The sequence below is a fragment of the Hippoglossus hippoglossus genome, chromosome 6, assembly GCF_009819705.1.
Source record: "Hippoglossus hippoglossus isolate fHipHip1 chromosome 6, fHipHip1.pri, whole genome shotgun sequence".
Classification (NCBI taxonomy): domain Eukaryota; kingdom Metazoa; phylum Chordata; class Actinopteri; order Pleuronectiformes; family Pleuronectidae; genus Hippoglossus; species Hippoglossus hippoglossus.
Window position 1 is genome coordinate 27,044,710 of NC_047156.1, and position 72,089 is coordinate 27,116,798.

The 72,089-nt window shown below is 41.5% G+C and overlaps 2 protein-coding genes and 1 long non-coding RNA gene across 7 annotated transcripts; 1 reads left to right on the forward strand and 2 right to left on the reverse strand.

The window, feature by feature from the left end:
- Positions 1–13,839: 13,839 nt before the first annotated feature.
- zgc:101566 (uncharacterized protein LOC449823 homolog) lies at positions 13,840–18,108 on the forward strand. Of its 4 annotated transcripts, XM_034588443.1 has the most exons (5): positions 13,881–14,013; positions 14,052–14,115; positions 15,783–15,912; positions 17,628–17,740; positions 17,838–18,108. In XM_034588443.1, exons 2-5 carry the CDS (start codon positions 14,098–14,100, stop codon positions 17,913–17,915), a joined length of 339 nt encoding a protein of 112 aa, XP_034444334.1. In that variant the 5' UTR covers positions 13,881–14,013; positions 14,052–14,097; the 3' UTR covers positions 17,916–18,108. The 4 variants fall into 4 exon arrangements, with proteins under 4 accessions (XP_034444333.1, XP_034444334.1, XP_034444331.1 ...); XM_034588440.1 differs by having other exon boundaries at positions 13,899–14,013; positions 14,052–14,109; positions 17,628–18,108; XM_034588442.1 differs by lacking the exon at positions 14,052–14,115 and having other exon boundaries at positions 13,840–13,985; positions 17,628–18,108.
- Positions 18,109–26,050: 7,942 nt separating this feature from the next.
- LOC117763374 (carbohydrate sulfotransferase 1-like) lies at positions 26,051–37,580 on the reverse strand. 2 transcript variants are annotated; one of them, XM_034588439.1, is made up of 8 exons: positions 36,841–37,021; positions 36,431–36,488; positions 35,751–35,856; positions 35,263–35,714; positions 33,234–33,447; positions 32,486–32,712; positions 29,204–29,421; positions 26,051–26,695 (listed from the first exon to the last, which is right to left on the reverse strand). In XM_034588439.1, exons 4-8 carry the CDS (start codon positions 35,590–35,592, stop codon positions 26,359–26,361), a joined length of 1,326 nt encoding a protein of 441 aa, XP_034444330.1. In that variant the 5' UTR covers positions 35,593–35,714; positions 35,751–35,856; positions 36,431–36,488; positions 36,841–37,021; the 3' UTR covers positions 26,051–26,358. The 2 variants fall into 2 exon arrangements, with proteins under 2 accessions (XP_034444330.1, XP_034444329.1); XM_034588438.1 differs by lacking the exons at positions 35,751–35,856; positions 36,431–36,488; positions 36,841–37,021 and adding an exon at positions 37,255–37,580 and having other exon boundaries at positions 35,263–35,630.
- A 20,198-nt stretch (positions 37,581–57,778) lies between these two features.
- Positions 57,779–61,532, reverse strand: LOC117763723. Its single transcript, XR_004614207.1, has 3 exons — positions 58,235–61,532; positions 58,000–58,142; positions 57,779–57,894 (listed from the first exon to the last, which is right to left on the reverse strand). It is a non-coding gene; the product is annotated as an uncharacterized LOC117763723 (long non-coding RNA).
- Between the last annotated feature and the right edge of the window lie 10,557 nt (positions 61,533–72,089).

Consider the following 72,089-nt stretch of genomic DNA (forward strand, 5'->3'; position numbering starts at 1 on the left):
CTACTTTATTGTCTTTTGCGATCTTTGTTTGCTGCTGCCTGTCCTCATTTGGGTCCTCTTCCTGACCATATTGTTGCTGGCTGGCCATGGCTTGTGGTTGACTCCTCTCTTACCCATTCATCCATGCACCTTTAACTCATCATCGAAATGCCACCTTCTCCTAACTCTTAATAATGACTGGTTCTATTAGGACCCGGTTTTGTACCTCCCTTTTCTTTCCCTGTGTGTCTACCTTGAGCTGGTCGGGGCCTCCTGTTTTCAGCCTGGCTGCGCAGCTGAGCTTTCATGTCCTCATCAACTCCACCTCTTCTCAGTCTACAAAACCCCAGCTAATCTCTCCTGTCTACGCCAGATCGTCCATTCACCAGTGTGCTAACATATCATCAGTTTAGTGATTTAACTTCTGACTAAGTTTTTGGTCCCTTGCTTTTTGCTGCCTTTTTTGTCACAGAACCAGCTGCACAGCATTCACCTGTTTGTTCACCTTCATCTGCTCCGGCCTCAGCTTGCCAGCACCTTCGAATCTCCTCTGCCTGCCACCCCCTTCATCTATACGCTGCTCAGTTATTGTTCTTCATAGGGGATTATCTACATGTTCTCTGGTCTGCATTACTCAGCCAGCACACAATACCACGCCATCATATCTTACCCTCAGTTAGAAGCCTGTTGGACCCTGGACTGTGATCTTTGGACATTTATTTGGATTTTAGAAACTGAATTATCTCATTGTCAACATATTCAAAATTCCTGTGACAAAAAAAACACTGTCTTTGCTCCTGTGTTCTACCTATGTGTGCCCATTTAAATTTAAGTATAAAACTTACACAGCAATAACATTTCCTGTAGAAGCTACACTGGCCCCAGATGTAGTTTGGACCTGGATTTGAAGTGGATTTTTGCAGATCTTTCCTGGGTTTTCTCTTCGCAGATCAGTGAGGGTCTCCCAGTCTCCGGTTCCAGAGGGGTTATCTCGATCCAACCATGGTGTCAAGCATTTTGGAGCTATCATCCAGAAAGGTACATGTATGTGAAGATCAGATAAGAAAATCCTTAATTATGGTATTCCATTTGAGTACAATAAAGTAGATACAAATACTAATGAAAAATAAATTTGACTCGTTCTCTCTTAATTTTGTCTGGGTGGGCTGGTCTATTCAAGGACCGTCACAGACTTGTCTTGCAAACATTACAGTGCTGTTTTGGTTGTTTGCCTTGGGTCATTGATGTGCTGATAAGTGAAGCATTATGGCAGTGGGAGGCCGGGTACACATTGGATCAGTAACTGCCTATGAGAAGCCCCAAACAGCTTTATGCTGCTTCCACCACCATGGTATTAGCCAGGTGATGAGCAGCAGTGCCTGATTGTTGCCAGACATACTTTATTCTTTATGCCTAAAGTGCAAAAAAAATTCTCATCAGATCTAAGAATCTCTTTCCGCATGCTCTTTGAGTGCTTTTAGAACTGTTTTGCAAACTAGCTGTCAAATACCTTTAACTCAAAGAGGTTTATGTCTCAACACTCTATCCTACAGGTCTGATTATTGTACTGCCGAGATGCTAATTCATTCAGCAGGTTTCCCCATTTCTGCAGAGGACCACAGGTTGGACCACAATACAAATTCTTTTGCAAACGTGATCTGATATTACTTTATCCAGAGAGCATGGGCAGCCAGTTGCCAGCAATACTCTTTTGAAACAGAGAATTGTGTTCAGTGGTGATTTGTATGTTTAAACACAAAGACACATTGCAAATATGATGAAAACATATTGTAGCATACTTACGAGCTCCTCTAAGTGTATGTCGCTGTGCGACCAGTACATGGGTCTCTATAGGGTCACAAAGAATCAAATTATTATATGCATGATCAAACTATCTATGAAAGCTAATTATTGACCTTGGGAATACTATTTTGACAAAACAATATGAATTCAAGGTTTACTAATGCCAATCAAACTGCAAGGACACTCTATATGAGACTGAATGAACATCAGAAACAGACAACAGTCACCTGATGTTTTTGTTGACTGTTTTCATAATGGACTAAAGCCTCTTATCAGGTGTCCATATTGATTACAGGTCATTTACTGGAAAGGGAGCACCATATATTTAGCCTCTCTTGCAGATTTCTATTGTGGCAGCCATTGTTTCTGTGAACTCAATGAATTGTAAGCTGCGACATCAAGATAATGTGCAACCCTCAGTTCTCTCAAGAAAAGGAGGGATTAATGGGCTATGACCTAACCATACCTCTAATAACTTGGACAATTTACATTTTTCTGTCTTGGTTTTCAGAGTTTATCAATAAACCTTGGTTTTCCCTTCCTTGCACACTTATTATCATCTTATCATCAACACATCAGCTATCCTACCTGTGGTGAGAACACACTCGACCATGTTTACACTCCCTTCCGGGATGTATATAAGGCCCTCCCTTGTCCCCCATTCAGCAAATCAGATCACGTCTCAGTTCTGCTGCTGCCTTCCTATTGGCAGAAACTCAAACGTGACAGACCGGTGACTCGGACCATTCAGCGGTGGTCCGACCTATCAGACTCGGCTCTACGGGACTGCTTCAGCATTACGGAGTGGTGTGTGTTCCAGGATGACAACATCAACACATACACGGTCATCTGCTACATTAGCAAATGCATCAATGACGTCATACCGAGGATTACTGTACGAACATTCCCAAACCAGAAGGCCTGGATTAATAGTGACGTCCATGCCAAACTCAAAGCTCGGACTGATGCCTACATCTCAGGTGATCTGGAGGAGTACAGGAAGTCCAGGTACGCGCTCCGGAGTGCTATTAGCAGTGCCAAGAGACATTACAGGGACAAGGTGGAGTCTCACTACCAGGGCTCCAACACAAGGAACATGTGGGCTGGACTAAAAACCATCTCAGACTACAAAGTAAAGACCAGCAGTGCTGATGTAGTGTCTGCATCTCTCCCAGAGAATCTGAACACCTTTTATGCTCACTTTGAGAGCAACTCCCCGGCTGTGGAGATACAAGAGGCCCAGGAGGACCGCTGCCCCCCTGTAATATCCAGGGCAGATGTGTGGAGATCACTTAAGTGGATTAACACACGCAAGGCACCTGGACCTGATGGCATCCCTGGTAGAGCTCTCAAGGTGGGTGCAGATCAGCTGGCAGATGTGTTCACAGACATTTTCAACCTGTCACTGCTCCAGTCTGTAGTCCCCACATGTTTCAAGGAGACCATCATTGTCCCTGTTCCCAAGAAAACAAAAACCCTCTGCCTGAATGACTACCGCCCAGTAGCAATCACCTCCACCATCATGAAGTGTTTTGAGCGGTTAGTCAAATCCTTCATCACCTCCTCCCTCCCTGACTCACTGGACCCACTTCAGTTTGCCTACAGGCCAAATAGGTCGACTGCAGATGCCATCTCCCTCACCCTACACACTGCCTTCTCCCACCTGGACCAGAGGGAAACATATGTGAGAATGCTGTTTATTGACTACAGTTCAGCGTTCAATACCATCGTGCCCCTGAAGTTCGTCACCAAGCTCAGAGACCTTGGGCTCAACATCGCCCTCTGTGATTGGATCCTGAACTTCCTGGAGGATGTGGTGCAGCACCACATCCTCCACCCTGACTCTCAACACCGGTGCCCCCCAGGGCTGCGTGCTCACTCCTCTCCTGTACTCCCTGTTCACGCATGACTGTGTGGCCACCCACAGCTCCAACACCATCATTAAGTTTGCTGATGACACGACCGTCATAGGCCTGATCACCGGCGACGATGAGAAGGCCTACAGAGAGGAGGTCAGAGCCCTGACATCTTGGTGCCAGGACAACAACCTCTATCTCAACATCGGCAAAACAAAGGAGCTGATCGTGGACTACAGGAAGAGACAAGGAGTAGAACACGCCCCCCTCTCCATCAATGGGACTACGGTGGAGAGAGTCAGCAGCTTCAGGTTCATCAGTGTTCGAATCAATGATGACCTGACCTGGACTCACCACACAGACTCCATCAGGAAGACGGCCAGACAGAGGCTCTTCTTCCTCCGCAGGCTGCGTGGGCTCAACATGGATTCCAGGATTCTCTGCAATTTCTACAGGTGCACCGTAGAGAGTATCTGACTGGCTGCATCACCGCCTGGTATGCCAGCTGCACCGCCCTGAACCGTAAGGCTTTATAGAGGGTGGTGAAGTCTGCTCAGCACATCACCAGGATGGAGCTGCCATCCATGGTGGACCTCTACACCCAGCGGTGTAGGAAGAAGACCAACCGGATCATTAAAGACCCCTATCCCCCCAGCCATAAACTGTTTTGCCTGCTGCCATCTGGCCGACGGTACCGCAGCATCCGGGCCCACACCACCAGGCTCAGAGACAGTTTCATCCCCCAGGCCATAAGTTGTTTTTTGGTGTTAATATCTACATTTATTTTTATTTAATGTTACATAAATTAATTATTCTGTCTTTATTCATATTTAATTTTGGCAGTTTCAGTTCTCAATATCTGTCAATACCGTCAGTTAAGACTTGACATCATCAGACATAAATCCTGGTGGTGTAGAATTCCACATTTCTCATACAACACTCACAGGAGCTATCTCGGATATCACCAGTTGATTAGGACCTCTATAAATAGCTTATTACAGAAAGGTTCACACGAATTCCGTACATCATTGTGACACTATGTGACATAGATGCTATAAACTTTTAGGTACGAAAGGAAAATAATACCAAAAACATACTAGAGCTAGGGTGGTCTTATAGCATGAAACAGTACATCCAAGGGAAGAACATGGAGTTTGTTTTTGGTCTGTTTGTTTGTTTGTTTGTTAGCAGGATTACACAAGGATAGATACAGATCAGGGGGTAGATCCACATATTTTTCTTTACTTTCTTTGACATAGGGCATTTTCAACATAGAGTTCTCAGGGAATTGGCGATGAATCTTTACCAAAAAAAAATCTGGCATGTTTTCGGGACTGATATATATGTGTGTGTAAATTGGTGCAGATCCAAATAAAAATGGGGATCTAGTGAATTTAAATGTGGACCAGGCACCTCCCAGGAGAGCTCTCTTTATAGGCTGGACTGTCAGGACATCTATACAAAGCTCTTTGACACAAGGAGCTACACCGGCTACAAACGGGTAGCTGTGGCTGAGGGGTAGAGTGGTCGTCCTCCACCCAGAAGGTCGGCAGTTCGATCCCAGTCTTCCCCATCCCCATCTGCATGCCGAAGTGTCCTTGGGCAAGATGCTGAACCCCGAATTGCCCCTCATACAAAAAAAGTGCTGCTGTATGAATGTGTGTGTGATTGGGTGAATGGCAAACTGTAATGTAAAGTGCTTTGAGTGGAGCTAGAAATTTACCATTTACCATTGATTTAGAGCTCTGCTGGTCCACCCTAAAGACCCCAACCTTGTCTCAAAGGAGGACTGCAGTGTATTGGAAACCACAAACCTTGAGTTCAGATTATTTTGTCAAAAGAAAGTAATTTTGCTAATGATGAAGTTAGTGATAGAAGATAATACTTCTAATCATCATCACTCCTTATCTGGAAATAAACTTACCACAAAGCAGGACAGCAATCAGGGTAATACTTAACTGTTGAAGTTAATAAAACACAAACTCAGTATAAGAAGACAATGCTAAACTATCAGCATTTCCATTATCAACACAGTAAATAATTTATATTGATAATTTTGAAAAGAAAGAAGTACAATACCCTGTTCATCATTGTTGGAGTGCAGGCTGAATCACTCAACCTGCAAGGATGTAATTTATTATTAATGTAAACAAATAAGAAGCAGAATACAACAAAATTTTGCACACTACTGACATGTAAGTATTAAATAAAAAATGTATATTCTTCCTCTTGTTTTTTGAATGTAACATAACTGCTTAATTGAATTTAAAATGTACTTTGATTGATAGATTTGAAGAATAATACATTATTTCAAAAAATTAAGTTGAGTGACATCAAGATGCTAAAGAACGCAAGGCACTCACCATTGTTGTCAGTAGAAAATAATCTTACGCTGCGATTCCCTTTTGGTCCCAATGAGAAATGGGGATATATATATGTTCAAGACAATAATTAAACACCCACACATTTTATAGTTGGTGTTTAAGTACACACCCAGATTGTAATCTATGGTGTAATCTTACAGCCATTCTAACAATGTTCTCTTCCTTGTTGCGGGCAATTACTGAAATGTACAATGGAAGTGATACAGCAGGCAGCTGTGGGTTTTCTTTGTCATCACAGCAGCCTCTGCACACTCCTATTCCGACGTGTCATGGTAAAACATTCAGTGAATTTAAATTATGCAATTCAAACTTTGGCTGCAACTACAAATGTGCCATAAACGTAGCCTATTTTTACAAGAATAATAAATAGAAAATTAACTGCTCATTTCATACATTTTAAATCTTCAACAAGAAGAGAAGATCTCTGACTGAGCAAACACAAGCACCCCAAAACATGAGCAGTTACATTCATATAACAACAATAATAACTTTATTTACAAAGCACTTTTCAATACAATTCACAAGTGCTTTACAACAAACAATTTGAAACTCACAAACAATAACAATAACAATAATAATAATAATAAATGTAATAAAAGCAAACCCATCACCACTGTCATCAGTGGTGAGGAGATGAGTGATGGTTGCTCCACATCATGTACAGTTTCAAGCATTCCAGTATCCATCTGCGTGTGGCATCAAGTCATAAGATTTCTTGTTGTCAATAGAGGTGGTGTACAGGTTGGTCTGTGTGATCTTACACTCTTTGGTAACTGCTCCTCTGGAGTTACTACAGATACATTTCAGCCCTTTCAGTAATGTGTCTGCTCATCTCAACCACTATGATGCCTGATGCAGGTTGAATTAACAGGCAAACAGCACCTTGTTGTCTGTGCAGTAGAGGGTGCAGGGCAGCTTGCCTTAAAGGTCAGGCTGTGGACTGAGTTTAACACGCCCTCTTCTTCGGACTCAAATAGCCTAAAGAAACAGGTTTTTACTTAATATAAATAACACCTGTCTGCTTGTCTGTCTGTATGTGGAAGGCATTTTCAGAAAATATTTGAAGTTACCACTTTTAAATTGGCAAGTGTATTGTCATGGGCCCAAGGAAGTATCGAATATGGCAATTTGGACTTGCATTATTATATTACATTACATTTCATTTAGCTGATGCTTTTATCCAAAGCGACTTACTAGTGCGCAAGTACTAATGTTTTGAAACGGATGCGGGCAGCCACTGGTAACCAGTCAAGGGAGCGGAGGAGCAGAGTAGTGTGAGTGAATTATAGGTAGGTTAAAGACCAGTCGAGCTGCTGCATTCTGGATGAGCTGCAGAGGTCGGATGGCACTAGCAGGTAGACCTGCCAGGAGGGAGTTACAATAGTCTAGGCGGGAGATGACCAGAGCCTGGACCAGAACCTGCACCGCCTTCTGAGTGAGAAGGGGACGTATTCTCCTGATGTTGTGCAGCATGAATCTACAGGAACTATGTTCAATACTAAAACCTTTTAAAGAGGCGACCAGCACTCTGTAAGCAGTGCAGGCTGGGGCTCATTAGTAGTGGTGGCTGGTCCTCATCACAAAAACGTCAGTTACGACAACAGTGCATTGACAACAATGGTCTGGTTCACAACAATGGGCACTTTCACGACAACAGCAAGACATCTGATTCTTCTCTTTGGGGTTCTGCGTACTGAATTGAGCTTCTCTGAACATTGAATAAACAGGTGATCCCGCAGCTGGTCTTAACGTTAGGCGGCTCAATTTCGTTAGTCAATTTTAGTTATCGTCAAGGTCATGGTGGCCTCAAGAACCATGTTTTTTGCTTCTTGAATGTGATATCTTCAGACTGCTTGAGGGAATTTCTTCAACCTTTCATCAGTTGTCACTTGGACTCAAAGATAAAGTGATTACATTTCAGTGGTCAAAGGTCACAGTGACCTTATATTAATCTGGTAAAAATATATAATACACACTGTTCAAAAAAATTGAGGGAACACTTAATCGTCACAGTATAACACCAAGTGAGTTAAACTTCAGGAACATCAATCTGTCCATTTAGGAAGCACGAGTGATTGTTAATCAATTTCAGTTCTTTGACACAAATAAAAGTAACAACAGGTGCAATGGAGAAGCAAAATCAAGTCAACCCCTAAAAAAAGAACAGTTATATATGTGGTGGCCACAGACAGTTACCCTCTCCTTATGATTCCTGTCTGAATCTTTTCTAGTTTTGTGTTCTGCTCGTGTCCTTGTCACTATTGAGGGAGAGGGATCCCTCACATGTGGCTCTCTCTGAGGTTTCTACCTTCTTTTTACCCTGTTAAAAGGGTTTTTTAGTAGTTTTTCCTTACTCTTGTTGAGGGTTAAGGGCAGAGGATGTCACACCTTGTTAAAGCCCTATGAGACAAATTGTGATTTGTGAATATGGGCAATACAAATAAAATTTGATTGAGTGATTGATTGACTATTGGTGGCATGAGGCGGTACCTGTGGCAGGTTGCACAGGTAGTACAGCTCCACCAGGATGGCACATTGTCCTCTGGTGGAACCTGTGCTCACAGCCCAGCACTGCAGCTCGCATGGCATTCGCCAGGGAACACCAGAATTGGCAGGTCCATCACTGGCGTGTGAAAGAGTCTGGAGACACCGTGGTGAAAGTTATGTTGCCTGTAACATCATCCAGCATGATCGGTTTGGCAGTGGGTCAGTGATGGTCTGGGGAGGCATATCCTTGGAGGGTCACACAGACCTCCATGTCATAGCCAAATGTACCTGAGTGCTGTTAAGTACCAGGATCAAATCCTCAGAGCGATTGTGAGACCTTATGCTGGTGCAGTGGGCCCTGGATTCCTCCTGGTGCTGGACAATTTCTGGCCTCATGTGGCCAGAGTGTGTAGGCAGATCCTACATGATGAAGGCCTTGATGCCATTGACTGGTCCTCTGGTTCCCCTGACCTAAATACAATTGAGCACCTATGGGACGTTATGTATCAGTGTAGCAACGTGAATACAGGCACACAGAGTCCATACACACTACTGAGTCACATTATGAGTTGCTGTGATGAAATTCATGCAAGTTGGATCAGCCTGTGATTAAACATTTTTACTGTGGTTTTCACTGTGGTTTTCACTGTGGTTTTGAATCCAGCCCTCAGTGGGTTTATGATTTTGATTTCCATTGACCGTTGTGATGTCATTTTGTTCTCAACAAATTATACAATGTACATCAGTAAAGATTTTCAACTTGAATAATTCATGTGTGTATATGAACACGGAAACTGGTTGGCGGAGGAATACAACCGCACTACGGAAATTCTAGGGAACAATTAGAACTTAGTAATAAGTGAGGTCAGCACTTTGTGGTTAGTAATTCTAAAAATCTTTTCCCTTTCTTTGAAGCGTGGTGCCCGAGGTAACTTTGATGTCAATTAAAGTTATTCTTTCATAGTAATATTAAATATTTTTCTGATAGCCACATTTATTGAATACCCAAAGGAATGGTACCACGTTTAAGGTAGAGTAATGGACATGTGAATATGGTGCTGAGTTTTTCCCAGTAGTTTGGGAGGACAAATGTTTGGGACTTTGTCACGCGATGACACAGCTGATATGCTTTATGTGAAGCACAGTGCAGAAAGACTTCTCTTAGATGTATCATCAGATGTACCCTGAAAATTGTATCACTGATTACACTCATTATAGCATAATTACTTATATAAGGCAAATCTATTCAAGCTACAATTTATGATTCGATAATTATACTAAGCCTGATGTAATTATAGGAGAGATTTTCTTAAAAGGGAGTTAGTACCTTTTAGAAAAAGGTGTAACCTCTGCACCACTGAGTGAAACTATCCTGATTTGCATTTGTAAAGATCACAGTTCTGTCATTTACATGTGAAAACCCCCCCCCCCATAGACCTACGAGGTCATGTTCCATAATTACTTTAATTGGTTTGTCCCTAACACACCCACATACGTGCATGTTCAGGCACACCCATGTCCCAACAACATTTCATTACCTTACGTGTATCTGTTGCTTGCCAATTTAACAGGTATGAGACTCACCCTTGTATGTTCAGTGCTTGGCCACAAAAGAAGGTGGAGGCCAGTAATCACAAGCTTGGCATACTGAGTTGTTTACTACCAATGATCATGATACTCAATTTCATGTTTACTCTATGTACCCCTCTCCAGCTGAGGTGTTTGGTTTCAGTACTGCTCTGCTGTTGCAGGCTATATCAGGAATACAAGCTGGAATCACTAACTGGGGCAAATAAGCACAGATCCTTAAATAAACAAAACTGTTTTGTGAATTCAAAGCAATATACAGGATTTACTGTGAGTCAATAAATCTGAGCTGGCCTTCAAGACTCAAGACCTTGAGGCTGAGTGGTCTTTGTAGTACATTCATTTTTATAAAATCGATCACTCATCCTGCTTTGGGTCGAAATGATAGTCAACTACTAAGTCTACTACTCTTCTTTGACCTTACGTAAACTCTATCATTTCATTTTTTCCACATGAGTAGCTTTTCTCTGATAATTAGTGGTGTCCTCATTCCTCAGAAGCTGATATCATTTACACCTGGGTATTTGAAGAACAGCCGTTTCATACACTACTATATCTTGAATATTAAAAAAAAGAGTAAACCTGGTCATTTTTATATGACGAAGGAATTAAGGGAGGTGAAACTTTTCCACCCTTCTTTTGATCATGGATAAAGAAATGTGTCCACTTTTATCATGGAGACCATTCTTGACTAACTGTGTAGTTACATTCACATTATAGTCTGGATTTAATATGTTGTCATTACAAAACCAAAATAATGTCCATCCAGACATGCAGTTTAGCTGCAGTTAGCTTAGCTAGATCCCATGGAGCGTGGATTGTTGTTAGAGGGTCTCTGAGAAGGGCAAGGGTCTTCAGAGACCGACAAAATTATTTTGCCAACTCTGATGAGTTATGAAAGATATAGATTCTCATTGGAAGGAATGATAAACCTGTCAGCTGCTGGAGTCGAACATAAGCAACCCGACACATAGAAGCAATGCGCTCAAAGTACCACAGACTAAATGCATTACGTCATATCAGGGGCGATCCCTGGCATAGGCGACATAGGCGGTTGCCTAAGGCGCAAAATGCCGATAGGCCGCCACAAGTGGCTGATTTATGACAGGCTATTTGAGAGCATGTGAAATAAATAATGTATAGCATTTCCTCATGTTTTACATATCCATATGTCAAACCTTGTTCATATTGCATTAAAATGCAGACAACAAATGGATTCTGATGTGCATTTTCTACACATCCAATATTTCATTTTTAAAATAATTGTTTTGTTAACTTGTTTTATTAACTAATGAATGTAACCTCTGGAGTGAAGGAAGGAATGCTGTTGGGGTGCTTGCTGGTTTGCACGCCAAATCTCGCCTAGGGCTCCAACATTGCCAGGGTTGGCCCTGTGTCGTTTCTTTGCTTGTTACCTGTTCACATGTGCTACATAGAAGCTCAGCAAAAACAATGAACGAAAATGAGGACATGGAAATACACATTGCAGTAGTTATTTCGACTTTAAACCACTGATATATCATCTTAGGGGGACCAATACCTCAAATTAAATCCCAGAAAGGTGTAAAATATTGGTCCTTTAATATCTGACTTGTTTACAAACGTCATTGTACATGTATATGCTGATATCAATCTACAGTAGGAATTGAACAAAAATGCTGTAACTGTTGTATTCTAAAGATATGAACATCAGCTCACTTACCGCTTTGAGGTATCTTTTTATGTATATTAATTATATTAATATTAAAAATACTTTTTACAGTATTGACTCCCAGTTCAGCTTGAACCCACCAGGGTTACAGCTGAAGGAATAAGGCTAAAACTGTCATACACAATGAGAATACATGTTAGTTACACTCTAATGTGATGGATATGTGAAATTATAGTCAGATCTTCTCTTGCCCAAATGAGACGACAGTTTTACTTTAAAAATATTGACTTACACAATCACACAATCAGTGATTTTTTTTTTTCAGCTGCCCCCCTGCATATAGCAGCTGTAACTGTCTTTATTTTAGTCTGGATAATATGTTTGTACTATATAATAATATTATAATTATAATATTATAATTTGCTCCTTGTTATGAAATATGTGGCTCTGCTGCCAGTAAACTGGTCCATGTCGGTGACCCCTTTTATGTGCGCGGGGTAATATCTTGATTAGGAAAACCTGGGTTGACTTACCAATGATTTACCAACTTTGTAACCAAAGATGTGTCACTGCTTAGCCTGATTGGATTTGTTAGGTTAAGTTCAGCCAGATAAATTATATCCTGGGTAGGTTGAACTCACTTTGTGTTTGTTTTTCTTCTTTGTCCTCATATGGAAAGGAGAGGCGTTTTGTCAATGTCCCAGTTGGCAGGTGTAAATTTGAGGGCCCGTCTTGGGCCATGGATCCTCAGAGTGGGAGTCAAGGCTGTCAATGGGCCCTCTCAAGGACAGGGGGAACATTTTGCTGGCCAGTTCAGCCCTTCTGTAGCCAAACTTTTAGCAAGCAAGTGTTTGAGTATTGTCTTGTCTTGTTTGGCTCTCCCTCAGTAGGCAAAGTATTTACAGTATATGTATATACAGTTTTGTCACTTTTTGTTGAATGAATTATGTGTGACAAAGTAACCCCTGGGCCAGACTAGCTGCCTGACTCAAACATTTTACAGTACAGTTTTGACAAGAACACAGCCAAGATAATTCATATCAGGATGACATTTTACTAACTGTTGTATATTGTGGCCTTTGCCTCAGCTTGTGTTTGTTGTTTTGTTTCAAAAAGAAAATTGTAACATCAACCTGCCAAGAACTGCAGATGAAAATTTGTCTAAGAGACCAACTCTGGTACATTTATATGAACCATTGTGCTCATATTAATTAATGTACGCTGTCCCTTTGAATACATAAAAGTAAAGGTAAAACAGCCAAGATGAGACATATCAGGATGAAACAGCCAAGAGAGGGAGGCTCAACCACTGAGAAGAGGAGCAGGACATATGTTCATGACAAGGAGTAACAACATAGATAGATAGATGTACTTTACTGATCCCAATTTGGGAAATTATTGAACATGGAAGAAAGAGAAGAATCAGTCAACATATCTGACGTCGACAAAGTCAACAATGATGCAGAAAAACTAAACATTCCCCATCCATGGCCTTATTTAAACGAAGAATAATTCATTTTACACATGTCATCTTGGACAGTGTTTAATGCTCAAAAAATATTTTCTTGCTTTAACAGCTTTTTTCTGTTTTTAGTATATTTTTAAGTAAAAGTGGTTTAAGTTACATAGTCTTTTAGTATTGTGACATGAGTCGTATTTTGCTTTGCTCAAGGACAGCCCTCAGAGGGGAACCTTTTACTTTTACACTTCTACTTCTACTACATTTCAGAGCCTGTACTTTTATACATTTACTTGAGCAAAGAGGTTGAATCAGTACTAATACTTTTACTTGAATCGTTTTCAACACGAATTTCTGTACTTCTTCTTGAGTGAAGAATGTGAGTGCTTTTGCCACCTCTGCTCACACGGAAGAAAGAATCTGAATTCTTAAACCATGTACTTTCAGAATATAAGCAGATGGCTGTTCATTTATTGAACGGGTTCCTGAGCAGCTTGATGACGCTTTTCATACACACTCATAACTGAAGCCTCTAATATTCAGCACAGTAACATTTTATACGGTCTATCGTTGTAACAATATAACCAAGTAGCCACCCAATGTAACTCACTACTGACGCTGTGTGGCCGTGGGCCGTCCTTACAGCTGCCAGCACTTAGTAAACAACACGACGTCACTTCCGCTCTGAGGTTGACAGCACAACAACAGAAGAAGCATCGTCCAAGGCGCACAGCGGAGACACGTCTGTGAACAGCAGCAGCCACGGGGACGGGATGAAGGTAAGAGAGAGCGCCTGGTTTGATGTGAGCCACAGCTGGAGCTACAGGCCACAGCTGGAGCTACAGGCCACAGCTGGAGCTACAGGCCACAGCTGGAGCTGGAGAGCCACCGATGCTCAGCAACGTAACAGTGCGTCAGGTCAACGCAGCAGCTGTCACAGTGTGTTCTGCACACAACGCACCTCCGTGTCTTTGTCAACTGCTTATTTATGTATTCATTATTGTTTATAGTCTCTCTCTCTCTCTCTCTCTCTCTCTCTCTCTCTCTCTCTCTCTCTCTCTCTCTGTGTGTGTGTGTGTGTGTGTGTGTGTGTGTGTGTGTGTGTGTGTGTGTGTGTGTGTGTGTGTGTGTGTGTGTGTGTGTGTGTGTGTGTGTGTGTTACGCATTCAAATTCATGCAGAACAAACTGCCAGGCTCCAGACTCCCTGCTCATATCTCTGGTTATGTGACAAACAGATGTGTGTGATATTGTGATGCAGTATGGCTGCGCCGTATAGAATCATAAAACAGGTTAACTGAAAGCATACGGTTCATTAGACAAATAGTCTAATAATAAAATGAATCTCCACTTTCTAAAAATATATCAATAATTAAACATCAATCAATCAAATTTTATTTGTATAGCCCATATTCACAAATCACAATTTGTCTCATAGTGCTTTAACAAGGTGTGACATCCTCTGCCCTTAACCCTCAACAAGAGTAAGGAAAAACTACTAAAAAACCCTTTTAACAGGGTAAAAAGAAGGTAGAAACCTCAGAGAGAGCCACATGTGAGGGATCTCTCTCCCAGGACGGACAGAAGTGCAATAGATGCCACGTGTAAAGGAGAACATCAGAGAGATAAGGGTATTTGCAGCATTGATTAGAATAAACACATTGTAGCATAATGGAAGGTCAATTAATTTATGGATTATTGTCAGTAATGTTCGAGTATCTGAGGAGAAATATTGTATATCAAGCAGTCTTGTTGTAATCATAGTCCATGGTCAGCAGCCACCACGATACAGGATCGGCCATTACTATCACAATGTCTGTATATACACAGTATATACCAGTGTTAAACATAAGCGTTCACACAAGGGTCTATATAAGGTACACAGGCAGAGAAAGTCCACAGAAACTGGAGGCTCTCACTTGGATTTGCTTTTACACATACACCTCCTCCAGGGAAACTTTGGAGAATCTCAGGAGTTTAGTGTATGTCTGAAAGCAGCTATAGATATGCAACATAGAATCGTCTTGGCAATGCTATGGTCCATTTAGGTTGAAATCTGTGTGGATGTTGAAGGCAACGCTCTGTGATTCAAAATAGATAACGGATAATTCCCCCCAAATGCATTAAAACAAAAGGTACAAGTCTGTTTAAAAAAATAAAAGGAGTACAAAGTACAGATATTTGTGGTAAAATTTAGGAATGTAAGTAGAGTAAAGTACAGATAACAGAAAAATGTACTTAAGTACAGTGAATTATTTATACTGCAGTATATTACTTCCCTCCTCTGGTCTACAGATGGTATTTTCTTATCATACACTTAAGGGTTGATGTTTTATTTGTTTTAACATTGGTTTTATTTATTTTTAATATTGGTTTTAGGATTTATTTATAATCTATTCTATTCCAGATATTATTCATGTGTGTCATACTCTATGATGTACGTTGAGTGAGGGTATTTGTTCCCGTGTTTGGATGAGCTTGTCAGGACAATACTTTATGGCCATATCTGCTTTGGTGTTCTGCTCATTTCTGTAGAGCTATTTGCTCTGTAATATCAACAGTTCATGCTGTCTTTCAGGTGCTGACTTCACAGCAGGAGGTAGATGAGGAGAGCTGCTCGCCTTCTGTTGAATCCAACAACCATCACAGCTGGGAGGACAGAGAGCAGGAGGAAGTTCTCCCCAATCTCAAAGAGGAACATACACATGGTGAGGAACCACATCATGTGTCCAGTCACACTCACAGGTTTCAGTCCGGTCAGGGAACAGAGTCGCACTGGCTCCAAATTACAGTTGTCCCATAGTATAGCTGATCTCAGGTTGAGTTGTGTTTCAAAATGTCTAATACCAATGAATCCAATTGAGTCAATATCAGCTCTTAACACACGATGCGTTGTTTTCATCATCATCACTGGCTGATGAACATGCTTTCTGGGGAAGATGAAAATGTGAACTGCTAAGTACAGGACGAATGATCTTTATTGCTGCTCTTTTTGTTAAGTGAATCAGCAACATGCTGCTGACAGTGTTGCTGCTCTCTCTCAGTCCAGGTTCACTGCTTTCTGGATGAGGTCTAACATATGTTGTGTCTCTGAGGTCTGATTGACCTCAGGTTCCTTTTAGGATTGGGTCAATCTTTTATGAAAATCTATTTATGTGCAAACGAGAAATTCCATGCTAGGCCAGTTCGCCAAACATGCAGGCTTGACACAAGATATTAACTGCAAGTTTACTTTGCCTTTGTGAGCAGATCAGGGGTCATGATAATTCTCTTCAAATGACTTGATGTTGCTCTGTAATTTTGCTGTTTCAATGGTGGTTTAACTGGATTGAAAAGGTCCAGTAATGCCAGTTGCAGTGCTATGTCAGGGTTCTTCCTGGACGAAAATTAGGGTGGGGTTGTGCTGAGCCGTCAAACAACAATTATCAAACAAACTAGTACAGACACTTCATGGTGTATTCTTTAAAACACAACAAACATCATTAAAGTTTTTCTAATGAAGTGGAAACCATTAACAGTGATCACGTTTGTCTGGGCCAAAATTATATACAATATGAAAAATATGAATAAGCAGTTGATTACTATAACCGAAAAGGTTTTTAGAGATAAGGGCGATATCACATTGCGCACTCGTGTAAACACACACAAACACACTCACTTCTCTCTCTCTATCTCTGTCTTTCTCTCTCTCTCTATCTCCGACACACAGACATACACACACGTCGACACCGACTCAGCTGATGTCTCTGACCTGCTACAGTTTAAATGTTGAATGGTTTGAAATGATGCCACAATATCAACACTGATCACCACATCATGATTGATACTTTTATTAAATTAGTAAAATCTTTCTTCTTAGCTGCGCTCATTCATTCCTAATTCAGCTCGTCCTGACTCTGCTCGCTCTCTTTCTGTCTTTTCTCATGCTGACACACACACACACACACACACACACACACACACACACACACACACACACACACACACACACACACACACACACACACACACACACACAAAGTGTTATCTGTGTAAACTCAGAGTAGGTAAAAACCACAGAATTTGTAAATTTAGACAATGAATGAGGAGATGCTCAGGCGCTCAGTTTGGCTCGATTGGGTTGGCAGTATTTGCATTTGTTAGCAACAATTCTGCCCCAAGCTTTTTGATTCATATGAATGGTTGATAACTATATCTGTGGTCCCTATATCTGATTTCCACTGTAATGTTTTCAGTGAACATTTTTTTGCCGGGAGGCTGAGGCTGCTGCCTGGCAATTCTCTATGTAGGAACAACCCTGTATGTCTTATGTAGTGACAGCTAGATACAATGATCTTTATCTGATCTGCTAGAAGTACACCAGTTTTATAAGACATCCTCTGTCCGTCTCGCTCATCTCTGTCTTTGTCTTCATCTATCTCAGACCCAGATAAGGACCACCCCAGGCCAGAGGCAGGAGTCATTTGGAGAGTGGGCGGCGGATTGTTCAGCATGACTCGAAACGTTGTTGGTGCAACCCTGGGGGGTGTTGCATGGGTAGGAACTAAAAGTTTTGAGATCACCAAGACAGCTGTGACCAGTGTGCCAGCAGCCAGTGTAGGACTGGTCAAAGGAAGTGTCTCTGTGGTTATAGGAGGTGTTGGAGCAGTGGGATCTGCGGTTGCAAGTAAAGTCACACCAAGGAAGAAGGACAAAGCTGACTGATGTGTGATGGGTTGTGTGTGTGTGTGTGTGTGTGTGTGTGTGTGTGTGTGTGTGTGTATAATGCAAACAAAATACCTCGGAAGCTTTGAATGGATCTTCATGTCATCATTCATTTTCTCATTTCATTTATTTATTCATGAGGACAACACACATTAATCCATATTAGTGTAAACACAGTATACAGTATTTGCCAGTTTTCAAATTTTGACAAATTTTCAAATGTGGTTTTGACTGCAGATGTTCGGATAACCAGTACCTTCTTTGTCCAGATGTTGCCACGAGTGCTACTTTGGTGATGAATCCAAATAACAAAGACAACAACAACAAAAAACGCCATAAATGACAGAAATAGCACAAAGTGAGATTTGACAAGATACAACTCATCCACAACTGTACAAAACCACAAAACATGAATACAGTGATACAACTTCAACAAATACCAACACAAACGACAGACAACCCTGGCAACAGGCAGAAGACAAGTTAGCTATAGGTAGGATGACAAGAGCAGTTACAAATAATCAAATTACGTATTTAAGCTGTGCATTCATACATGCTGCTACAAAGATACAAATCAAGTGAAACAAGTATTCAATACTGGAGAGTAGGGAAAGGTATAACTTCATGTAAATGTGCCATAGTGCATGACATCGACACATGTTTAAAAGCTCAAGATTAAGTGAGAGGCCTCACACAGCCGTAACATTTTCCCTCAACTCGATAGGATCCAAGTACAGTGTTGCACGTATGTTGCTAAGGAGTTTGAGTACAGCTCAGTTTTACTTTGCTTTTACTTGCTGTTACATGGTCTGAACACATTTACCTATACTGTGCACAACCAAGAGCACAAACATGTAAAAAAAAAAAAAAGGGGGGGGGGGGAGTGTTACCATCATCCATTAATCAGACATAATGACCCTGTTCAGGACTGGTATTAACATCACTACCCTAACCCTAACCCTCTGACAATCAAAGTGGACAGCTGTGAGTACAAGTGTCAAAACACCCAACACTCACTGAGGACGCATTTTAAATTGATCACTCAGACCTCATTCGAAGGTGGCCACATTGTTTGAGCAGTATGTACGCAAATGTGTGGAGGCCAAATTGAAAGACTGCCTGCTCAGCGGGCGTCATTTGACCCACTAAAGTTTCACAATGCATGACTCATTTCATTGCTCACTGATTTTCTCAGCGCCTCCTTGCTCGTCACTTTTCTCCATCTCTCTCTCCCACAAATATAAGGACACTGACAACCGATCTTCCTGTCATCGTCAGACTGGCTGATTACAACACAACTAGGTATTCGCAAATTAAGCATTTAGTGTTTACTTGCATATAGAGCGGTGAAGTGAGATCTGATCACAGGAGACACATTCAAGATGTGAACTGAACGGAAATATAGAGCTGTCCACTTGTGATTGAAACCACCAGAAACCGATGTTAATATCAGGTGTGAACAGGGCCCCTGAGAATTAGAGACAGGTATAACTTCGGAGATTTATTTAATGATTTACAAAGAAAATCAACTTGAGTCTAAATCCTAACAAATGGACCAATTCCTTAAATGTTTCACTTCTATTTTGAGTTTGTATCTGTGTTTAAATAAATTATATATTTTTTAATTTTCAATTTTCTTTGTTGAATCTGATGAATCCTGTTTATGTTCCCTTTAGAAATGTATTTTGACTTGCCAGCATCCAGTTAGCATATGTCTTTTGAAAATACATGGTTCATCAGGGACAGTTTGATGGGTAAATAATACTGGAGCAACAAGAGTGGCACTCAGTAGAGTCCATATCGCAGTCTCACAATGTTACAGAAAGTGAAGAAAGAAATCTGCCTCTTAGTCTGTGTTTGCAACAAAATGTAATAGATTTTTTTCTTGGCCAATGTCCCATCCTTCTACCAAGTTTCATGGAAATCGGTTATGTAGTTTTGTTATAATCCTGCTAACAAACAGGCAAACAAACAAAACATCCAGTCTGCTTTAAAGAAGTAGCTCTACTCTGAGGGCGTACCATAACATCTTGTCCTGTCAACACAATTCTGGCTGAAGCTCTTATATTTAGCACCTTTAAAGATAGATTGAAGAATAACGTTATCTGCTGGAAACTCTTGAGTTGTGTCATTACATCAACAAACTGAAAAAAAGAACAGCAACACTTTTTAAAATGAGGTTTGAAAGTATCCAACAGCAGACACTTAGTTATAAAAAAATACCATGAAGTAAAGTTAGACTCGATATCAGAAGTACATTTTAAGTCATAGACATAAACATTTTTTTTAAATTAAATTTGTATATCTGGATCCACACCAAAATGTACTGGGTTCTTCCTTGGTTCATGCCCCACCCCTCCACAAACAAATGCTGAGGAAAATTGAAACTACCTGGTGGTGGTAAAAAGATAAAGCATCATTTGGGCTAAATATAAAATCAAATGTATGTTGCACAATGTAGCAATGTTGTTGTGTTTTTGATAAGTGCACGCACGCACGCACACACACACACACACACACACACACACTTATTTAATAAAAAATACCCCCACCAATGTTAAAACTAAAACTCTGCTCTTGAGTGTCAGGGTAATTTACTGTTTGGCTTCCACCCTTTGTTTTCACTGTTTGCAGTGTAACATGCAGCCAGCAGTTTCTCACTTGGAGGACTATCAGTGACAAATACAGACAAAGCAGATAATGGAAGAGGTTTGTGTCACTTTCCATTGCAGAACATTACATGTACATGGACCTTATTTTCAGGAGCCATTGTCTGCTGATGAACATTTTCTTACCTCAACTGTAAGTTTTTGTTTTTCAAAGTGACTTTATGTTCATATTTAGTATTGACAGTATTTATTTCCTCGAACATGATGTGTATTTTTACAGCATATTTCTTCAACATTGTCTTTGTTGCCATCCTATGGGTTGACTGTAGCCAATTTCACAACATTTATGTTTCCTTATTCTTACAGGGAGATTACAAATGTTTCAATCACATTTGGTAAATTGCCTTTGCAGTTAATTAGTGAAAAGTATCTACAGAAAGAGAACACAGAAATATCAGCTTGCAAATGTAATGAAACTGGCTTCAGGTGAATTGTATGCTACAGTTTACTACTGAATCTGAAAAAAACATGCTACTGCTGAATATGTTTGGTTTTACTGTGTTCATTCACAGGTTAACCAGTTTGTTGCTCTCCACATTATAAATGTAATTTTGTAATGCAAACAACAATAATAATTAATAATATTTGCCCGAAAAAAACAGCAATATCACATCTCAAAGTGTAAATGCAATATGTACATTTGAAATGTAAATTTGTGTGGACTTTGTGGACCTGAGCAATAACACTTCATTTATGTGTCCGTGGTTTTCTGGAGCTTTGATTAGTTAGTTTCAGTTATGAGTCAGTGCTCATTTCATAAAGCCCCAATTCATTAATTCCATTTGTTTGTGTAACTGAAAATCTTAAAACGAATACATAGCGGCTCCACTGAACATGCAAAACAGAAACTTGTCAGTACAACGATTCTTCATGTAGGGGGAAAGCATTTCAGTTGTAAATGAATAATTAATATTTGTTTAGGTTTGAAATTATGTCTTTCCTGGACATTACTATTTCCCTATATTTACTTTCTAGAATACAGAAAACAAACTGAAGCACTGCTTCCAGCACTGAGAGACAAGTGAATGTTGAACTACTATTGGTCAGTTGGCTTGAAGCAACACTTCGGTGTGTTGATGTGGCTCTGTATCTTCTGGGTGTTTGTTTACACTAGAGCCTCAACAGTTTAATGAGCTCACAGAATATCACAGCTGTATTTTTGCTATTTTGTTTTGTCTGTCTGCCACCTATAGGTCAAACAATCTGAAACATATGTCCCATTTAGTCAACAGAGGAGTTATGAAGAAGACATACCACATCTGCAGAATTAAGTATGAAGAACGAACTGTTGGCATTTGTTTGAATTTTGTAATTGCACTGTTACTGTGAAGCTACATTTTTATAAGTGAGTGAAAATCCTTTTACATTTGCTGCATGCCTAACAACAGTGTTTTACACAATCGTCTGTTCTCTCTTTTACTTTTAGCCTGACTCCTCCCTTCCTCTTTCTGATGGTTTGTAACCCTGAGACTTTTCAGACCAAGCAATTTTATGTATTATAGAATTATTTTTGCAGATGTGATAAGACTGTATTCTGTCAAATAAAAACAGCAGTGTTTTCTTTCAAGTAACGTCAAGTCCATTTTATTTATATTGCATAGCCCAATGCCAGAAATCACAAAGTTGTATCAAGGGGATTTTTAGTCTGTACAGCTCTTAGGAAAACTAAAAAGACATTTTATGAAAAATAGTGTATGAAATTCTAAGTAGTCTTGACCTGAGAAAAAACAGTGCAGCATTTATTTTACAATCTGGATGCTGTTGTAGAGTCTGACAGCCCCTCCTGTACAGGACGTCTGTGTTAGTGGACCAGCCCAGTCTGTTGTTATACACCCAGGTATCTGGAATCCCCAACGATCTCAATGCCCATGCCCTGGGTTTTCACTTGTGAAGGTAAATACGATTTACATAATCAAAAGGTAGACAACTTTCCACAACATTCTAGAGTAATATCACTTGAAACTTGACATACTGACAGTGGGGGTCACCATGAAGAAGAGTGAGGTGAAATATCTGTTAACTTTCAAGAATTTTTTTAAATAAGATTTAATATGAGCAAGTTAATAAATGCCATATTGAAAAAGTTGTCAAATTTGCCTTTCATTTTCATAAAAATCATTAACATAATATTCCATTTCATTATACTTGTTATCGTCTTGTGTGGAAATCAAATAAAACTTCCATATTAAGTGTCATTAAACTTTGAACCTTTGTTTTCGCACCAATGACATTTACCGTAACACCACAATTCGACGCCCATCCATTTTTTAGTAGTACAGCTGGTGGAACTGGGTTTTCACAAACGACGGACCACAACCGCAGTCCTTTTGGAATCACTTCGACACGCTCGTAACTTCATGTTGCACTCTCCTTAAAGGGAAGGATAAGGAAAGTTTAAATCAATGTCTGGTTGGTTATAATCTTCGCCGCAAACACACCCAGTACATCTCAATCTCTTCCTGTCTCAGATGTGCCAGGGGCATCCCAAAATACCAGATGCGCACAGTCATGTTCATGGCTCACGAAAAACAGGTCCATGTGTTTGAGTAATTGTAGACGTGTCCACCACAGTGTGTCCTCAGAGTCAGTGCAGACAGTGTGTGACAAACTAAAGCACATTATAGAGGCTACGTACATCATGTGATTCAGTGGAACGTTTCATCTCTCATCCAAGAGGCTTCTTCATCTCAGTTCCACACGTGTTTTTAGTAAAGAACTGATTCACATCTCGTGGCCAGAGTTATTTAACTCGTTCCCACACATTATTTTATCGTTGTCACATAATATATTATCAGTGGCTCCGTAACTTACACATTCACACAATCAGAGATGTTTTACCAGCTGTTCTTCCTGCATTTAGCAGCTGTAACTGTTTCTTTTAGTCTGGATAATGTGTTTGTACTTGTAATTTTTGTAAAATAACAGTTATCCTTGTTGTGAAATGTGCTGCTCTGCTGTCAGTCAAACTTGTCCATGTCTGTGATTGGTCATTTGCAGTAAACACGCCTCTTTTATGTGCACGCGTTCAGATCCTGATGAGGAAAACCTTGGTTGACTTATGGAGTTAATAAGCAGCTTCATGTGACCACTTAGCCTGACTGCAATTGTTAATTGTTAAGTTCAGCTGGATCTCGGAAAGAAGGTATGTTAACTTGCTTTATAGTACAGGCCCCAGCCTTGGTTAGGTCTAGCAGATGAGTTAATACACACGAAAAACTCTCATGACAAAAATAGATGTTTTTTAAATTTCTTCATGTGATAAAAGAAAATTTACATAAAGCAGTCGTCCTTCACGGTGGGGCCTTGGGCTGTATGCCCTTCAGGTCAGGGTGAAGTAAACGCAGATTTTGTTACCTATCATTACTACAAACGATGATGGTGACTGTCAAGACAAGCTAGTGTGTCAAGTTTACACAGGCCCAGTAACAGTGATGCTTGATCATCATTATGGCTGGAAACATGAAGCTTTTGGATGCGTTGCAAAGACAAATTGCAATCCAATCACTTGGATAAAGACTGAAAACACCGTTTGGTGGAGTTCATTGACACTACCCACAAACAAGTCCTGCTTGAGTCTTGCTATTGTCAAGGCCTTACAAGCAAGACTGTGAAAGGTGCCCAACAAGCAGCTCTCACAATACCACATTCTGACAGAGACAATGTTACACAAGTTCTGTGGTGAGTGAGCTAATAGTTCTCTCACTTATAAGGATAATTTATAAAGGAGCTTTGTTTGTTGTTGTGGAGCTGCTGGAACCAGACTGATAACTGAGGTGGTACAATAGAGTGAAAATAATTGAAGGACATTACATAACATTTTGGGTTTTTCTCTCTGGCCTGTCATGAAACAACTGATTAACAAGTAAAGACCAACTAGATATTTCTATGTGTGTGATTACTCCTGAGTTTGACAGAAGAGACAATTTATTGGAATTAAAATATTTACTTAAGCTGTTCAATGTGAAACCAGCTGATGGTAAATGGACTCCTGAGCACAGTCGCCCCCTGATGTGCTTTGATGCAACCTGATGATCTACAACATGAAATTATTGAACTGCAAAACAGTCGAGTACCTACCTCCCTCTGGTCCAGTCCTGTAAACTAAACGTCCCATTCTGAGGAAATTCGATTCTCTGTTTGGGACAAACTGCTGCTGCAAATGGTTCTTTTATCTGATATTGTGTAATAAAGTGAGTATGAAAGTGATATGTATAAACATTGCTTGTAATAACAATATCTTTTATCTTTCTATCTTTTAATGAGAAAATAATGGATAAACCATCATATCATGAAAATTATATTTAATTAGCTTTTCTCTCCTTACTATAACAACAAACTGAGAAAATGGTGTACAGTCATGGTGGCACCAACACACTGTCATACATGTCTGTCAATGGTAAAGCATGATCAATCTAGAACCCACACTTAAAGGGATAGTTCACTTAAAAATGAAAATTCCCTCATTATCTACTCACCACTATGTAGAAAAAACCTAACATGCCTCCATACTGCTCATGTGGTGTCATCCAATCCCCGACATTCATCTTCGACTCGAAACGGCGTCATTTACACCATGTTTTAGGCCTAAATTTCCTCTGATATCTTCCTACAAGGTGCGTTCACAGACCCTCGGACACACCATTGTTTGGCTATGGCCGCTAGCTTAGCCACTTCCAGTGGGCTTAAAACACGGTGTAAATGACCTCGTTTCGAGTCGAATATGAATGTCGGGGCTTGCAGACACTTGGGTGATACCACAGGAGCAGTATGGAGGCATGTTAGGTTTTTTCTGTGGTTCTATTACGTCTGAAGAAGGACTCGCCATTGACTTATAATGTATTGTATTCTGTTGCAACAAAGTTTATCCCTGAAACTCCAGAAGTGTTTTGTGGACTCAAACACTTCACCCACCCCTCCATCCGCATAGGGCGGGGGGGGGTGTAGATAATGAGTGAATTTAAACTTTTCGGTGAACTATCCCTTTCAGGAGCCAATTATTAGAAAATTATTTATTTTTAGCAACACATCTCTTCCATAACCTTCACTGAAACTTTCTGGGACTTGTGCCACAGTCGCCCTGACAGGGCAGCCTTTGCTGACTTCACTCATCGTTGATAGGCAGGTTTGTGGTTTTTCCCTCCCTCTTCTTCAGATCACTGTCACCACTGCTGACCTGGAGCAAGCCTGGCAATTTTAGAGAATGTCCGATCCGGTGGTCTTGCCAAGTTGATTTGGCCCTTAACAAGGTTGCTCAGGTCAGCTGCACATTTCTTCCACATCCAACATGTTGACTACGACAACCAATTGTTCACTTACTCTCGAATATTTTCTTTACCCTGATGTCTGCCATTGTTCCAAGATAATCAACTTTACTTGCTTCCTCTATCTGTGGTCCTAATGTTTTGGCTCATCAGTTATTCTAAATACAGAATTTTAAACATGATTAGCTGTAACATTTGATTTACCATGAAATGGCTTGAATATGTCAAATGGTTCTTTAAGGGGAAAATGGCACAAACTGAGGTAGTTGATTGCTCAGAGGGGAAAATAAATAAATAAATAAATAGTAAAGGTTGACAGAGCAGCCCAGATCTCCAAGTAACACTGATAACACTGGAAAAGACGCATCTTATTCTCATCCTCCACCAGACATAGTGAGGATATTCAGATCAGCAAAACAGTTTGGACCACGTCATCACAGCTCCATTGACTTCAGTTCTGTCTTGTTTTCATGGTTTCTTGAACACTCATTGGATGTAGTGTATGCCTGTCTTCAGCTGTTTAGAAAAATGGGAGGAACATCCTGTCCTCCACCAACGAGTGAGAGAAGTTCCTCAGTTCTTTTGGGTGGAAGACTTTCTTGTATCCAAGGATGTCCAGAAGTGGTTGACACACCGTCTGGGTGTAAACTACCATTTCGAAGGATAGCTTCACCCTCCAGTTCTCTGCATTAGCAGCAGAGTCCCGAACTGTGGTGAACTTATGCCGGGACGACAGATCACTGCTACCCCGAGTATTGTTGATGATCCAATCCTCCACACTCTGGTCCAGAACCATACCAAGGAAACTGTAGAGCTCTCTGGTCTTCTGTACAGGAAACCTGGCAATATCTTCATACCTGACCCAGGGGGAGGTAGAGAGGAAGGATCATTGAGTTGTTTATCAATACCTATGACCATTATATAAATAAGACTCACAGGGTTTAGACAACTGAAAATGCATGCTGAAGGCAGCTAAAATATTGTTGAGGTTAACAAGAAAACAACTTAAAGGGATAGTTCACCCAGAAATTTAAATTCACTCATTATCTATTCACCACTATACCGATGGAGGGGTGGGTGAAGTGTTTGAGTCCACAAAACACTTTTGGAGTTTCAGGGGTAAACAGTGTTGCTGATTAGTGACCTATCTTCAGACGTAATAAAACAACATAAAAACCATAACATGCCTCCATACTGCTCGTGTGGTGTCATCAAAGTGTCCGGAAGCCCCGACATTCATTTCCACTGTAGCTTAAGCCTTAAAATCCAACAGAAGGGGCTAAGCTAGCAGACATTAGCATTTCCGATGGTGCCTGAAAGCACTTCGTTGGAAGATATCCGCAGACTTTTAGGCTAAAAACTTGGTGTAAATGACCTCGTTTTGAGTCGAATTTGAATGTCGGGGCTTGTGGACACTTGGATGACACCACAGGACACCACCTCTGGAGGCATGTTAAGGTTTTTCTGTTGTTTAATTACGTCTGTAGAAGGACTCACCATTGACTTTAATTTTATTGGATTCTGCTCTAACCAAGTTTACCCCTGAGACTCCAGAAGTGTTTTGTGGACTCAAACACTTCACCCACCCCTCCATCGGCATAGGGGTGAGTAGATAATGAGTGAATTTTCATTTTTGGATGAACTATCCCTTTAACATTCACACACGACTCACAGCAGTGTCCAACGTTTCATAGTTGTTCAAAAAAATCTCCCTACAGTCACATTTGCCGCATACAGAGAAAAACATTTTTTACAAAATATTTAATCAAGTACATTTTCAGTATCATTTTGAGTGAAAATAAATAACTTTACAACCTTTAAAAAAGTAATTATCTATATATATTGTAGTTACAGAATATTGCAAATGTCAAATTGCACTCCCAAGCCCCAATGATGATTTCCCCAGGTTATTTAGGTCTTTCATATCGTTATTGTGAGTTGAACTAAAGTTGGAGTTCTTCATATTTTGGAGTCATTAACTATGATGAACTATGAGCAAGTATTACTGCCATGTTAGGACATATTTGTGGAAATGGTGTCAGCTGGAGCTCAGAAGGTATCGGGTCATGGGCGCAACATGGTTTATATTCAGTGTGTTTTCATTTGATTGAAATCTATTATATAATAGTTCAAGGTGATGATTTGAACTTATTTGCAAAATAACAATTCAGAAATAAAATGTGAAAATTGGGCAGATCTCTCCTCATCCTAATTAGGTCATTGAATGGTGTAATGATGGAGAGATGACTGCTTGGTGAGATTGTTGTTGTGTTGGAATCACAGGAGGAGAGAAACTGTTTGGTTAAACAGAAAGTATGTATTTTGTCTTTAATGACCAATATCTTTGGTATTTCTTGGTTCATATAACCCTGAATTAGTACGTTTTTTTAATTTAAACATGTGAGTCCCCTCCAGCTGATGTGTGAGAAATGACAAAACCTCCAGAGGGTCGGACTCATTCTTCCTGCTTATCACAATGATATCCAACATACTCAGTATCAGCAGAATGGTGCCATGTCTCTGACCAAAAATGAAATTGAATTCAATCAGAATGAGTTAATGAGCCATAGTGATTGATTAATCTGTTCTCTGCATTCAAACATAACCTTAATGTTAAAAAAATTTAAGGATTTTTATTGATAAGTTAGTATATCGTCATAACATGAATAACTTGTTATAACAATCTAATTTTATAATAGAAGTTATAACTTGGTACTGATCCGGTTTTCTTTTTCTGGAGTGGCAACTTATAGTTTTCATATGTTTAAAAGAACTCACTGCTTTTAGCCACGACTGCTTTTCGCTGCTTATACTTCCTTATCGGGTAAATTGGGTTCAAGCTAAGAAAGTCAACAGCACATCAGCAATAAATTAAGTAGGTTAAGTCCAATTATTCTCATCCTGCTATTAATGACTGGGTTGATATCATTGCATTCATAGACATAAGCATCTGTTAGCATTATATACCACCCTGCATGAGCATTGTATCTGACACCATTATTGCCTTTATATGGATCCAGTTTTTGCCTGTGTGTTGCTTTGAAGCTGAGAATTAAGATCTATTGAAATAGTTCATTCTCTGTCATAAATAATCTTCTGATTGACTTAATGAAATTATCTATATTTGCTCCAATCTAGCTGGGGCCCCATTTAAGAAGTACGTATTAAATTCTGTCATGACGCTACAACCACAAGCATAAAAACAAAATTTTAGAGTTAATCCAAATATCTAATGCATCAATTTTGAAGATCATTCTGTCATATTTTTTCCGAGATGGCTAAGAAAATAAAAACAAAGCAAAAGATCTGTTTAAGAATTTTGCTTCAGTGCCTTCTGCTTTAGAGGTTATTCCTGTCCTTCTCACCTGAGCAGCATGTACCTCCCTCTGAGCCAGGCGGGTTTTGCCAGGCCCATGGACACAGACCTGAGAAAGTCTTCACACACTGTGTTAATCTGTCCCAGGTCCAGATTGTGGGGTCGGCGTCCAGTCGCTCTCCACAGACGCCACAGCCGGTAAGTATCTCGAAACGTCTCGACACGAGATGCCAGGATACCTCGCGGATCTCGCACAAGCTGGACCACCTGATGAGGATGATATAACAGCATGTGATTAGAGGTTTGAGTGTGTTACTAATAGTGACAGCAGTGGCAGAGGAAATAGCAGCAGTAGTGCTACAGTGACAAAAGTAATAAGAAGGTTTCAATTGAGGGACATTCCAGTTGAGAAAACAGAACCAATTTGGGGTTCAGTATCTTGCAACTTCGGCCTGGGGAAGACTGGGATTGAACCACCGACCTTCTGGTTAGAAGAGGACTGCTTTACCCCCCCAGCCACAGCTGCTCTATTAGATTTTACTTTTTGAGCTGAAACCAGTTGTTTTAAGCTTCCTCTGAATGTTGGCTCCATCTAAATAAAGGACATGGGGGATTCAAAAAGAGACTTTTAGTCCTGTTATTCCAAAAGTAAAGTGTTAAATTGTATGTAATATTTGCCATTTCCAATTCCATTGTTTTAGAAAATCTATATCAATCAAGGAATCTTTAATATGCCTGCTGTTACATTAACTTTCTTCTCCCATTTGTGCTAAGGCATCTTGATGTTCTTTTGCTTGCATGTTCTTGACTCATTTGTTAGCTTATTTCTTAACTTTTGCCATTACATGAGAATATTTCATATTATGCAGACTCAGATGTTACAATAAGCTTTTACTTGTGCAGAACATTTGACAAAGAATCATAAAGATGGAAGGAGACAAGAGCTGCTGTTACAAACATCTGTAAAGACAAGGACACAATTTGAGCATGGTAACGAGTAACAATCTGAATGTGAAATGACCCCATTGCACAGCCTGACATTAAACTTGTTGAGTACACCTTGCTCATTTCATCATGTCTCAAAACCCTGTTTGTATCATTATTGCAACAAAAAAAATACAAAACGTGATTAAACAAAGGTGAACCAAACCTGCTGTCATACCAGATAAATGGCTCACATTGTGTCTTCGACAAAGAGTTACAACAAATGCAAGACATTTTCATATCTTACGCTCATACCATCCTGTGCTTTTGTGACCTGCCCCCCCTTGTTTTGACCTGCTACCAGTTGGTGGCCTGCCTTCCTGCCTTTACCTGCTTCAGTTTGTTGGCCTTCATTTATTGATATAAGCTGTCTCCTTAATATACAAGCCCTTCTTTGATGCTCAGTTAGCCAGGCAAATGCAGTCGCACTCATTACATAATTCTGTCTGTCACATCAGAGTGAGAGTAGCAAAGGCTACTGGCCCAACACTACCTCTGCTCTGCGAGCCTGTGTTGGGCATATTTCACGTCCATGTGTCTATGTACATGTGCCCGGAGTATCTCTAAGGGGCTGCAGTTGTTTTTACCACATTTTCAATCCATACCAATTCAGAGTTGCATTGATTGGTTATCTAACCTTCCATCATCTAGTCCACTATGTTTTGAACTAGTGAAGAGTTGTTAAATGCAACCTCCAGACTCAATAGTACCAGGCGGACCAGTCAATACATTCACAGAGAAATAATATGCTGACATCTCATTTCAGGTTCTGCGTACTGAGTCCAGCTTCACTGAACTTTGAATAAACAGGTCAACAGCTCCTTGTGCAGCAGCGGGGGTGCAGCTTCAGGGTTCTCATTACTTGCTCATATTAAACATTATCAAGAAACAATCCTTGAGAAGTGACACAAATATTTCACCTCACTCCTGTTCCTGGTGATCAGTATGTCAAGGTTTAGAAGATTTTACAGTATAATGGTCAATCAACAGAGATGATTGAATGGAAAGTTGGCTACTTGATTATGATTATATAAATCCTATTTCCCAATATTTTTCAGGGACATCCTCTAATGCCATTAAAAAAGGCCCCAAAAATTATATTCAAAATGAGCAAGTTATGAATGCCATAATGAAAAAGTAGTCAACTTTGCCTTTAATTTTCATAAAAATGATATAAGGAATATTCCATTTCATTATAGTTGTTATGTCTTGTGTGGAAATCAAATAAAATGTCCATAATAAGTGTCATTAAACTGTCAACGTTTGTCTTTGGCCTTTTTTTTTGCTCCAAGGACCTTTACCGTAAGACCACAATTAGACGCGCACCAATTTTCAAAGTGCGGCTGGCATGACCAGATTTTCACAATTGATGAGGCAATAAATTAAGTAATTAATTAAATTACACAAATTAATTGAACTGAATGAAGTATGATGAATAATAGATCAAATTAATGATAAAAAATCACGACTGCGTGTGAAACTATTTCAGGCAAAATTTAGAATTAAAAAATGAATGATTTTTTATTACCACTGTGTGAATAATTAGTCGATCTTTATAATGAAGAAAAACTTAAATTTAAGCAACAAAATACAAGGCTGTCATTGAGAAACTACCTGTTTCCCCAGACTAATTTTACTTCACAATGACAGGTATCCCACCTCAGATTGTCCCCCAGTAAATATCAGGACAATCTGATCTAAGATTTCAAAGTAAAAGCCCTTGGAAATATCATATTTTTACTGTTTTGGTTGTGGCAACAGAGAATGAGATTCTTACGGCACTTGGCAAAGATGACTTCATTGAAAAGATGGCAATGGGCAGTGAGTTACTGCACCACCTACTTGTTTGTTAGTCTGATAAACGTTACATCTATAAATAGGGTTAGCCTATAAAATTAGAGGTCTAGTGCTTTGCGTGAAATAGGTGGCCTGGAGATAAGTCAAATTCCAGACCTGAATTATTGTCCCAGTCAGCCCCTGACCACAGGCAAAGCAAACAGACGATTCCACACAAGCAGTCTTAGAATGAGCACTGCACTAGTTAATAATTATAAAGAGATGAAAAAAAATATTACTAAACAAATTGGAGAATCTCAAAAAAGTAGTGCTGACCAGGGCCGTAATGATTATCAAACCAAAACCAAAACTGCAGTCCAGACGTCTGCTTTTTTTACGCACCCATGACACCCACTCTCGAAAACAAAAACCTAGGTCCGAACCTGTAACTACTACTTTCTATAAAGTCTTACTCAAGTCTAAGTCTCAAGAATACAGCTGTAATGTGAATGGACAAATACTGTAATATTGACATACATTTTTTATTACAAAGTTATTACTATTTCTCTACCTTCAGGTTGAGTCTCGGGTCTTCAATTAGTGCTCTAAGGTCACTGATTTGGGGAATGCGCACTGTCTTGATGGCTATGTGGCGCTTCCCTCTGCAGGCATCAGCAGCCAGTGACACGTTAAGCGGCCCACATCTCTTCCCACACTCCCCCTCATCAGTCAGAACCAGGCTCTGCTCATCCGGGCCCAGAGGAACCTCACATACAGGAGGGGAGCACAGAGACCGGCCTAAAGAAAGGACGCAAACAATACAACCAACTCTAACAACAAATGTTTAAAATAAATAAAACCCCAGCAACATCAATCAAATATTACTGTAGCTCAAATATGTGAATAGAAGCAGGACAAGGTGACAAAGTGCAAAGACAAATACTCTATTTAAACCTGCAATAAAATATGTTTTGGATTATGGATTATAATCAGAAAGAGCTTGACCAAATGAAAGCACAGGTATAGATGCACCATGAGGAGGGATAGTGAAACACAATAAAACAGTGTCAAAGATGGCTACCATCTTCTTCTATCCTTTTTGTTTCTTTTTTCATAAACCTGCAACAACAATGAGGAAGATGTTAACTTTTGCTAGACAGAGCAATCAGATCTAAATTAGATCTCAATGTGGACACTGGAGACACATTAATACCAATTTTAAATGTAATCAGGATAAAAGAACATCTAAATACAATCTAGTTATGAGGCATATATTAATGCCCGGTGTGAATGGAGATGTAAAGATGCATGTCCCTTACTAGCTCCTCTTCGGAACAGCTTGTCAGTGGAGTGGTTGGCAGGATGAGGTCGGATGTAATTCTCCAAACTGTTGAGATGACAGTGGTACAGAGACCTCAACAGGTCTCTGGCTGCACCCATCATTACCCTCCTCTCAGCCAGGTTCCGACTCTGCACCAGCCGAGGAAGCAGTGCCGACTGGACATGGAACAGGGGTTCAAACAGGTAGAAGACCTGGGATGTATATAAAAAAAAATCAAAGATAATAATATATAATAGTCTGTGGAAGTGAAGAATAGAATTTTCTAGGTGCAATCAATAAGATTTTAGTGCCTCCTCGGACACAATTATATTCCATTGGGTATCGCTTTCCCATGTCTCACTGATCAATGCCAGTAACCCACTGCTTCAGTGGTTGCTGAGCCAAATAAATAGGCAGTGCAGTGTTTGTTTCAGAGAGTGATGAGATGGTGAACATTTCAATCCCTTGACTCCAAAGGGAGAAAGACACAACAACCATATCAATAAAGAATGCCTGTTTAAAATGGGAATGGACATTGTTTTATGTTTAGGGTTCATGGTGGAACCACTTTTTTTATGAGGGGGGATGGGACGACCCTATCAAAGCAGGCCTCTTGCTGCGTAAGCCTGATGGGAGGAGTTTGGTCATCAGGGAAATGGTCTGGCTGTCCTATATAAGCTAGCGGCATTCAGCCAGTCCCCCTCTCCCCCATGGCTTCTAATGCATTTGGTTTTGTTGTGCACATTATTTATGTGTAGAATGCTACGTGTTTTTTATCTTTCATATTTACTTAGTATTTGTTCTGTGTCTGCACCACGGAGATGCACTAAACTGTGTTGCATAGCAGTACAATGACATACAAAGGCAGTCTTTTCTATTCTATTCAGTTCAAATATGGAATATTTCAGTTTATTTACTCGTTATAAATACATTGATTACTTAAACCAGAATTCATTAGCAAGTAATAGAAAAAACATGTTCAAGTTAAGCATCTTTGAATGAGTGTATGATTTAGAGCTGCACGATATCAGGAAAACATGCGATATGAAATAACGTTGTTTAATATCGCAATGACGATATGACTTGCGATACATAAACATAAACAGTCCCTGGCTACAGACACAGAGACCAAGGACAGCTCCACAGCCGGGAGAAGGCGCACAGCCCGGCCGCAGTGCCACCAAGTCGGGGGCAGACACCAGGGAGCCATACACAGCTCCACTGATTCCACTTACAGTGTTAATTTGGGTATTATCAGACACGTTTGGACGGTGAAAAGTATTTTTTTTACAGTTTTTAGGTTCTCTGTCAGTCCTTTACTGATCCTCTGTGTTCTATCATTCATGCTGTGCGCTGCGCCGACTGCGTCAAAACCAAACCCAGTACGACACCATCTCCTCCAGCTCCATACATTTACTAAGTTTGTAAAGTCTGCTGTTTTTAATCAGAGTTAGTTTACACGTGGGTCCGATCTGTGTCTGTGTGTGTGTGTGTGTGTGTGTGTGTGTGTGTGTGTGTGTGTGTGTGTGTGTGTGTGTGTGTGTGTGCGAGAGGAAAAGAGCAAGCAAGCGGCTGATGAATGCGCTGCTCTGAAGAAAGTTTATCCTATTAATAAAAGTATTGACCATTATGTGATGATTAGTGTTAATATTGTGGAGACAAACAAATCAACTTTTGAACTGTAGCGAGTCAGAGACGTCAGCTGAGATGGAGAGAAAGAGAGAGAGAGAGAGAGACACACACACACACACAGCAGCGGAATGGGTGTCTGGGTGCTGTTACTTTTCCGTCAGGTTCCGGGATAAATAGTCATCCACATGTCTCCATCTGATTGGCAAAATATATTGACATGCAGAGCGTGAATGCGTGGCGCATGAAAAAACATTTATGCAGTTTTTGCCGTCTTTTGCAATAGGCCTATTGCGCACGTTGATATCGCAATGATTGGATTTTCGATATATCGTGCAGCCCTAGTATGATTGTATTCTTTTATTGTTGATGATAATAAATGTATATTACATTCTGACCTCTGGATGCTGGTTGAACAGCTGACCCACAAAGGAGGATCCGCTCCGTGTTGTCGCCAGGATGAGGATGTGGGTTCTCTTGTTGGCATCATACGTGGGGGGAGAGGAGGTAGGGGAAGATGGGGTGTTGGAGAGGACCTCATCACACTCTGGGTCCGAGCCCTCCAGTGTCAGATCTTTGAGGCTGCAGTTGACAGCTTGGCCAGTGGATGCCAGACCCACAGAGCACAGTAGGCTTAAGGGCTTGGTGGAGAAAGTGCGGATGGCCGTGTACTGGATAGCTATGGAGGCTAATGCTAGCAGGACCATGGATTTCCACGAACACTGCATGATGGCTAAACCGATGGATCAGTGAGCCACAGCGCTCTCTGTCAGACACAGACAGACATGAGGAGGAAAGTAAATACTATTAAGACTGCTGTTATTGTTTTATTCTTAGAAAACAAAAATAACTCTAGCACTAACCCTCACCCAAACCACACTCTAACCCCAAACCTCATTCTAACCCTTACCCTAACCCAAACCTCGTTCTAACCCTAAACCTCACCAAAACCTCATTCTAACCCAAAACATATTTCCAAACCTCACCCAAACCTCATTCTAACACTAACCCCCACCCGAACCTCATTATAACACTAGCCCGCATCCAAACCTCATTATAACACCAACCCTAACCCAAACCTCATTCCAACCCTCACCCTCACCAAAGCCCCATTCTAACCCTAAACCTCTCTGTAACCCTCACCCAAACCTCATTCTAACACTAACCCTCACCCAAACCTCATTATAACCCTCACACAAACCTCATTCTAACACTAACACTCACCCAAACCTCATTATAACCCTCACCCAAACCTCATTCTAACCCTCGCCCAACCCTCATTATAACACCAACCCTCACCCAAACCTCATTATAACACTAACCCTCACCCAAACCTCATTATAACACTAACCCGCATCCAAACCTCATTATAACACTAACCCTCACTCAAACCTAAATCTAACACTAACCCTCACCCAAACCTCATTCTAACACTAACCCTCACCCAAACCTCATTCTAACACTAACCCGCATCCAAACCTCATTATAACACTAACCCTCACCCAAACCTAAATCTAACACTAACCCTCACCCAAACCTCATTCTAACACTAACCCTCACCCAAACCTAAATCTAACACTCACCCTCACCCAAACCTAATTCTAACAGTAACCCTCACCCAAACCTAATTTTAACAGTAACCCTCACCCAAACCTCATTCTAACAGTAAACCTCACCCAATCCTCATTCTAACAGTAAACCTCACCCAAACCTCATTCTAACAGTAAACCTCACCCAAACCTCATTCTAACAGTAAACCTCACCCAAACCTCATTCTAACCCTCACCCAAACCTTATTCTAACCCTCACCCAAACCTTATTCCAACCCTCACCCAAACCTTAATCTAACCCTCACCCAAACCTTAATCTAACCCTCACCCAAACCTTATTCTAACCCTCACCCAAACCTTAATCTAACCCTCACCCAAACCTTAATCTAACCCTCACCCAAACCTTATTCTAACCCTCACCCAAACCTTAATCTAACCCTCACCCAAACCTCATTCCAACCCTCGCCAAAACCTAATTCTAATACGAACCCAAACCTCATTCTAAACCTTGCCAAAAACCTAATTCTAACACTAACCCAATAATTATTAACCCACAAACAAGCAAAATGTTTCTCACTTCATAAAAACGATGCTTCTCACACACACACACACACACACTCCAAAACCTCCACCACCAAATATATATCCATCCATCCATCCATCAGGGAGGGCTACATATTAGCACAACATCGCAGGAGCTAACCACTGTGCCCCTGCATCACACCGCTGATCTCTCCTCACTCGGTGAATAGGAGAGCACGCTGCCTCTCCTCTAGCCTGTTGTGGAGCCGTCATTCTCCCCAGTCCCCACACACCGCAGACAGAGGCCACTGGCCTTACCTCACTTTCCTCTCCTCCGTGTTCTGGCCGTCAGCGGGAGGCGGCGGGCTGGATGCGGAGACATGATGCTGATGCTGCTGCTGCTGCTGCTGCTGTGAGCCTCCGCCGCTGGTGCAGGCAGCAGCCTGCGTCTTTCTGCGAGCCGCACACGGAGGGTGAGGACATGACGCTGCGGACAGGAGACAATAACACAAACGAAACCCAACGCTCAAGATCTACCAGTCACGTCAACAGGACTCTGGTACCACAAGCTAGTAGATGCTATTCAGGTCCCTATGACTCTATCCATCACTGCTGTGCTGCCCCCCCTTCTGACCTCCCCCACACGCACGCGCACATACGCAGGCACACACCTATCCATCTATCTATCTATCTATCTATCTATCTATCTATCTATCTATCTATCTATCAATCAATCAGTCAAATTTTATTTGTATAGCCCATATTCACAAATCACAATTTGTCTCATAGGGATTTAACAAGGTGTGACATCCTCTGCCCTTAACCCGAAAAAGGAAAAACTACAAAAAAAAAACTTTTAACAGGGTAAAAAGAACGTAGAAACCTCAGAGAGCCACATGTGAGGGATCCCTCTCCCAGGACGGACAGAAGTGCAATAGATGCCATGTGTAATGGAGAACATCAGAGAGATAAGGGTATTTGCAGCATTGATTAGAATAAACACTTTGTAGCATAACTGAAGGTCAATGAATTGATGGATTATTGTCAGTAATGGTCGAGTATCTGAGGAGAAATATTATATATCAAGCAGTCTTGTTTATAATCATAGTCTATGGTCAGCAGCCACCAAGATCATGATCCACCATCAAGATCGGATGCCACTATAGTCCACAGTCATTGTCCACTGCCGGCATCAGGATCCACCATCAGCTGCCACCTCAATCGTGGTCCACCACCATTATCAGATGCCAACACGATACAGGATCCACCATTACGATCACGACCTCTGATATTCGCGATCCACAGATCATAAGCCACAATGTGGCCACAGCTGCGGCCCTGGATCTGCGGACGATAAGGCAAAGGGACTCCGGGGAAGAAGTCAAGTCAGTAACATGTATTGATGAGATATTAATTTCTTTGATGTGATAAGGAGTGAGAAGAGGAAGGAGAAGCTGGAAAGAGAAGCTCTGTGTGTCATTTTAAGCCTACTCTTAAACGGACAGATGGTGTCTGCCCCCCGAACTGAAAGAGGGAGATGATTCCACAGGAGAGGAGCTTGATAGCTGAAAGCTCTGGCTCCTACTCTACTTTCAGAGACTTTAGGGACGACAAGTAAGCCTGAATTCTGGGAGTGCAGTGCTCTAGTGGGTTGATATGGTACTATCAGCTCTTTGAGGTATAATGGTGCCATATTATTAAGGGCCTTGAAGGTGAGGAGGAGAATTTAAATGCTATTTAGATTTAACTGGAAGCCAGTGTAGTGAAGCTAATACAGGAGAAGTGTGGTCTCTTTTCCTGGTTCTTGTCAGGACACGTGCTGCAGCATTTTGGACAAGCTGCAGAGTCTTCAACGACTTACTGCTGGAGCCTGATAATAAGGAATTACAATAATCAAGTCTGGATGTAACAAAGGCGTGGACTAGTTTTTCACTATCTATCTATCTATCTATCTATCTATCTATCTATCTATCTATCCATATATACAGTATATCTATATATATACAGTATATCTATATATAGATATATATAGCATCCACCTATCTATCTATCTATATATATATTTATCTATATATATCATCCACCTATCCATCTATTTATCTATTGTGCAGGAAATTGGTCAACAAACGAGGTTCTGAGAACAGTAGTTTTTGTAAGTTGTCTGTGCTCATATTTAAGTGTCTCTGTGTGGGTTACCTCCTGACCCCAAACACGCAGGGCAGGGGGGTGAATGGGTTGTTCTGTGTCTGGAGCATATTCTGTAAAGGTGTGACTTATAGGCTGAATCCTAAAGGTGTTGGAGAGGCTATACAGTGGGTGCACATACTGTCATAAAGTTTATGTCGAGCTGTACCCTAGATGGAAATGTCAGCCATAAGCATAACCTAAGTAATTATTAAGTAAAGTAAGTAGTTATTAAGTACATTTCCATTACATTTACTATCTATCTATCTATCTATCTATCTATCTATCTATCTATCTATCTATTTATCTATCTATCTATCTTAGTGATATATACCCCAATACCCCTTTCCATAACCCAGCCAGAGCCTTCAGACAAACAGTTCCTCCGCAAGGTCAAGAGCCTCAACCCACACCACCTTTGTAGAGATCCTTGTCATGAAAAACACGACAGAAGGCAAAACTCCACCAACATCCACAGGTGGTGATAAGACAGAGTTTTTTCACTAAGAGAAAAGGTAAGAGTATCGTATAGAAAAACACTTGGTATGGTGCCTCTTGGGACAGCGATCTTTGGAAGATCTCATCATGGTTTATAACCCCGTTGAAGAGAAGCCACCCCTCCCCCCGATTCAAGAGATGTATTTACTTTCTCTCTATTCCAAACAAAAGCCTCCAAATCCACCAAAACCTTATTTTACAGCCATTTTTTAAAACAAGGAATTATGGGTAATCACCTATTTATCCACTGTGTTGAAAAAGTTCACCTGGAAAGAAACAGTCTGGCCTTTTGGGATTGTGCAGTGCACCTTGATGAGGACAGAAGCCTCAACATCTAAATATATAGGAAATCAAAACTCAGATCAGTATTCACTCTTTGACTCATCACTTACAATACAAGCTGGGGTTCATCAGAACTTCACATCACAAAGCACAAAACATACCCACAAGGACTGAGCGCATAGTGAAGGAACAACACATCAAGGGAGCTCTTAAAAACCTGTGGCTACCCAAAATGGGCTTTTATCCAAACCTCCAAAAGAAACAAAACTGACAGACAGCAACATACAGAACAGATTTCCAACTCCAGTGACCCTAATGACTCACATAAAAGCCGGGTGGTTCTAAAACGTACAGGTATCAACATTGACTCAGAGGACACCAACAACCCACTAGCTGGTGGGAGGTCAACAACCTGCCTCTTTAACATAGCCACTCATTATACCCAAAACCTCCCATTAGTCAGTTACAACTGAATAAGCCTCTTGGATGAGAGGTGAAATGTCTTCAAGAAACACAAGCAAGTCCAGTTGCCTATACGTACACTTATACAACTTCTGAAGACACAGCTTTGTTTGTATTCTCATAAAGAAAGTGCTGCACATAGATGCACTGTATAAATGTGTTTGTCTAAATGGGTGAATGTAGAACAGTACTGTGCAGCGCTTTGAGTAGTCATCAGGACTTGAAAAGCGAGATAAATAAATAGACCTTCTACCATTTATTGTATCTTTCATTGGATGCCATACTGATTATACTACACAAACACAGAATCAAATAATAATGTTAAAATAGTATTATTTATTATTAGTACCTCTAATGGCTTTGTTATCACACAGACATGAGTCAACTGTAGTAGCTAGTATTTAAGCCTAGATGGCAGCACATCAACACAGACGATGCTTGTAGCTGTGTGGCTACTTCAGAATCTACCCTTGTCTTTTGTCACGTGGGACTGTCGTGAGACCATAACTTCGAATGTGTGTGTGCTGATTTCAATTCACACATTTAGATACACATGCTAATATAATGTCCATGAAATACTCTTACTCACCTGGTTGAGTAAAGACAAAAGGAGCTTTAAGAAGCTCAAACAAGCACAGTTGCCTGTACAGCTCCTGAAGGCAGGAGCTTTAACATTGTCCATAATGTTAGAAATTTGTCTTGGTTTTATTTCATCAGGTTAAACAAAGCATGTGACAATAAGGATACACATCAAGAAACTACAAACATCAAACAACATTACTTTTAAAAGCTTTAAATCCAAACAAGAGGGTCAAATCAGTGTCAGCAGCAGTCATCCCTGTGACTACACCCCCCATCCCCCCAACATTGATTTGTATCTTACTTCAACAAAAATTATTGTTTGTCTATTTCTCTAGCAACTGGCGAACTTCCTAATCTTCTTTTTTCTTTCTTTTGCTGACAAAATTGAATCCCTACAAGCCCATGAATCATAAAAGCTCAGGGCCCAGTATTGCTTCTTATTACTAGTGTTGAAAAAATATTCAACCAGAGTCCAGTCTCAAAGTGTTGTAGTGTTGTGAGTTTTATTGGTATTCTAGAATACGATGAGCCTGCTGCACAGAGTGAACCTGAGACAGCAGACTAAGCAGAGTGAAAGATACAGGGACAGTTATGATGGGGGGGAGAGGGGGAGCAGCTTGCATGTAAATTGTAACCGTGATCAAAAGGTACAGACATTGTGATTTACATGCACAGAGCTTAAAACCAAAAGTCAGGAAGGAGTTTCAGGGTAAGGGGCACTGTAAGGTGTGATGAGGATGTTAGTAAATGGATTCATGAAAGCAGGAGGGGGTAGATTCTCCAACACCAATCTGGATGTAACACCAATGTGGTATCAGACTGTATTCACCAAGAAAGGAGGGGGTTTACTACCGCCAATGTGTATTTTCTATCCTCACTAGGATTGTTATTACAATTGGTAATCCACTACAATGGAATTCACATGAACAATCATAAACCAAACAAGTAAAACCAATTAAAAACAGACAATTAAATACACAATATGTAGTGAGACTTTTGTTTTAATATATATTTGTGCAGGGATAGGTCTGCAGCATGAACCAAAACCAAATACCACAGCATTTATAGTTTCAGCTAATCTGCAATACCTGTCCCTACATGGGCCTTAAAATATTATACTATCAATCATCAATCAATCAATCAATCAAATTGTATTTGTATAGCCCATATTCACAAATCACAATTTGTCTCACAGGGCTTTAACAAGGTGTGACATCCTCTGCCCTTAACCCTCAACAAGAGTAAGGAAAAACTACTAAAAAACCCTTTTAACAGGGTAAAAAGAAGGTAGAAACCTCAGAGAGAGCCACATGTGAGGGATCCCTCTCCCAGGACGGACAGAAGTGCAATAGATGTCAAGTGTAAAGGAGAACATCACCAAGATAAAGGTTTTAGCAGCATTGATAAGGGTAAACATTTTGAAGCATAACTGAAGGTCAATGAATTGGTGGATTATTGTCAGTAATGGTCGAGTATCTGAGGAGAAATATTGTATATCAAGCAGTCCTGTTGTAATCATAGTCCATGGTCAGCAGCCACCACGATCATGATCCACCATCAAGATCGGATGCCACTATAGTCCACAGTCATTGTTCACTGCCGCCATCAGGATCCATCATCAGCTGCCACCTCAATCGTGGTCCACCACCATTATCAGATGCCAACACGATACAGGATCCGCCATTATTATCACGATCAGCCAGCATGATACAGAATCCGCTATACTGGATCCACCATTACGATCTCTGATACGCGATCCACAGATCATAATCCACGATGTGGCCACAGTTGCGGCCCTGGATCTGCGGACAATAAGGAAAAGGGACTCCGGGGAAGAAGTCAAGTCAGGAACATGTATTGATGAGATATGAATTTATTTGATGTGATAATGATTGAGAAGAGGAAGGAGAAGCTGGAAAGAGAAGCTCCGAGTGTCATGTGTCCCCCGACATTCTAGACCTATAGCAGCAGAACTAAGAGCAGGTCCAAGACAAGCCTGGACCGGCTCTAACTATAAGCTTTATCAAAAAGGAAGGTTTTAAGCCTACTCTTAAACGTACAGATGGTGTCTGCCTCCCGAACTGAAAGTGGGAGATGATTCCACAGGAGAGGAGCTTGATAGCTGAAAGCTCTGGCTCCTACTCTACTTTTAGAGACTTTAGGGACGACAAGTAAGCCTGAATTCTGGGAGCGCAGTGCTCTAGTGGGTTGATATGGTACTATCAGCTCTTTGAGGTATAATGGTGCCATATTATTAAGGGCCTTGAAGGTGAGGAGGAGAATTTTAAATTCTATTCTAGATTTAACTGGAAGCCAGTGTAGCGAAGCTAACACAGGAGAAATGTGGTCTCTTTTCTTGGTTCTTGTCAGGACACGTGCTGCAGCATTTTGGACAAGCTGCAGAGTCTTTAATGACTTACTGCTGGAGCCTGATAATAAGGAATTACAATAATCAAGTCTGGATGTAACAAAGGCATGGACTAGTTTTTCTGCATCTTTTTGAGAAAGGACATGTCTGATTTTTTAGATATTACACAAGTGAAAGAAGGCGGTCCTAGAAATTAGTTTTAAGTGTGAATTAAAGGACAAATCAGGATCGAAGATCACTCCCAAGTTCCTGACTGTTTCATTGGAAGCAAGGGAAATGTCGTCTAGCGCAGCTATATCATTAGATAATGTATCTCTAAGGTGTTTAGGGCCAAGTATTAGAACCTCTGTTTCATCTGAGTTTAATAAGAGACAATTGCGGGTCATCCTGGCTTTTATGTCCTTGAGACATGCTTGGAGTTTAGTTAATTGATTACATTGTTCAGGTTTTATTGACAAGTATAACTGGGTGTCATCTGCATAGCAGTGGAAATTTACCGAGTGTGTCCTGATAATGTTTCCTAGTGGAAGCATATATAATGAGAATAAAATTGGGCCGAGCACAGAGCCCTGTGGAACACCGTGGTTAACTTTGGTGCGCACAGATGACTCATCTTTAATTTGCACGAATTGGAATCGATCTGAAAAATCATTCTCAATATGCATCCTTCAGACTAACAGATTTCCAGAGTACACTGAGGCAGAAGATGAAACATAAGGTGACTGAAAGAATACTATTATCTTTTTAGGGAGTGAGCTAATTCCTCTAAAGCTTTGCCCAGTCCTATCCTGCTGTCTTTGGTCTCTCAGCCCAAAGCTCATTGGTTCCTGTAAACTGTAGATCCAAGGAGAGCTGTAGAATGGGTGATAATTCTGCATGAAATTGTTTACCATGAGTGACTCCTTTCGCATGCAAGTAATCATGTGATTCATTGTTTATTGTTCATGTTTGATCATATCTGGTTTTAAAATGATTCACAAATATATAGTTTCACATTTTCTTTAAAGCAATGAAATATTGTAAAACAGCTGACCACGGTAAATCTCAGCCTTAATCAGCAGGACAAATAATTTTACCACAGACAGAGCAACAGCAGCCATTGTTTTTCTTGTGGGCCATCCAAGCTTTCTCTGTTCGAAATCTACACTTGCAAACCATACACTGAAAAGGTTTCTCTGTCTTGTGAACTTCCCTATGTCTAAATAAACTCTTTAGTTTGCTAAATATTTCCCTGAAGACTTCACTGCAAAGTTTCCCTGAACAGCGTAACATGCGTCTCTGCAAATGAAATGTGTTCTGTTATTCTTACAAGAAACAGCACTCATATCAGGGACAAGTATTTCCCTGGGTTTTAATGAGTCAAAACAGTTATCATCGTCACAGTCTTCAGTCTCAGGCGCAGAAGAGTCTAAAGTCAGGTCATTATTAGCTGGTTGTAAATGACTTTCTGGATCTAACTTGGTTGATGCTCCACTATCCTTTTCCATCCGTTCCTGTGAGCTGCTGACTGCAGGCTCTGCTTCTTTGTTCTCCTCAGTGCGTCTTTGATGAAGCCGAGACAACTGAGCTTTCTCTACATCTTCACTCTTCACAGGCACAGCAGTGAACACAAACTTGGTGATGTCAATCACCTCAAGTTGTGGAAGTTGACTCTTACATCGTTCCTCCTGAATTTCTGGCTCTGGCTCCCCCTGGTCCAGTCTCGTGCCTCCCAACGGCTGCTTTTTTTCATCAACACACTTATGGCTTCTCACACCTGAGAATGAAATGAAACCTCCACCACAAACTTTGCAGCCATAGGGTTTGTTTTCTCTTTCTTCTCTCATATTGGTCTGTAGATTTAACAGCTTTTTTCTGTTTTGAAATCTCTTTTCATTGTCAAAGACCAATATTTTCCATTGTCTTTATATCTGACTGCTTCTCTGCACTTTCAGTACAATCACCTTCACTGTCTTCCATCTTAGATTGAGAGGACTCAAAAACCTTGTCAGTCTTGGCAGGTTCTGATCTTCCACAATCTTCTTTTACTGTCTGCTGCAGAGTGCCTCCTGTTCCTCTTTACTTTGCTGGGGCTCTCGCTCCTCCTGGTTCAGACAGGTCCTCCACTCCTGCTCCTCAGAGAGAACCTCTTCTTTAATCGCCAGCTGCTGTGGCTCATCTAATAGAAACGAAAAGTTCACAGTTAATATCAACCCAATTCAGACCTGGTATTAACATCTGTCCTGAGAGATCTGATCACAAGTGTACTGCACTAAGTATGTGTGTTCACACCTGCTACTAAAATACGTCCTGAACGTGTCTCCACTTATGATCAGGTCTCACTCCCCTGCTCTATATAAATGGTAAATAGTCTGTATTTATATATCTTTTCTAGTCTTGATAGTCACTCAAAGCTCTTTACAGTACAGTTTGTCATTCCCCCATTTACACACACATTCATAAAGTGCATCTATGGGCAGCACGTTTTCTATGAGGATGCAGAAGTGTCCTTGGGTAAGATACTGAACCCTGAATTACCCCTTCTAATATAAAAGAGTGCTGCACATAGATGCACTGTATGAATGTGTGTGTGTGATTGTCTGTCTGTAAAGCACGTTGAGTGGTCATCAAGACTAGAAAAGCGCTATAAAAAACAGACCATTACCTTTACTTTATACATGTGTACAAACCCTCAAAATGAAACTCTTCACGTTAAAACAATGATATGATTCAAGTAGGAGTCCTGCAGCAGTAAGACTGTAAAACCATCTCTGCTCCCATGTAGCTCCCAGTACAACTACATGTACCCATTATGGACTGCAACGCCTCCTTAATATTCAATGCTATATTCATTCTGTCTGTGCAAAAAAATTTTTTTTACACTGTATATATTGATCTTAATTCCATTAATATTTCTATTCCACTTACACTCAAGTATTGCATGTTACTTATCACTTACTGATGCCTATTTTTACTCTGCTGCTGAAATATTGCAAATTTCCCCATTGTGGGACTAATAAAGGATTATCTTATCTTATCTTAGAGAAAGCTACAGTTACCTACCTGCCCTGTGGTTTGTTGGAGATTTCAGTAAAGCCTCCAGTATCTGATGTTGTTGGTCAATCTCTTTAGAACGAGACATCTCCTCTTTGCACTCTGCTACTGTTGCTTCTAACAGCTTAAATATCTCCTCTACAGCAGCGCTCAATCTTTGAGTCACCATGACTCTGAACATCTGGACCTTAGACATTTTACAGTTCAGCCTGTGTGAGGCCGCACGCTGGTGCAGTGGTTTGTACAGTGTGAGGTTCTGACCACTCTGGTTGCCTCACACAGTCCTAACACATGCAGATTAGTTTGGCTGAGGACTCACTGTGAGCTGGGCTTGTCTCCGGCCCCCCATTCACCCCGCATACAACTCAAGCTTCTCCGCCCAGCCTCCCGCCGCCCGGGCCACAATGGAAGCGGAACGGCTTGGTTTTCATTTCCGCGCCCATGTTAACAGATTAGACCCATAAACTGTATATAAAAAGGTTGAGAGCCTGTCACACCTGTCAGCAAAAGCGTCTTCTGCTCCATTATCTTTTCATTATGGGGTTTGTGCCTTGATAATGACCATAAATAACAGAATTGTTACTATGATGTCACTATACATAACATTTAGTTTTTATCATTGACGAGTGGTCCGGCATGGGAAGGTGTTTTTTTTATATCTGTTGCGCATTGTCCCGTGGTTTTTCTTCAGCGCTTGCGTGTGTGTGTGAGAGAGAGAGAGAGAGAGAGAGAGAGAGAGAGAGAGAGAGAGAGAGAGAGAGAGAGAGAGAGAGAGAGAGAACTGCCCATGACCTGAAGTTGTTTACATGAACTTTGAAAATAACTACAGCCCTGGTGAGGATCACTGTATTTTAAAAGTAATCCTATAAATACTGGTACTACACAGTATGAAGCCATGTATATGTTCAGGAGGAAGGAACCAGGTCAGTGAAGTGACACTCACACTGTACAGGTGTCAAGCCTACACTCTGAAACACACGGTCAAAATAGTCCCCACTCATTTCGAGATGCGCCTTGTTTCTTGTTGATTTCAAAATAAAAGAAACCCTGTGTAAATGGGATGTCACATTTGGTCAATCTGTGATAGCATGGACAAATTATTGAGATAACAAAATTATTTATTTATTTATTAATTAAAGCACTCAAAATATATTGTACTGAATGAAGTAATGATAAATAATAAATGACATTAATGATAAAAAATTACGACTGAGTGTAAAACTATTTAAGAGAAAATTGATACTACAAATGTATAATGTATCTTTACCACTGTGTGAATAAACTTCATAATGAAGAAAAACATGAGCAAGCAACTACCTGTTTCCACAGACTTATTTTACTTCACAGTGACAGTTCACCACCTCAGAGTCTTACCCCGACAATATCAGGACACTGTGATGTAGAATTTCAAAGTAAAAGCCCTTGGAAATATCATATTTTCACTGTTTTGGTTGTGACAACAGAGAAGGATATTATTATGGCACTTACAATGATGAGCTCTAGTTCTAGGTCTGCACTAAACTTTTAACATGAACTATCTCTGTATTCTAGTAGCATTTTTTTTACTAAGTGGACAAAGTGCTGCATTCTCTCATTCACACAGTTGTGTCCCCATGACTTCAGGGGACATTACATTGACTTACACTAACCCTAACCTTAGCCAAAACCTATACCTTGACTGACATTATGGGAATTTTATTTTTAATCTGCATAAGAATGACAAGTCCCCATAAAGTGACTGTGTTAAAAGATTTAAGTCTTCACAACATGAGTAATACCTGGACCATACACACAAGTAGACACACACATGCTGATGGCAGCTGAGCCCATTACGACATAAATGGGGGGCATAACATATTCACAAAAATAAGTCACAGCATTAAAACTGGTGACTTGTTAGGGCCCGAGCACCTCCGGTGGGAGGCCCTATTGTATTTCGAAGGATTTGTATTTCCCTTTTGGGGCTTTTTCAGGGCCTAGACATGCTCAAATTGTTACCAAAGTTTGCAGGGAATTCAAAACCCCAAAAAGTAATTGTATTCTGGAGTAATTTGAAATGGGCGTGGAAAAATTGCTCAACAGCGCCATCTAAGGAAAAGCCCCTCAGTTAGCTTTCACTGATCTTCACAAAAATCGTAGCCCAGGTGTATCATGACCAGACAAACAAAAAAGGTCGGAGGTGCAATTGGAAAAAAGCAACAGGAAGCCCGCCATTTTTACTTTAGTGGCCATTTTGGCCATTTTTCACATTTTTACTTTGACGAACTTGTCCCAGGGCTTTCATCAGATCAACTTCAAATTGAGATGAGTGTCATCACAACAAGATGGAGATAAAAAATAACCCAAAGATCGATTTTTCGTCACACCGTGTGACCGTGGCGTGGCATCAAAGTTTGATTACACGCCATCAAAACACGAGGTTCTGTATCTCGGACAAACATGGTCCAATCGAGTCCAAACTAGACATGTAAGACAAGAGTCCCGGCCTGATGACATCTACACAGAAATCATGACTTAAAATCACAGCGCCCCCTGGTGGAAACAGGAAATGTCTTGTTTTTTGCATGTCTTCCACTTGGATGTATTCCTCCTCATCCACTTACTGCAACCATATCAAACTGTGTCAAATGGGTCTCAAGACATTTTTAATGAAGGCATACTGTGACTTTTCGTCAAACGCCATAATAGTGGCGTGGCGTCAAAGTTCATCAACTCGCTGTGACACACGAAATTGCTGTAACTTCAGTGTTCGAGGTTCAACCTCCCTCAAACTACATTTGTGTATCAACACTCCCCCCCTGAAAATATTCATATGGTTTTAAGGAATTATTAAGTTATTTTGCCAATGGGCGTGGCAAAATAACTGACTAGCGCCCCCTAAAGGGCAGCCCCGACACCACGATTGGCCGACATGTACAAAAATCGATGGGGACATGTGTCTTTTCATAACAAACAAATAAGTCTCTAGGATAGATATGCTAGACCAAACAGGAAGCCCACCATTTAGGCTTTAGTGTTTTTTTTATATATATGTTTTTTTTCATTTTTTTTTTTTTCTAGGAACAGTACAACAACAGTGCGGCTTTTTTGTGCAAAAAAGGCGTTATGGCGGAGCGTTATGGAAAAACGCAACAGGAAGTCGCCTATTTTTTACGTTACACGTTCGATCATATCAACTTTAAATGACGTCATCTCAACAACATGGAGATTTTTTGTTTTTGACCTGAACAGATCAGTCTGTGCATAGTGATACTGACAGCGCTGCACGTGATGGCGTGGAATGTAGTGCGTGATTAGTGGCCGTGGTTTGGAGCCGTTTCTCCCGGTCCCCCCCCCCTCCGCGGCATAATCAGTACAACAACAGTACAACACTACCATCTGGTGGACAAATGCGGAAACTGTAGAAACAGTCTGTCTCTAACAATTACTATAATAACAATGATTTATAACAATAATATCTAAATTCTTACAACATATTTAATTTAGATTGAAGTTAATGTTGGCTCTTCTTCTTATTATTATTCTAACCCAAATGAATTGGCTTTTTGAGCCTTCAACATGCTCAAAAGTGGTGAAAATTTAATCTATATTGACTCATCGTCACAGCGCCACCTACTGGCGACAGAAAGTGACATGTTTTATACTTTGATGCACTGCTCCTGGTTGCTTAACAATATACAGCTCAAATGAGCTGAGACAAGTCATTGGACCATGGTCCGAATCGTGACATTTCCTCAAACAGTGTAAACATTGCGTTGCAGCGAAGGTTCATCCTTCGCCAAAGGAGACGATGTTGTCATAACTCCACTGTGCATTGTCCTATCACTACCAAACTTCTGTCTCATGATTATAGTCCAAGGCTGAACAGCTCTATGTGTCAATATTTCCTCAGTGTCATAGCGCCACCTACTGATTCACCATGAAACAGGAAGTACTTTGTAAATCCACTCTGCATTATCCAATCGGCCCCAAACTACTGACCTATGATCACAATCCTGACCTGAACAGCTCCATATATTAATATCAGTGCAGGGTCATAGTGCCACCTATTGATCAGTGTGAAAATGTATTTGTTGTAACATTGTCCAATTGACACAAAATTGCTCACGCTACATCAGAGCCCCAAAACGCATGCAACGCAGAGACATGCGCTTGGTCATTGATCGCTCTCTCCACTAACCGCAACAGGCTTCAAAATGCATGAGCTCGGGAACGTTAGTGCTACAACGTAGCCCTAGTTTTTTTTTTTTTTTTTTCGACAAAAGAAGGACTTTTTTGAGGGCTTCAACATGCTCACCTTCTTACCAAAGTTTGCAGGGAATTAGAAAGTGGTGAAAATTTACGTATTCTGGAGTATTTAGAAATGGGTTTCACAGGAGAAAGACACTTTTACAGGGTGAAACGAAATATTTTGTTTTAAAAATGTATGAAGTGTTAATGGTTGAGCTTCATCATATGTTTTCAAACTGAAAACTGAAAGAACTTTAATTTTTAGAAATGTTTCAATTAATAATAATTAATGAGTCTAAATGAAATTGATGTAAATGTGTGTGTGTCTAAGTTGGGACACTGGTCACTGCAGCATGAAGCAGAGCAGCTGGTCAACCAAGTATAGACTGACTGAAGAGAGAGACACTTGTTTTACTTTTAACACAACTTTATTTAGATCATTTCATGATTTTTCATCTTTCCAATAAACCGCAACAGCGAAAAAACAAAAACAGTTCAATCAAATAATTTATACAAAAATCCTTTCTTGTCACACACACAAAAACAAACACACACATGTTTATACTTCTATCTTAGTGAGGACACTCATTGGCATAATGCATTCCCTAGCCCCTTACCCTAACCCCCAAACTGAATGCCTAACCCTTAACCCTAACCTAAACCTAAATCTAACCCTAACCCTAAAACCAAGTCTTAACCCCCAAACAGTCCATTAAAGGGGGGTCACAAAGTGAGGACCAGCCCAAAATGTCCTCACTCCATAGGTTGTAGGCTCAAGGTGGTCCTCACAAAGATACACAAAGGACACACACACACAGTCCTAGAATGTAGAATATGTCCACTTCAAAAGAATCATAGAACTAAAGATCTTAAAGCATGATTTTGATATATCTCCTATGATGTTGGTTGCCCCTTGTCAATAAACATCATAGAACTAAAGATCTTAAAGCATGATGTTGATCTATCTCCTATGATGTTGGTTGCCACTTGTCATAAACCATATAAAGAGGAAGAAGAAGTAAGATAGAAAATAGATGCTGTCCCAATGGCCACTCATTGGAGGATCGATTTACTAGAAGTTATTATAGAGGAGAGTGAGGAGGAATTTGAGGAGGACACTAGAGAGGAAGTTGACGAGACTGGAGACAAAGAGGACAAAATGGAGACGATTATAGAGCTTGAAGTATGATTGACTACATTTCAATAATTGACTATTTCCATAATTCTGTGCGAAATGTATAAGATAATTTCCCCCAATTTTGTTAAATTGGTTCAGCTACAAAAGCACAAGAGTAATAATTGTTTTGTTTCACAGGAAAGTGAATCAGAGCAGGCGAGTGCAGGTGGTCTCCAAGAAGCTCTACAGAGAGAAAGAGAAGCCAGAGCTGCAGTGGAGGTGGACTTGAAGCAAGAACAAGCTCAAATTCAGATTCAGCACATGAAGGCACAAAGGGAGCAGGCAAAGAACTGCAAACTCCAGAGGGGCGATGAGGCTGGAGTCTCCCAGCAGCAGATGGACGGAGAAGAACTGATCCGTCTAACTCAGAAAAACCAACGTCTGGCTTCTGAGAACAAGAGGCTACAAGATGAACTTGAGGATGCTCTAGAGTTTGGTGAAGACACTATCATCGTCATGAATCAGAAGACAGAAGAAAATCACCAATTGGCTTCTGAGAACAAGAGGCTACAAGATAACCTTGAGGATGCTCTAGAGCTTGCTGAAGAGGCTGTCATCTCCCTGCACCATAAGGACACAGTTAAACTGGACCAGCTGACTCTGGGAAATCTCCAACTGGATTCTGAGATCAAGAAGCTACGAAGTGAACTTCAGGATGCTCTACGTGACAAAGACCTTGCTCATCCAGCGTCCTTCTCCAAGCAGCATAAGGAAACAGATGAAGTGATCCGCCTGTGTCGGAAAATTCACCAACTGGCTTCTGAAAACAAGGAGCTACAAGGTGAATTTGAGGATGCTCTACGTGACAAAGACCTTGCTCATCCGGCGTCCTTCTCCAAGCAGCATAAGGAAACAGATAAAGTGATCCGCCTGTGTCGGACAATTCACAAATTGGCTTCTGAGAAGAAGAAGCTACAAGGTGAACTTCAGGAGGCTCTACGCGAGAACGACATTGCTCATCAGGCTGCCATCTCCCAGCAGCATGAGGACACAGATAAAGTGGATCAGCTGACTGTGGAAAATCACCAACTGGCTTCTGAGAACAAGGAGCTACAAGGTGAACTTGAGGATGCTCTACGTGAGAAAGACCTTGCTCATCAGGCTGTCATCTCCCAGCAGCAGGAGGAACTGGACCTGCTGACTCTGGAAAATCACAAATTGGCTTCTGAGATCAGGAGGCTACAAAGTGAACTTGAGGATGCTCTACATGAGAAACACCTTGCTCATCAGGCTGTCATCTCCAAGCAGCATGAGGACACAGACAAACTGGACCAGCTGACTCTGGAAAATCACCAACTGGATTCTGAGATCAAGAGGCTACAAGGTGAACTTGAGGATGCTCTACGTGAGAAAGACCGTGCTCATCAGGCTGTCATCTCCCAGCAGCATAAGGACATAAATAAACTGAACCAGCTGACTGTGGAAAATCACAAATTGGCTTCTGAGATCAGGAGGCTACAAAGTGAACTTCAGGATGCTCTACATGAGAAAGACCTTGCTCATCAGGCTGTGATATCCCAGCAGGAGGAGGAACTGGACCTGCTGACTCTGGAAAATCACCTACTTTTTTCTGAAAACAAGACGCTACAAAGCGAACATGAGGATGCTGTACGTGAGAAAGACCTTGCTCATCAGGCTGCCATCTCCCAGCACAATAAGGACACAGATAAACTGGACCAGCTGACTCAGGGAAATCACAAATTGGCTTCTGAGATCAGGAGGCTACAATATGAACTTCAGGATGCTCTACGTGAGAGTCAGCTCACTCGAAGGTACAGCCAGAAAGACAGAGAAGCTCGCAGCAGACTCGAGAAAGAACTGAAGAAGGAGAAAGCCTTCATCTCTATGAATCAAGCTACGATTGCTAAGCTCCAATATATGGTCGATAACTTGAAAGCAGAACAGTCAGAGAGCAAGACAAGACAGGCCCAACTTGAAAATGCCCTAAAACAGAAAAAGATACAAAGGGCTGTCTTGGAGGAGCGAGGCAAACACTCTGCCTCTGCATTTGAAAACGAAAGGGAGAGAGCTGCTGAAATTGGTTCTGCTCTTGAAAAAGAAAGGGCCACAAGATGTACATGTCTTCCGCTTAAGGGAGTTATGATCAAGAAAGTAAAAAAATTGGAGAAGCGGCAGAGTTTGCTTCCGAACCGCCTTGAAGCTACAAGAGCAGTCGAACCTTCAGCGCACATTACGACCATTAAATTGAGCTCAAGCCAAATGAGATGATACTTTTAACCCTCATGTTGTTCCTGGGTCGGATTGACCCAGAGTGTGTGTGTGTGTGCGTGCGTGTGTGTGTAAAAAAGCAAAAAGAAGACACTTTAATATTCACCCCCACAGATCCCTGACATACTAATAACACGCACTCTTGTTATCGTCCTCTGCGTTTACGTACTGTAACTTAGCGTGCAATCATGCCACCTAGCTGAAACGGCCGAGTCGGCTTCTGTCAATCAAGAGTTGCTTTGCACCTTCACGTGTACAAAATAAAAGTCACAAGTTTTTATTCAATGCAGTTTTACGTTGTGGTTTTAACAGAGAGGTGCGTTTCACAAGCGGATAAATGAACTGAACAACGTATTTATGCAAATATAAATGGATTTCAATTTTTTTTTTTTTAAATGATTATTGCGATTTCAGCAAGTTTTGTTACTTGTTGCATGTCTATTAACACAGCTGACTTTCTGTGTCAGTGCATTGTACATGTTCTTGGCATTATATTGTTTGTTTTGTTGTTCTTTTTCTTTTTCGGGTTTTTAATTAGGGCCCGAGCACCGACGGTGGGAGGCCCTCTTGAAATTGTAAGGATTATTCTTATTATAGTGACCCAAATGAATTGGCTTTTTGAGGGCTTTTAACATGCTCAACTTCTTACCAAACTTTGCAGAAAATTAGAAACTGGTGAACATTTACGTATTCTGGAGTAATTTGAAATGGGCGTGGCAAAATGGCTCAACAGCGCCCCCTGGAACGCAGCCCCTAGGTTTCCCTTTGACCGATCTTCACAAAAATCGTAGCCCAGGTGTATCATGACCAGACAAACAAAAATGTCTCAAGGGGCATTATGAAAAACGCAACAGGAAGCCCGCCATTTTGCATTTAGTGGCCATTTTGGCCATATTCCACATTTTTACTTTGACAAACTTGTCCCAGGGCTTTCATCAGATCAACTTCAAATTGAGATGTGTCGTGGCAATTTCTGCAATCCCACCTTAACAACGAGGAACGAGACACAATTCTCTTACAGTATTGTCACACTTTAATGCTCAGAGCATGGTGCATACGACAAAGGTTAGTTTGTAATATGCACCCCGATGGGAAACAGTTCTTAGTCTTTATACATTTGGCTCATCCCTCCCACTCTGGTTGGGTTTGTTACAAAGTCAAAGGTCAGGACCTTCTGATGACATCAAGGCAACAATGCCTTAGTTAAAGCAATCAGGCCAAGATTCATTCAGTTGTACAGGATACAGCATGATCAAGGTTACATTGTATGAGATTCAATCATGATCAATCAAAGGGGAAATTAACATGATCATATTGTGGTCAAAATGTTACATTTCCCTTACAATCCCCCCTTTTGATCATGTTGGATCAACGCTTAAAGTAAACACTTTATAAGGTGGGGGAATCCCACTCTGTCAGGGGTTGACCGATTGAGGTTACTTCAGTTGTGTGCCAAGACCATCAACATTAGATGGTGGAATCCAGTCTGGGATAGGGTAGAGGTCAATTTGCATAGCAGTAACAATGGCCTTAGTGCATTGTTTGCGTATCAGACCAATCATAATAACTTATCAGCTTATCTTTTAAAGGAATCACACTCTTTTCTCACCATGTAAAGATCATTGTTACTTTCCACACATCCAGTACTGTAAATCCGACACAATGGAGCAAGACAAATCTTTAGAGAATTTACTGCATTATCAATTCTTCTCAAAACAAAGTACTATATATAATATATGTGGGTTAACACAGATTGAGCAATTAACCACTCTCCACTTCCTTACACATGGGTGGACTTCATAAATGCATCCCATCAGTCCTCACACTTTGTCTCCCACCATGCTACTATCAGCAAAACCCAGTCCAGAGTTGGTTAGAGAAAGAGTGGGAGGAATGTGCGTGAAGTTGGGAGAGTCAGTCAGTGAATCCTCCAACAACCCCTTCCATGGGCCGTGTAACAGGGGGAGACCGCAAGAGTGGGGTGGACATGCAATAAGATGTCATCACTGGGGCAACTGGAGCAGCGTGCCCTGTCCTGGGGGTAAGTAAGTGACGATAACAGAAATAGCAATCAAAAACATGACAATGCTTACAATCAATGTGCGAAAGAACGATGTACCCATGGATGACAGGGGGCCAAACACCTTCGAAAAAGGGTCCCACCCATGCACATCATGCAGATCTTTTATCCTTTGTTCAGTATTCTGTTTTAGCTTAGTTATCTCTGCGTCATTACTAGCAATATAGGAACAACATTCAGTATGAATAACTTGACATACACCACCCTGAGAGGCCAGCAAAAGGTCCAAGGCCATTCTGTTTTCTGTTGCTACCCGTGCTACATCGTCTAAGCGCCTTGATGTAGCTGTTATGGTGACTGTAGAAAGATTCATGTGACATTCTAACACTGTGGATAGTGACTGAATCTCTTCTTGGGACATAAACACCCCATATGAGGGTATTAGGAGTCCTAATACACGTTGGGTGGTTGTTATTGTGCGTCTGGCCCTGCGGTGGAGTGATGATAGCTCTGCTGCAGATACTTCTCTGATTAGGGGTACTAAAAATGGACTGTCTATTAAAAGAAACAGTCTTTGTTTGATTACAATAAGTAATATTTGCTGTAATTATGTGGCTAGGATCCTGTACACATAAAGAAACATTTGACAGAGGATGCACTCGCAGAGGAGGCCAAGCGACTGAACAGTTGCGGGCTGAGGATTTAGCTGAAAATATAGGCTTTGAACAATTACGTACATTTAAATCCTAAGAACATTATTTGGGTTTGAGTTTTCCACGGGGCTATCCACACTCCTGCCATGATGCTATAAGTATATTCTGTATTGCTTACTGGCCAGCATTCTGTCTCATTGCAGCTAGCAGGCACAGCTAGGAATTCTACACGATGTTGGACCATTGCATGCACAATGGTCTCGAACTTGGATATTTTCCACAGTACTGCAGTTTTTTAACTCACTTGGTCTGTAGCGCTCTGTTAAATTCTGATAAGATAAAATAAATGATGTCCATTTCACTCAGGTCGGTTATGATGAGTTAGCCCTGGAATATAACAGTCTGAGAAGGTCTCTGTAATTTTGCAACTTTAAATACTTTAAGGTCTGCTTCTGATAATGGTACAGGCATTACCATAGGTGTCTGTGATGATGTAGGTAAATGTTGGCAGATCCAGCAATCAGAAATGTTTCGGGCAGTAAACCCATACTTGCATCATAGTGATGGCTAAATTGTCTTTATCAATTATGTATCGTCTCCTTCGCTTGTATTGTTGATTTGCAGGAGGTGTGGACTTTGTTGTGTTTTTACAAATTTGTGACTGGTGCCCTGGTGGCCAATCGGCGTCCATACGGCATGTAGGTCGTTCCTTGTGTTTTTGACACCAGATTACAGATTGTTTCAGATATTTAGCTGTGTTGAGATCATTGTACGGCAACATGTTGTTCGTTCAAGATCACGGACTGTCTCCCCAAAGGGGTGCTGGAGTCTGTAGTCAGGCATTGATATTTAGCCCTAAACCTCCCCCTTTTTCTTTTTTTTTTTTTTTTTTTTTGTTCCTTCTGTCTTCTTTTTGCTGTTTCTTCCTTGGTCTGCAACAGCTGTTGGTTGTTGGTAGGTTTTTTACACCTCAGTGAGAGCAGCCGTCTTTCTTCTGCTTCTGTTCCTTGTCTGTGAGTGGAGCGGGACTCTCTCCCTCGGCCTCCGTCTCAAGTGGCGGCACCTTTCTGCAATGGCTGGCGTGTGTCCCGGTGGTTCTTTCTTTCACATTAACCGCTGTAGGTTATCAGCACCCAGTCTCCTGGTTTCAGGTTATGCAACTGGCCCTCTGCTGGTTGCGGTAGTGTTGCTTTTACCTGTGTGTATAAGGCTCAACATTTTGGTTAAGTGCACACAGTAACTAAGCATCACATCTTCTAGGAGTTCTGAGTTGAGGACTTGATTTTCTTGGGGGAGGGCCATCTCGGTATTCATAGGTCTGCCTGGAAGAATTTCAAATGGTGACAGACCTGTTCTGGCCCTTCCCCTCCCTCTCATGGCCATTAACACTACCGGTAGTGCTTTTATCCATGAGAGTCCTGTGTCATCACAGCATTTGACCAGTTTGTTTTTAATTGTTCCATTTTCTCTTTCAACTGCTCCACCACTCTGTGGATGATAGGTGCAATGCTGTTTCAGATTGATACCTAAAAATGTTGAAAGTTGATTATTTGCATTATTTACAAAAGTTCCGTTATCACTGTTGATTTTATGTGGGATTCCCAATGGGGGAATGATTTCTCGCACTAACACCTTTGCCACTGCAGAGGCATCTGCTTTACCTGTAGGGAAAACTTCAACCCATTTAGAAAACATGTCAACAGCCACAAGACAATATTTCTTTCCTTCACATGGTGTTAGTTCAATGAAATCCATTAGCAAGTGATCAAACGGTTGGCCAGGGGCTTGTATGTCCTGGCCTCTTGTAGTGTTGCTTGTCAGACAAATTAAACATTTTGGAAAAAACATTGTGAGTAATTTGTGAAACCCGACAATTTTCAATAAAAACAAAAAACAAACAAACAACAAATAAACATTTAAACAGACATGGACGGCCGTCCTCAGATTGACATACATTGTTAACATATGTACATTCAGCCCTTTTACAGGCTGCTTTCTCTATGTTGTTAGCATGGCTCTGTGCTTCTGCTAAATCTGTGAGAGAAAGGCAAGAGGAGTATCAATCAATTGTGACATTTACAGTATGTTGGTTAGTTGTGCCGCTTCCTTTGCTGCTGTATCTGCTTGAGCATTACCTGTTGAAACAGAATCACTTTTAGTGTGAGCCTCACACTTACAGACAGATATCGCTGTAGGGAGTAAAATGGCTGTTAATAGAATTAGGTTGTTGCTCTAGCAGAATAGAAGATACAGAATATGGCACTAACAATGTGACCTCTTGATATCCTTTCTGCTTAGACAGAGAGGCTGACCCAATGCCAAGCTATCTAATTTTTTTTTTTTTTAGGAGAAATACGCCACTGGTCGTTGTACTCTACTGTTGTCATGAAACCCCCTTTCTCATTTACAGTCTGTGTAAATGATCTGTTTTGATCCGGTAGTCCCAGTGTAGGTGTAGAAGTCAGTCTGTTGTAGCTGGGTAAATGCTGTGTCAGCGTCTGTCGTCCACGTCAGGTTGTCTGTTGGTCTCAGTCCTTGGCCATGCATAACATACAAGAGTGGAGCCTCCAGGGATGCATAATCACAGATCCACTGTCTACAGTAGCCTGACATCCCTAAAAATGACATTAATTGTCTTTTGGTACGCGGTTTTGGAATCTTGAGGATGGCTTCCACTCGTTTTGAGCTCAATGTTTTACCGCTGCTAGAAATTTCGTGTCCTAGGAAAGTTACACTTTTCTGGACAAATTGCAGCTTAGCCAGGCTGGCCTTGTGGCCCTGGTCTGCAAGATATTTTAGCAATGCTACTGTGTCGACTTTTACAGGCCTGTTTTGTTGGTGAACAAATCATCAAATCATCAACATATTGTATCAGCGCGCTTCCCGCTGGTAACTACAAGTCCTCAAGACTTGCATATAACACCTGTGAGTCGACTGCAGGGGATTCCACAAAACCTTGGGACATACATCTAAATGTATATGATTTGCCCTGGAATGTGAAAGCAAACCAATACTGAGAGTCCGGATGAACTGGGACACTGAAAAATGCATTAGCCAAATCAACAATTGAAAAAAAAACAAAAAAAAAACACGTGCTTTCTGGTGGAACTAGAGAAACTTGTATATTATCTTTCTCTCTTTTTTTTTAATTTTAATTCATTTAATAGGCATTCTTACTGGTGAGTGTGCACATGGAATGATGACTCCGGTTTTTACCAGGTTTTTAAATACTGGTGTTATCCCTGCTACTGCTTCTGGTTTGAGTGGATGTTGTGCTTGACATAAACGGTATGTGCTCTTTGGTGTCACATTGAGAGGTTCAGTCTCTTTAACTAATCCCAGATCATACTTATCATTAGCCCATAACTTTTGTTGCACTTCTTGTAACTCTGAAGAGTCAATGGTTAACTGAGAAAAATGTATCCAAACCTTTTGTTTAAATTTAGCAGTTTGTGCTAAATGCACAGTTCGTTTTCCCCCAGAAAAGTGCTCTGAAATGGGCATCTGTATGTTTGCATTCGGGGTGAATATTGAATTCCTTCTCCCCTATCCTCGCATGTACAATCTCGTGAACACCGAGTGACCCAGGGTGCCAAATTTTCCCACTGCACATCATTTGCTTTAGCTAGAGACACATGTGGTGATGAGTTATGTATATTAAAGAATTTGGCTACTGCGGGGGTCAACACAACAGTCAATGCGCACATTCTATTATTGTAATACACCCAATCACTAGTAATAAAATTGCTTTCTTTATCTTCCTGGAACCAGCTTTTTCAAACTCTGTGTCTGGTCCTTCACTAACTGTGGCTGTGCAATGTAAATCAGGTGCTTGCATGACGTCGTGTGTGTGTGCTATTTCAAGCAGATCTTAGGTTATGTACCTGGGCCCTGAGGGTAACAGGTCCCATTGGTATATGTACAGTGGCTTACCATGATCTGGTTGTACATATTCACCTGGGATATCTCATGTTCTGGTGACTTTAACCCCTTCCTCTGTATAATGCAAAATCAAGCCTAAAACACACATTAGGTCTCTTGCTAACAAATTTACAAGTCAACATTTACTTTTTATATCCCCATCTGTTTTGGTAACAGACAGTGGTGTGGTATATGATTATTTAATTGTGGTGCCTGATGCCCCAACAGTGAAAATATATATACCACTCAATTTTGGAAGATAATTTTTGTTTTATGGCCCCAGAATCAACCAGAAATGTGATATTTTGCCTGCTACCTGTAGAGTTATTTCAGGTAAAACTTCAGATCCACTTGTTTTTTTGTCATGTTAAACAATTCTTTGTAATGTTTGTACGTGTATGTGGTGTTGGGGGTGCGTTCACCTGAATCTGGAGTCTCCTCTGCCTCTGCCGCAAGCCATGCCTCATCCTCTGTGCAGTCTCTGGGATAAGTGAAAAAGAAGTCCAGTGGATCCCCTTTTCAGCCTTGTTCTGTTACAGTCTCTCACACAGTGCTCAGGGTCTTCTGGTGGCAACATTCAGCTGTTTTCTTTGAAGACTTTCATCAATCTGACCACCTATTCAGCAGACTGTTCTCATAAAGTCTCTCCACATGTCCGCGATAAACAGCATCTGTTCTCCAGTCATAGCGCATGTCTGTCTCTGGCCAGTCTCCTTATACTTTGCCCCATTTCAGTTTCATGCTGTGGAGCAAGAGACTTCTGGTTTCTCTCAAATTCTGCCTTTACTGTTGTACAATTTGGGCCAGTACTTCAACAACTGCAGCCCATCCTTGTGTGGCTATGTCTGGCAGGTCACTGGAAATTCAGCGCATCTCCTCTGGTGTCCAGGCTCTGTAGACATACATCACTGCATCGGCGTCTGCTCTTGGATTAGGCACCTCAATCATTTGGAGATTGTGGACGTCTCGTGCTCTTGTTCTTGTGGATATGGGACTTGTGCTGCGATGGTTGCAGCGGCCTCACTATGGGGTTGGAGCGGATGCTGCGCCCGATTTGGTGTTCTGTTGCGGCCGACTGTACTTGGATGTCTCGGTATGAGATAGCAGGCTGTTGGTTCAGGTGACTCTGACATGCGGCTGAGGCAGGGAGGAGATCCAGTTCTTTCTGTGAATGTGAGAGCTGAGGACATTGATTAGTTTCCCTCCCCTCCCTCTTGCGCCCCTGCTCACTACTTTGTTGTCGGTGTCTTTTCTTTTTTTTTTCCTGATTCACACATCATAAATGCTCTCTGATTTATTTTGGTTTTACCCTTTATTTTGTCATATTTTCCCAATTTATTTTGGAGCGTCTGTATATGATTTATACTAAAACTACCATTCTCAGAAAATTCAAACTTTCCTACCCACAACAGAAGCTGTTTACAGGAGTCATCACCATGTTTCTCACACATAATTTTTGCACATCCCATTAGATCAGAAACTTCAGTAAAAGGTTTGCTACTAAGTTTCCCCATTTCGATATTAATTCGCAGTCACTCACTTACCAGCAAACAGAGATCTCTCTCAGACATGACATTCATTGATATTATTCATTATTTCCTTTATCAATGGGTCGTCACCCCTAAGTAATGTCACTCTACCTCAGACGTCACCCCGTGGTCTTCAATACTGTATCCTCCTTAAAAAATTTTTAGATGCCGTATCGAACTATCTTCATTCCAAGATCTCACAAGCAGCCTCTTCTCACCCTGGGAGTCGATTACGACTTGCCCTCAGGAGAGAAAGACTTCTGGTTCTTGGGCAATTTAGAATCCCCTCACCGACTGCGCGCAGATTTATACTTGGTCTTGAAAGTGGTTTGAAGCGTGAATGAGTTAGGCATCCCGGACGAGCCCCCAAATTGTCGTGGCAATTTCTGCAATCCCACCTTAACAACGAGGAACGAGACACAATTCTCTTACAGTATTGTCACACTTTAATGCTCAGAGCATGGTGCATACGACAAAGGTTAGTTTGTAATATGCACCCTGATGGGAAACAGTTCTTTGTCTTTATACATTTGGCTCATCCCTCCCACTCTGGTTGGGTTTGTTACAAAGTCAAAGGTCAGGACCTTCTGATGACATCAAGGCAACAATGCCTTAGTTAAAGCAATCAGGCCAAGATTCATTCAGTTGTACAGGATACAGCATGATCAAGGTTACATTGTATGAGATTCAATCATGATCAATCAAAGGGGAAATTAACATGATCATATTGTGGTCAAAATGTTACATTTCCCTTACAGATGCGTGTCATCACAACAAGACGGAGATAAAAAATAACTCAAAGATCGATTTTTCGTCACACGGTGTGACCGTGGCGTGGCGTCACAGTTTGATTACACGCCATCAAAACACGAGGTTCTGTATCTCGGACATACATGGTCCAATCGAGTCCAAACGAGACATGTAAGACAAGAGTCCCGGCCTGATGACATCTACACAGAAATCATGACTTAAAATCACAGCACTTAAATTCTAGTAGCATTTTTTTTACTAAGTGGACAAAGTGCTGCATTCTCTCATTCACACAGTTGTGTCCCCATGGCTTCAGGGGACATTACATTGACTTACACTAACCCTAACCTTAGCCAAAACCTATACCTTGACTGACATTATGGGAATTTGATTTTTAATCTGCATAAGAATGACAAGTCCCCATAAAGTGACTGTGTTAAAAGATTTAAGTCTTCACAACATGAGTAATACCTGGACCATACACACAAGTAGACACACACATGCTGATGGCAGCTGAGCCCATTACGACATAAATGGGGGGCATAACATATTCACAAAAATAAGTCACAGCATTAAAACTGGTGACTTGTTAGGGCCCGAGCACCTCCGGTGGGAGGCCCTATTGTATTTCGAAGGATTTGTATTTCCCTTTTGGGGCTTTTTCAGGGCCTAGACATGCTCAAATTGTTACCAAAGTTTGCAGGGAATTCAAAACCCCAAAAAGTAATTGTTTTCTGGAGTAATTTGAAATGGGCGTGGAAAAATTGCTCAACAGCGCCATCTAAGGAAAAGCCCCTCAGTTAGCTTTCACTGATCTTCACAAAAATCGTAGCCCAGGTGTATCATGACCAGACAAACAAAAAAGGTCGGAGGTGCAATTGGAAAAAAGCAACAGGAAGCCCGCCATTTTTACTTTAGTGGCCATTTTGGCCATTTTTCACATTTTTACTTTGACGAACTTGTCCCAGGGCTTTCATCAGATCAACTTCAAATTGAGATGAGTGTCATCACAACAAGATGGAGATAAAAAATAACCCAAAGATCGATTTTTCGTCACACCGTGTGACCGTGGCGTGGCATCAAAGTTTGATTACACGCCATCAAAACACGAGGTTCTGTATCTCGGACAAACATGGTCCAATCGAGTCCAAACTAGACATGTAAGACAAGAGTCCCGGCCTGATGACATCTACACAGAAATCATGACTTAAAATCACAGCGCCCCCTGGTGGAAACAGGAAATGTCTTGTTTTTTGCATGTCTTCCACTTGGATGTATTCCTCCTCATCCACTTACTGCAACCATATCAAACTGTGTCAAATGGGTCTCAAGACATTTTTAATGAAGGCATACTGTGACTTTTCGTCAAACGCCATAATAGTGGCGTGGCGTCAAAGTTCATCAACTCGCTGTGACACACGAAATTGCTGTAACTTCAGTGTTCGAGGTTCAACCTCCCTCAAACTACATTTGTGTATCAACACTCCCCCCCTGAAAATATTCATATGGTTTTAAGGAATTATTAAGTTATTTTGCCAATGGGCGTGGCAAAATAACTGACTAGCGCCCCCTAAAGGGCAGCCCCGACACCACGATTGGCCGACATGTACAAAAATCGATGGGGACATGTGTCTTTTCATAACAAACAAATAAGTCTCTAGGATAGATATGCTAGACCAAACAGGAAGCCCACCATTTAGGCTTTAGTGTTTTTTTTAATATATATGTTTTTTTTCATTTTTTTTTTTTCTAGGAACAGTACAACAATAGTGCGGCTTTTTTGTGCAAAAAAGGCGTTATGGCGGAGCGTTATGGAAAAACGCAACAGGAAGTCGCCTATTTTTTACGTTACACGTTCGATCATATCAACTTTAAATGACGCCATCTCAACAACATGGAGATTTTTTGTTTTTGACCTGAACAGATCAGTCTGTGCATAGTGATACTGACAGCGCTGCACGTGTTGGCGTGGAATGTAGTGCGTGATTAGTGGCCGTGGTTTGGAGCCGTTTCTCCCGGTCCCCCCCCCCCCCCCCCCCCCCCCCCGCGGCATAATCAGTACAACAACAGTACAACACTACCATCTGGTGGACAAATGCGGAAACTGTAGAAACAGTCTGTCTCTAACAATTACTATAATAACAATGATTTATAACAATAATATCTAAATTCTTACAACATATTTAATTTAGATTGAAGTTAATGTTGGCTCTTCTTCTTATTATTATTCTAACCCAAATGAATTGGCTTTTTGAGCCTTCAACATGCTCAAAAGTGGTGAAAATTTAATCTATATTGACTCATCGTCACAGCGCCACCTACTGGCGACAGAAAGTGACATGTTTTATACTTTGATGCACTGCTCCTGGTTGCGTAACAATATACAGCTCAAATGAGCTGAGACAAGTCATTGGACCATGGTCCGAATCGTGACATTTCCTCAAACCGTGTGAACATTGCGTTGCAGCGAAGGTTCATCCTTCGCCAAAGGAGACGATGTTGTCATAACTCCACTGTGCATTGTCCTATCACTACCAAACTTCTGTCTCATGATTATAGTCCAAGGCTGAACAGCTCTATGTGTCAATATTTCCTCAGTGTCATAGCGCCACCTACTGATTCACCATGAAACAGGAAGTACTTTGTAAATCCACTCTGCATTATCCAATTGGCCCCGAACTACTGACCTATGATCACAATCCTGACCTGAACAGCTCCATATATTAATATCAGTGCAGGGTCATAGTGCCACCTATTGATCAGTGTGAAAATGTATTTGTTGTAACATTGTCCAATTGACACAAAATTGCTCACGCTACATCAGAGCCCCAAAACGCATGCAACGCAGAGACATGCGCTTGGTCATTGATCGCTCTCTCCACTAACCGCAACAGGCTTCAAAATGCATGAGCTCGGGAACGTTAGTGCTACAACGTAGCCCTAGTTATTTTTATTTTTTTTTCGACAAAAGAAGGGCTTTTTTGAGGGCTTCAACATGCTCACCTTCTTACCAAAGTTTGCAGGGAATTAGAAAGTGGTGAAAATTTACGTATTCTGGAGTATTTAGAAATGGGCTTCACAGGAGAAAGACACTTTTACTTAGAAATGGGCTTCACAGGAGAAAGACACTTTTACAGGGTGAAACGAAATATTTTGTTTTAAAAATGTATGAGGTGTTAATGGTTGAGCTTCATCATATGTTTTCAAACTGAAAACTGAAAGAACTTTAATTTTTAGAAATGTTTCAATTAATAATAATTAATGAGTCTAAATGAAATTGATGTAAATGTGTGTGTGTCTAAGTTGGGACACTGGTCACTGCAGCATGAAGCAGAGCAGCTGGTCAACCAAGTATAGACTGACTGAAGAGAGAGACACTTGTTTTACTTTTAACACAACTTTATTTAGATCATTTCATGATTTTTCATCTTTCCAATAAACCGCAACAGCGAAAAAACAAAAACAGTTCAATCAAATAATTTATACAAAAATCCTTTCTTGTCACACACACAAAAACAAACACACACATGTTTATACTTCTATCTTAGTGAGGACACTCATTGGCATAATGCATTCCCTAGCCCCTTACCCTAACCCCCAAATTGAATGCCCTAATTAGGAGCTTTTCCTAACCTGGGACTTTTGTTCTAGAGGTCGTACAGCATTGGGAGGTAGACCACAATGCTGTGCCACCAAGGGCCCCAGGGAAGAGCTCGTGCAAAATTTCAGACATCTAACTGCTAAGGGGCCCAAACAGTTGCCCTTTTTAGTGTAAATTTCAGCATAGGCCCTTTGTGCAGTCAGCAGTTGGGAAAAAGATGGAGGTATTTTTGGTACGTCTGGTTGAGGTAGAGGCACCAAATTTTACATGCACCTCCTGGGTGACAGGTTGACACTCTGCTGAGATTTTGGGGCCCCTGGGTGTCTCGGGGCCCGAACTGCAAACATCTTTGGACCTGGAACTGGTAGAACTTTGAAAACCGGGCTGTGCCACCAAGGGCCCCAGGGAAGAGCTCGTGCACAATTTCAGACCTCTAACTGCTAAGGGGCCCAAACAGTTGCCCTTTTTAGTGTAAATTTCAGCATAGGCCCTTTGTGCATTCAGCAGTTGGGAAAAAGATGGAGGTATTTTTGGTATGTCTGGTTGAGGTAGAGGCACCAAATTTTACATGCACCTCCTGGGTGACAGGTTGACGCTCTGCTGAGATTTTGGGGCCCCTGGGTGTCTCGGGGCCCGAACTGCACCTTAGTGTGTTTTAGGATGAACTGGCCGCTGGCATCATCTTTGGACCTGTAACTGGCAGAACTTTGAAAACCGGGCTGAGCCACCAAGGGCCCCAGGGAAGAGCTCTTGCAAAATTTCAGACCTCTAGCTGCTAAGGGACCCAAACAGTTGCCCTTTTTAGTGTAAATTTCAGCATAGGCCCTTTGTGCAGTCAGCAGTTGGGAAAAAGATGGAGGTATTTTTGGTACTTCTGGTTGAGGTAGAGGCACCAAATTTTGCATGCACCTCCTGAGTAACAGGTTGACGCTCTGCTGACATTTTGGGGCCCCTGGGTATCTCGGGGGCCGAACTGCAATCATCTTTAGACCTGGAACTGGTAGAACTTTGAAAACCGGACTGTGCCACCAAGGGCCCCAGGGAAGAGCTCGTGCAAAATTTCAGACCTCTAGCTGCTAAGGGGCCCAGACAGTTGCCCTTTTTAGTGTCCATTCAGCATAGGCCCTTTGTGCAGTCAGCAGTTGGGAAAAAGATGGAGGTATTTTTGGCACGTCTGGTTGAGGTAGAGGCACCAAATTTTGCATGCACCTCTTGGGTGACAGGTTGACGCTCTGCTGAGATTTTGGGGCCCCTGGGTGTCTCGGGGCCCGAACTGCAAACATCTTTGGCCCTTGAACTGGTAGAACTTTGAAATCCGGGCTGTGCCACCAAGGGCCCCAGGGAAGAGCTCGTGCAAAATTTCAGACCTCTAACTGCTAAGGGGCCCAAACAGTTGCCCTTTTTAGTGTAAATTTCAGCATAGGCCCTTTGTGCAGTCAGTAGTTGGGGAAAAGATGGAGGTATTTTTGGTACTTCTGGTTGAAGTAGAGGCACCAAATTTTGCATGCACCTCCTGGGTGACAGGTTGACGCTCTACTGAGATTTTGGGGCCCCTGGGTGTCTCGGGGCCCGAACTGCACCTTTGTGTGTTTTAGGATCAACTGGCCGCTGGCATCATCTTTGGACCTGTAACGGGCAGAACTTTGAAAACCGGGCTGAGCCACCAAGGGCCCCAGGGAAGAGCTTGTGTAAAATTTCAGACCTCTAACTGCTAAGGGGCCCAAACAGTTGCCCTTTTTATTGTAAATTTCAGCATAGGCCCTTTGTGCAGTCAGCAGTTGGGAAAAAGATGGAGGTATTTTTGGTACTTCTGGTTGAGGTAGAGGCACAAGAGTTGTCATGCACCTCCTGGGTGCCAGGCTTAAGCTCTGCTGCGAATATGGGGTCCCTGGGTGGTTCGGGGCCTGAACTGCACCTGTGTGGATTTCAGGATCAACTGGCCTCTGGCATCATCTTTGGACCTGTAACGGGCAGAACTTTGAAAACCGGGCTGAGCCACCAAGGGCCCCAGGGAAGAGCTCGTGTAAAATTTCAGACCTCTAACTGCTAAGGGGCCCAAACAGTTGCCCTTTTTATTGTAAATTTCAGCATAGGCCCTTTGTGCAGTCAGCAGTTGGGAAAAAGATGGAGGTATTTTTGGTATGTCTGGTTGAGGTAGAGGCACCAAATTTTGCATGCACCTCCTGGGTGACAGGTTGACGCTCTGCTGAGATTTTGGGGCCCCTGGGTGTCTCGGGGCCCTAACTGCACCTTTGTGTGTTTTAGGATCAACTGGCCGCTGGCATCATCTTTGGACCTGGAACTGGCAGAACTTTGAAAACCTTGGTGTCAATATGTTGTACTCAGACCCTTCTAAGGTTTATGTGTACAAAATTAGGGACTTCTATCTATGAGCAAACAAAAAAAGGCTGACATACAATCACCACATTACAATTCCTCACTCACACTGTTAAAGTTCTCCATACCACAATTTATATTCCAAATTCCATGTATACATGTTAAGATGAGAATTTGGAATTTGGAATGTGGAATTTGGAATGTGGAATGTGGAATTGGAATGTGGAATTGGAATTTGGAATTTGGAATTCCAGATTCTCATCTATAGGGTTAGGGTTAGGGTGAGGAATTATTTCCTTCCTTAATATCTCATCCTCACATGTACCTACAGTGGTGTAGCCACCTGTCTTTGAAGCAGCACTCTATAAGCTTCCATTTGTATTGGAAATCAGCCCACTCTCTCCCTCTCTCTTTGAAATATCAGCATTTGAAGTACTTCCAGATTCTCATAGATGGCTTTATATGGCCTTCACACTGAAATTCTCCATTCAGTCAAAAAAACATACACCTCCTGGGTGCCAGGTTGACGCTGTGCTGCGAATCTGGGGCCCCTGGGTGGTTCGGGGTCTGAACTGCACCTGTGTGGATTTCAGGATCAACTGGCCTCTGGCATCATCTTTGGACCTGTAACTGGCAGAACTTTGAAAACCGGGCTGAGCCACCAAGGGCCCCAGGGAAGAGCTCTTGCAAAATTTCAGACCTCTAACTGCTAAGGGGCCCAAACAGTTGCCCTTTTTAGTGTAAATTTCAGCATAGGCCCTTTGTGCAGTCAGCAGTTGGGAAAAAGATGGAGGTATTTTTGGTACTTCTGGTTGAGGTAGAGGCACAAGATTTGTCATGCACCTCCTGGGTGCCAGGCTTAAGCTCTGCTGCGAATATGGGGTCCCTGGGTGGTTCGGGGCCTGAACTGCACCTGTGTGGATTTCAGGATCAACTGGCCTCTGGCATCATCTTTGGACCTGTAACGGGCAGAACCTTGAAAACCGGGCTGAGCCACCAAGGGCCCCAGGGAAGAGCTCTTGCAAAATTTCAGACCTCTAGCTGCTAAGGGACCCAAACAGTTGCCCTTTTTAGTGTAAATTTCAGCATAGGCCCTTTGTGCAGTCAGCAGTTGGGAAAAAGATGGAGGTATTTTTGGTACTTCTGGTTGAGGTAGAGGCACCAAATTTTGCATGCACCTCCTGGGTTACAGGTTGACGCTCTGCTGAGATTTTGGGGCCCCTGGGTGTCTCGGGGCCCGAACTGCAAACATCTTTGGACCTGGAGCTGGTAGAACTTTGAAATCCGGGCTGTGCCACCAAGGGCCCCAGGGAAGAGCTCGTGCAAAATTTCAGACCTCTTACTGCTAAGGGGCCCAAACAGTTGCCCTTTTTAGTGTAAATTTCAGTATAGGCCCTTTGTGCTTTCAGCAGTTGGGAAAAAGATGGAGGTATTTTTGGTACTTCTGGTTGAGGTAGAGGCACCAAATTTTGCATGCACCTCCTGGGTGACAGGTTGACGCTCTGCTGAGATTTTGGGGCCCCTGGGTGTCTCGGGGCCCGAACTGCACCTTTGTCTGTTTTAGGATCAACTGGCCGCTGGCATCATCTTTGGACCTGGAACTGGTAGAACTTTGAAAACCGGGCTGTGCCACCAAGGGCCCCAGGGAAGAGCTCGTGCAAAATCTCAGACCTTTAACTGCTAAGGGGCCCAAACAGTTGCCCTTTTTAGTGTAAATTTCAGCATAGGCCCTTTGTGCAGTCAGCAGTTGGGAAAAAGATGGAGGTATTTTTGGTACTTCTGGTTGAGGTAGAGCCACCAAATTTGTCATGCACCTCCTGGGTGCCGGGCTTAAGCTCTGCTGCGAATATGGGGTCCCTGGGTGGTTCGGGGCCCAAACTGCACCTGTGTGGATTTCAGGATCAACTGGCCTCTGGCATCATCTTTGGACCTGTAACTGGCAGAACTTTGAAAACCGGGCTGAGCCACCAAGGGCCCCAGGGAAGAGCTCGTGTAAAATTTCAGACCTCTAACTGCTAAGGGGCCCAAACAGTTGCCCTTTTTATTGTAAATTTCAGCATAGGCCCTTTGTGCAGTCAGCAGTTGGGAAAAAGATGAAGGTATTTTTGGTATGTCTGGTTGAGGTAGAGGCACCAAATTTTGCATGCACCTCCTGGGTGACAGGTTGACGCTCTGCTGAGATTTTGGGGCCCCTGGGTGTCTCGGGGCCCGAACTGCACCTTTGTGTGTTTTAGGATCAACTGGCCGCTGGCATCATCTTTGGACCTGGAACTGGCAGAACTTTGAAAACCTTGGTGTCAATATGTTGTACTCAGACCCTTTTAAGGTTTATGTGTACAAAATTAGGGACTTCTATCTATGAGCAAACAAAAAAAGGCTGACATACAATCACCACATTACAATTCCTCACTCACACTGTTAAAGTTCTCCATACCACAATTTATATTCCAAATTCCATGTATACATGTTAAGATGAGAATTTGGAATTTGGAATGTGGAATTTGGAATGTGGAATGTGGAATGTGGAATTGGAATGTGGAATTGGAATTTGGAATTCCAGATTCTCATCTATAGGGTTAGGGTTAGGGTGAGGAATTATTTCCTTCCTTAATATCTCATCCTCACATGTACCTACAGTGGTGTAGCCACCTGTCTTTGAAGCAGCACTCTATAAGCTTCCATTTGTATTGGAAATCAGCCCACTCTCTCCCTCTCTCTTTGAAATATCAGCATTTGAAGTACTTCCAGATTCTCATAGATGGCTTTATATGGCCTTCACACTGAAATTCTCCATTCAGTCAAAAAAACATACACCTCCTGGGTGCCAGGTTGACGCTGTGCTGCGAATCTGGGGCCCCTGGGTGGTTCGGGGCCTGAACTGCACCTGTGTGGATTTCAGGATCAACTGGCCTCTGGCATCATCTTTGGACCTGTAACTGGCAGAACTTTGAAAACCGGGCTGAGCCACCAAGGGCCCCAGGGAAGAGCTCTTGCAAAATTTCAGACCTCTAGCTGCTAAGGGACCCAAACAGTTGCCCTTTTTAGTGTAAATTTCAGCATAGGCCCTTTGTGCAGTCAGCAGTTGGGAAAAAGATGGAGGTATTTTTGGTACTTCTGGTTGAGGTAGAGGCACCAAATTTTGCATGCACCTCCTGGGTTACAGGTTGACGCTCTGCTGAGATTTTGGGGCCCCTGGGTGTCTCGGGGCCCGAACTGCAAACATCTTTGGACCTGGAGCTGGTAGAACTTTGAAATCCGGGCTGTGCCACCAAGGGCCCCAGGGAAGAGCTCGTGCAA

Excerpts from the sequence above, each read along its gene's own strand:
- zgc:101566 (XM_034588440.1), top strand. Across the intron at positions 15,913-17,627 it reads CAAAGAGGAACATACACATG|ACCCAGATAAGGACCACCCC; the intron begins GTGAGGAACCAC and ends CATCTATCTCAG.
- LOC117763374 (XM_034588438.1), bottom strand. The coding sequence starts at position 35,592 with ATGCAGTGTTCGTGGAAATCCATGGTCCTGCTAGCATTAGCCTCCATA. Across the intron at positions 33,448-35,262 it reads TGTTCAACCAGCATCCAGAG|GTCTTCTACCTGTTTGAACC; the intron begins GTCAGAATGTAA and ends TATACATCCCAG. Across the intron at positions 29,422-32,485 it reads ACCCGAGACTCAACCTGAAG|GTGGTCCAGCTTGTGCGAGA; the intron begins GTAGAGAAATAG and ends CATCCTCATCAG.